General features: G+C 35.1%; 3 protein-coding genes and 2 pseudogenes across 4 annotated transcripts; 4 read left to right on the forward strand and 1 right to left on the reverse strand.

Moving 5' to 3' along the window:
- Positions 1–20867: 20867 nt before the first annotated feature.
- LOC115955439 (F-box protein PP2-A13-like) lies at positions 20868–24877 on the forward strand. The gene is made up of 3 exons (XM_031073561.1): positions 20868–22001; positions 22093–22211; positions 24250–24877. The coding sequence occupies exons 1-3, from the start codon at positions 21690–21692 to the stop codon at positions 24653–24655; spliced, it is 837 nt and encodes a 278-aa protein (XP_030929421.1). The 5' UTR covers positions 20868–21689; the 3' UTR covers positions 24656–24877.
- Positions 24878–25989: 1112 nt separating this feature from the next.
- Positions 25990–29007, reverse strand: LOC115955438 (annotated as a pseudogene).
- Positions 29008–36270: 7263 nt separating this feature from the next.
- On the forward strand, positions 36271–44469 carry LOC115958382 (F-box protein At4g00755-like). Its single transcript, XM_031076797.1, has 6 exons — positions 36271–36403; positions 36740–36928; positions 39402–39818; positions 39915–40084; positions 42437–42555; positions 43928–44469. Exons 2-6 carry the CDS (start codon positions 36802–36804, stop codon positions 44286–44288), a joined length of 1194 nt encoding a protein of 397 aa, XP_030932657.1. The 5' UTR covers positions 36271–36403; positions 36740–36801; the 3' UTR covers positions 44289–44469.
- Positions 44470–48190: 3721 nt separating this feature from the next.
- On the forward strand, positions 48191–56093 carry LOC115958383 (F-box protein At4g00755-like). 2 transcript variants are annotated; one of them, XM_031076798.1, is made up of 6 exons: positions 48191–48302; positions 48637–48825; positions 49512–49931; positions 50028–50197; positions 51958–52076; positions 55139–56093. In XM_031076798.1, exons 2-6 carry the CDS (start codon positions 48699–48701, stop codon positions 55425–55427), a joined length of 1125 nt encoding a protein of 374 aa, XP_030932658.1. In that variant the 5' UTR covers positions 48191–48302; positions 48637–48698; the 3' UTR covers positions 55428–56093. The 2 variants fall into 2 exon arrangements, with proteins under 2 accessions (XP_030932658.1, XP_030932659.1); XM_031076799.1 differs by having other exon boundaries at positions 48223–48335.
- Positions 56094–63260: 7167 nt separating this feature from the next.
- LOC115955836 lies at positions 63261–69684 on the forward strand (annotated as a pseudogene).
- Positions 69685–72089: the final 2405 nt, after the last annotated feature.

Here is a 72089-nt window from a genome sequence, read left to right on the forward strand (position 1 = left end):
TCTAAGAAAATCTGTAAACGAGAAAATACCCGTTCCACTTCCCCATACCGTCAATAACCGTTGAATTTGAATGGTCTCGTAAAGGGAAATCATTAAAGGCGCGTTTTGGATAATCAAACGGCAGAAACGCATTATGAATGAATTCAGAGGAATGTCTCGTAGCCCGGAATGTTTCCTGGGCAGATGAAGAGACACCAACATTAATGAAGGACAGAGTTAAACAAGCCGTAATAAAGGCTTAGCATTACCAAAACTCTCTTCTCCAACCAAGAGGTCGGACAGCAGGATTTTGAGGGGCTATTGTGGGGCCCAATAATTTGTGGCCCTGGCCCATTTATTCATTGGGGCCCAAGGCCCGAGCCGAGGAAGGTTATAGCCCAGGCTCGGTAATACGAGTACAAAATAGTCTTGGGACACAGCCGAGGACGATTCAGTCCTCGGCATGTCCGAGGTCTCACCAAAAGGAAGGGCAAAAACGGTATAGGAGCAGCTTGGAAAAAATCTAAAAATATCTAGGTCAATAGAGAAGGATACGCTGGAAAGTGTAACGACCAGGGAAAGTTGCCCTTACTGCCATTCAATATTCTGCACCTGACAGAGCCATACTCTCCAGCTTTTACAACCACCCCCAACCACTCTGGATATGGGCTGATGGGACAAGTATCAATCTTAGAAAAGTCGATCCTACACGTGGACGAAGGATAAGGAACACATGCTAGTATAAAAGGAAAAGTAGGCAATCCAGAGAGGGGCTGGGAAAAATGGCCAAAAACCAGAGCCTCCCAGCCCGCCTCCAGGAGAAAGACTCCTAGGGCGAACACGATTTAATTATGTATGACCATCACGGAAAACCACCGTCTTATGACTGAGGCCTAGCCTTTCAAACCCATGCTCTACAAATGATATTGTTTGGGCCTTTTTACGTGCGAACCCAATACTGTTATGGGTCACTACAAATCGTGTCCTTACATTTAGTTATTTTATAGACAAAATAGAAATCACACTATATAAATGTGTGTTCACAAATTGAAAATTGCATGATATAGTGATTAATAGATAAGCATGTTTCATGCCTACTAAAAAAATGCATATATCCTTCAATTTTTTTTTTTTTTTTTTTACATTCTTGATTATGTTTTACTAATTTTTTTCCCCTTTTTGTTGGACATTGTTTCAATTGTTGCATGATATAGTATTTCAATTGTTTCTCACATAAAATAAATTGTTTCTCATATAAATCTTAGAAAAATTATATTAAAATTTCATTATACTATAACAAAATAAATATATTTATTCTATTACGCGCGCATGCACACACACACATATATATTACGTGTGACTGAAAGGAGTTAGGAAATTTAAAGAACTAAGATTTATTTTAGTGAATTCACAAATATTTAATTTTTATGGCTTTTGTATCAATTGTTGTCAATGCAACTAAACATGAATAAGAAAGTCATATTCTAAATTTATTATTATTATTCCAACTAAAAATTATCTTATATAGAGTTTATAAAAAAAAAAAAAAATCATATAAATTCATTTGATATAAATAATTAATGCACAACTATAGATAATTAATATAAGCATTTACTCTATTGGCTAATTTAAAGAACTAATACTTTGATATAAATGACCCATCACAACAAAATACCTGGGCATGTTGCTACCAAATTCTTCTATAATTTTTTTTTTTTTAAAGCTTCCCACCATGGTTAAGATATTGCATTTATTATTATTATTATTGTAAAAGCAACCCCCCAACAAACTACAAAATTAAGTCGTAAGAATTTTTTTTTTTTTTTTGGGTAGAACAAGATTTTTCTTTTTAGAAAAAACAATTATGTGGAGACTCATTATTATTATTATGATATTATTTGAATAATATTTATTTTACAATATTATTAAAGGCCAACAACTGGCTAGTCTGTATGAGTTTCTGGTGTGCTTGCAGAACTGTGGCCTGTGGGCTATCTGTGATTGAAAGAACACAGAGGAAAATTAAAGAAAACAGAGAGAGAGAGAGAATTTCTGGTATTGAATGAATACTGAGATTGATGAATGAAAGCTTGATTACAATTGAGTTTGTTATGTACAATATATATACCATCAAGAAAGCATAGAAAAATATCTAAGAAAATATCTCACAAACTGAGACTCACTCTAACAAAACAATAACTAACTCCCACACGTGCACACTTATAAACAATTAGCCAAGCCTGATTTACATAACATAAACGAGATGCGTTTTATTTACTCTTCTTAGACGACACTGGTTTTGGTGTTACTGTTGGAATTGTAGTTGCTTCATCTGTGTCATGAAGCTCTTCAATTTTACAGCTTGAGCTTTCATCCCCCCTCAAACAAAAGGGGAATTTCCACATGAGTTTGGATGTAAGCCAATGAAACCAAGGAGAAGGTAACCCCTTAATAAAAATGTCAGCAATTTGATCATGAGTAGAAATAAACTTCACTAAAAGATCACGCTTAAGAACACTTTCACGCACAAAATGGTAGTCAACCTCTATGTGCTTGGTCCGAGCATGAAACACAGGGTTTGAAGCAATAACCAAAGCACTAACATTATCACACCACAATAATGGAAGCTGAGGAAGAAAGACACCCAAATCTCGAAGAAGCATACAAATCCAACAAAGTTCAACAGCTGAAGAGGCCAATGCTCTATACTCAGCCTCAGTAGAAGATCTAGACACAGTAGCTTGTTTCTTGGCAGACCAAGTAATAGGACAATTCCTAAAGAATACAACAATCCCAATAATGGACTTACGATCAACAAGATCCCCTGCCCAATCTGCATCACTATAAGCAGATAAAGAGATAGGGCCAGGGGTAAAAGCAAGACCATAGTGTAAAGTCCCTTGAATGTATGTCAAAATACACTTAGCAGCTTAAAGATGGTTCTGAGTAGGAAAACTCATAAATTGGCAAGCCTGCTGGACTGCAAAAGACAAGTCAGGCCGTGTGAAAGTAAGATACTAAAGGGCACTAACAAGACTTCTGTATGGAGTAGGATCAGCAAGAAAGGAACTGTCATAAGGAAGAAGGTGCTGATTAGGGGAGCAAGGAGTCTTGCAAGGTTTGCAATCAATCATTGCAAACTTAGCCAACAAATCTGAGGCATACTTTGTCTAATGCACAAATAAACCATTGGATGTATGGTCAATCTGAAGGCCAAATAAGTAATGAAGAGGGCCTAGATCCTTGAGATCAAATTCAAAACCCAACTGATGAATGAGAGAAGCAGTAAAGGAAGAATCATTGCCAGTGAGAATGATATCATCAACATGCAATAAAAGGAAGACCAAATGACAACCATGCTTGTAAATGAAGAGACTACCATCAACACCTGAGGCAAAGAAACCAATGTGAAACAATTGAGAGGTAAACCTCTCAAACCAGGCCCTAGAGGCTTGCTTAAGACCATAGAGAGCCTTATGGAGGAGGTAGACATGCTTAGGAAATTTAGAGTCAACATGCCCTTGAGGTTGAGCCATATAAATTCCTCCTTTAAAAAATCATGTAGGAAAGCATTACTCACATCAAGCTGTCTGAGTTCCCAATGTTGATTCACAACCAAAGCCAAGAGCAACCTAACAGTGGCAGGCTTTAGAATAGGACTAAAAGTCTCCTCATAGTCCAACCCATACTATTGAAGATAGCCCCTAGCAACCAACCTAGCCTTGTATCTAGCAATGGACCCATCACTGTTCCTTTTCAATTTATACACCCATTTATAGGTAACAATATTCTTATTAGCTGGGCTAGGAACCAAAGACCAAGTCTTTTGTTGTTGAAGAGATTTAAATTTGGAATCCATGGCTGTAACCCACTGAGGATGTTTAGCAGCAATGGCAAAAGATGGTGGTTTTGTCACAGTGTAGTCATGAGTAACCTACAAAGCTTTAGGCTTATATATACCATGTTTTGATCTTGTAACCATAGAATGATTATTATGAGTGACAGGTAAAGAAGAAGCAAAAGGAAGGACTAGAGTTAAAGAAGGAGAAGCAAGTGGCGAGGAAGATGAATCAGGTAAAGAGGCAAGGATATCAAGTATAAGTGGTGGATCAGGTGGAGAGGGAACAACAGGTATAGGCAATGAAGAAGCTAGAGCATATGGTAATAGAGAAGTAGTGAGATCCAAAGGAATGGAAGAAGGAGAATCACAAGAAGAAGGAACATTAGTAGGATCAGAAATGGGAAAGGAGGAAGGAAACCAATGAGAAAAATCTGAAGTGAAAGGAATATGAGGATTAGTGCAAGCAGAATTATGAGTAAAAGGAAAAAGGGATTCATTGAACAAAACAAAACAAGCAATGTAAATTCTATTAGAAGAAGGATCATGATAGATATGACCCTTGGATAATGGAGGATATTCAAGAAAGATGCACTCTTTGGACTTGGGTTGAAGCTTATTTTTGTTATAAGGTGTCAAGTATGGATCACAAGCACAACCAAATGATTTAAGAGCATGAAGAGGAGGGTGTCTAGAATAAAGGGACTACCAAGGAGACTTGAAGTTCAAAAAAAGAAGAAGGCAACCTATTGATAAGATACACAGCAATGGAAAAAGCATAAGACCAGTAGTTATAGGGAAGATTGGATTTGTAGAGGAGAGAAAGGCCAGTTTCAACTATATGCCTATGTTTTCTCTCAAAAACACCATTTTGCTGTGGAGTATGGGGACATGAGGTCTGATGAAGAATGCCATTGGAAGAACAAAATGCTTGAAAAATAGTGTTAGTGTACTCAGTACCATTATCAGTCCTAAAGACCTTAATCTTGGTAGAGTATTGAGTTTCAACAAGAGCTTTAAAATGTTTAAACACAGAAAGAACTTCATGCTTATGTTTCAATAGAAATAACCATGTAAATCTTGTACAATCATCAACAAAAATCACATAGTAGTTGAAACCAAGAACATATGTGAGAAGGGCAAGACCCCAAACATCACTATGAACAATATCCAAGACAGAATTAGACACAATGGAAGTTTTATTCAAAGATAACTTGTGCATTTTAGCACTTATACAATATGTACAGGAAAAGCAAAGTTTTTCAATCTGAGACAAAGACACATTCTTTATTACATTTTGCAAGGTAGAATATAAAATTATAGAACTTGGATGTCCAAGTCTATGATGCCAAAGTAAGATCAGATCAGGTTTGATAGAAGCAAAGGTAAACACACTAGACTTAGAGTTGAAAGTAGCAAAAGATGAAAGTGTAGAAGCAGTTGGAATGGAATACACTCCACCCTTACTTAACCCTTTGTAGAGGATCCTCCCCAAAGGCAAATCCTAAATTGTGAACTTCTCAACATCAAAATAACAAAATGCATTATTTTGAAGACACAATTTATGAACAGACAAGAGATTGGATGCAAGATCAAGAACTCTAAGTATATTATTAAGCCTAAAATTATGAGTAGAAGTTTGAAGCTCACCATGACCCACATGAGTGACAGGAAGCTCTTGTCCATTGCCTACAATAACTGTCTCATTGCCCTGAACTGGTTGTTGATGCAGTGACAACTGAGATAGATTGGGAGTAACATGATCTGAGCATCCAGTATTAGTAAGTCAACCATTGCAAGACTGCACTTGTGAAAAGTTAGCTACCATTGAAGCTAACTTAGCAGGAGCATGTTTTCCCTGATTTGAGAAGTCCATCCTGTGATAGCAATCAACTGCTATATGACCATTTTTTCCACAAATTTGGCAAATTTGCCTATTGGATTGACCTTGTCCTCCTTGAGACTTAGATTGATTATATTGTGAACCTGAATAAGGATTGTAACCTGAATTGTCATATCCTCCAAAATTAGGATTATAACCTGAATTACCATATCCACTAGAATTGTGACCACCATTAGCATTATATCCATGACCTCCCCTTCCTCTCTAATTATTGTTTCTACCACCTCTTCCTCGTGAAAAACCCTGATTCTGAGGTTGAAAATTCATTGCCATGGCCACTAAATTAGGATCAACAACATTAGCTTTAGATCTCTTTTTAATGACTCTCTCTTCAGAATTGAGTAGAGTGTTTAGTTTTTCAACAGACAGAACATCACTACGAGTCCTGATTGCAGAATTGAAAGAATCATATTCAGATGGCAATCCATCAAGAGCCATATGAAGAAACTCTTCATCATCAAGAAACACTGAAACAGCAGCAAGCTTATCATGAGTCTGCTTGATCTTTTGAAAATAACTATCAATTGAATCAAAACCTTTCTTGATTGCATTCAATTCATTTCGAAGACTCATCACATGAGATCTTGAAATTGAAGCAAATCTCTTTTCTAATACTTTCCAAACTCCATTGGCAGATTTTTGCCCAACAGTGAGAGTAAGAATTAAAGAAGACAAAGTTGAATTAATAAAAGTAAACATAGCTTGCTCACAGTTTTTCGAGGAAATGAAACTAGAGTTAATCTCAGTAGTGAAATTACCAGAAGAATCTTTGAGATAACGATCTGGAGCTATAACAAAATCATCAATCACATCAATCATTGAGTAAGTTTCAAGAATTACCTCAATTTGATGCTTCCAAACAATGTAATTGCCATAATCAGGCTTGACAGACATCATCAAAGACATATTGGATAGCAAAAGCAGTGAGGTATTAGTAGGTAAAGCTGTATTAGCTATAGCAAGTATTGAATTTGAAGTAGAAGACGAAGTAGTTGCATTTGTGGAAGCCATTGTTTTGGATTCAAGCTTTGATACCATGAAAGAACACAGAGGAAAACCAGAGAAAATAGAGAGAGAGAGAGAGAGAGAGAGAGAGAGACAAAAATTCTGGTATTGAATGAAAGCTTGATTACAACTGAGTTTGTTATGTACAATATATATACTGTCAAGAAAGCATAGAGAAATATCTAAGAAAGTATCTCACAGACTGAGACTCACTCTAACAAAACAACAACTAACTCTTACACATGCACACGTATAAACACTAAGCCAAGTCTGATATACATAACATAAACGACATACGTTTTATTTACTCTTCTTAGATGACATTGGTTTTGGTGTTACTATTGGAATTGTAGTTGCTTCATCTGTGTCATGAAACTCTTCAATTTTACAGCTTGAGCTTTCAGTGATTGTGTAATATATCTACCATAGGAATTGGGCTCTAGTGCAGTTTTCTTGGATTCAAGTACACTCCATTTAGTTTTTAAATATCTCATTTCTAATACGATGGTCCTTCGTGTGTTTTTATTGTTTGGTTTCAAATTGTATAACAATTTTATCTAAAGATTAATAGTGTTGGTTCAACATGTAGATCAAGAAGATCATCGTGCAAAACTGAAAATTAATTATTCACAATGAAAAATCTTATTACATCCTTGTTAATTGCTATTGCACACTTTGTACCCACTTCATTTTGATATCATGTTTTTAAAACACAATTTTAGTCTATATAACAATATGTGTACAATGAATATGTAATAAAGAGTGTGTAACTATCATTACTCTTTCCATTACATGTGAAACCCTTTTGAAATCTTTGCACATATCAGCACAAGAAGTGTTTATTACACACTTAATTGTGAGTAAGTACACACAAGTGTGTCATAAGTTTGAATGATAGAATTACCTATAGGGAAATGGTAGTCAATATGCAAGACCACCCAGGACCATTCTATCTTTAGTAGTTGCACACAATACACATGACATGTGCAACATGCTAATTTCTTGATTTTTGTTTTTTCTTGTTAAAGTGATTCATTGAACTAATTTAAACAAGGGCGGTTTGTCAAGTGGTTTGTTTTTTCCTAAGTACGAACAAATTTTTGGATTAAATCTTACCAATGGAAGGCCAATTGAAAGAGTTCGCTTTATGTTTTTAAGTAAGAAAATGTTTATTACTACAAGTTTTGCTAAAAGACGCTTACAAACATCACAATGATTCCCCTCAAAAAAAAAAAAAAAAAAAAAAAAAAAAAAAAAATGATTATGATTTGTGTGTCACATTAGTAAAATAATAAATAAATTTATTTATTAATTACTTTTTTTTCTTATATTTAAAAATTGACATATCAACTGCAAGATAAATGTGATAAAATTTATGATATCCATAAGTAACATCACTAATTTAATATACTTTTCTCTTTTTCTTTTATTTTTTATATTGGTTACTGGTTAGGTGAATGATTGTGGAGGCTTGAAGGTATATTTTTTGAAGGGCTTCCTGCTAAATATCCATAAAAAGAGATTTTTAGATACTTTATCAAATTACAGGGTCTTGCTGGTAGTACCAAGAAAAACGTCAAATATATCCAACTAAGGACCCATAGTCATTGGACCAGAAAAGATTTTTTTTTTTTTTTGAGCACATTCTTGACCCAACAGATAGAACAACCAATTATTTATAAGCAACATGCAACGCATATTATATTATCATATACTCTCAAAGAGACAAAGATGATAAGTTGACAATAGTCATGGTCTCCAGTTGGGCGCTATTCGCAATGTCTGCAACTTCATTTATAGTACTTGGCAAAGAACAAGACAAGTAGCTCGCTTAATTTATAAAAAAATAAATAAAAATAAAATTAATTAATTAATTAATTAAATAAAATAAAAACTTGAAACCAAAATTAACTAACACTTATGTTGGAACCTCTTTTCTCAGCAGATTATACATTAAGGTTCGAAATCTAATACTCATAATCAACCACAGACAACCCACATGACTATACGTAATAAGGGCGTGAGCCTTGCCTAAATTAATATTTAATGTTCTAACTTATGGCCCAGTCTATGGACAATTTTATGGGTAGAAAATTTGGTGGTAATCTCCTTTAACTTTTCAAGAAAGTATCTTTCCCTTTGTAGTTAAAATCAAATGTAACCTTCACCTTAATAATTTCTCAACTAAGTAATAAAGCCAAGTTTTCCACAACCCTCTCCCCAACATAAAGAGTGCTTTGAACCCCTTCGAATTTACTATCAAAAGTCATGATTTGTCGAATGGACTAAAGACATCTCTATTTTGTAGAAACCAAATCGTACTTATTATAAAAGGGAAATTAAAGGGGACCAAAAAAGAAAGGCAAAACATAAATGACAATCAAAGAATACCTATCTATATTGCCTCATTCTCTCTAAAAAAAAAATCTATCTTGCCTCATTCACATTTTCCCCTTCTTATTCTCATTCACTTATATGAAAACATTCCATCAAGCATGCACCCATTAGATCTCACACTATCCATTCCAAACAAATTCTTCTTTTATTTTATCATATTATTATGTACAATATTTTACTTTCCCCGAGTTTCAACGAAAACTATTATGAACCAAGTTCATGGTCTGACTGATTCGGATGTTCTTCTACGACGTACTTCATCTTACCAAGTTGAATGAGGACTTGTGAGGCAAAGCATGCACACCCACTTATTGGTTTCACTATGTGGGCTTGTGAGGTGTGTTTAGGCTAAGATTGACTTCACTGACTCGAATGTGCTCTGCATATACTAGACTTTTATGACTTTTAAATTTTTTTTTTTTGTAAAGAGTTTCAACCTGGCATTATAACTTTAATTATTAATTGGCAAAAACTTGCTCAAGAGCCTATACACAGCAAAATGCCACGCTGAATGACTCATACGATTCTGCTAACTTCTTCATTATGTTTGCCAGTTGCCACTATTTAATGCCACCCACTACGACGAAATACCTAGGCATGTTGCTACCAAATTCTTCTTAAAAAAAAAAAGCTTCCCACCATTGTTGAGCTTTATATATATTGCTTTTTTATTGTAAAAGTAACCCCCAACAAACTATAAAATAAACCTCAAACATTATTATTTTCACTATCCTTTATATTATGAACATTATAAATCCTTACTTATTCTATAAGGGAAAAATATTTTTGAAATTATTCAAATATTTATTTATGTTATTTCATTGTTTAAGGGAAACATGGAAAATTATTAGATACCTTAGAATACTATAAATGCGTACTTTCTCTTCTCATATAAATGATGGGTCCCACCATGAATTTAATTAGTAGGACCTACCATTCATATGAGATGAAAGAATACGTATTTATGATACTCTGAGAGTACATAATAATTTCTCAAGAAACACAATGGTAAAGGGTGATCCATTGGCAAGAGTTATGGACTCAATTTGCCGAACAACTTCAAGTCCAACCACCGTCATGAGTGAAATACCCATATTCCTAGACCAAAATAGAGTAGTAGAATTGTCCCAGTTTCCCAAAATTTTCTGCCATCACTGGAGATGATTAAAATACAACTATGGAACATATTTCAAGGTTCACCGTTCACCTATATAGGTGCCGTTTGGATTCAGCGTTTTCCGCTGAATCCAAGCTGCGTTTTTCCTTTTTTTTTTTTTTTTTTTTCTTTTTTCCTCACTTCACGTTTTCCAGGGACAATAAGCACTGTAGCGCACTGTAGCAGGACTGTAGCAGTACTGTTTATCACTATTCACGCACTAAAAAATATTAAAAATAGGTCCCACGATACTATTCACACATTTAAAAATTATTTTGCTACAGTATTTTCAGTTTTCAGTTTTTAGTTTCAGCAACAATAAGTTCAATCCAAACAAACCCATAGTCGGGAGCTGTCAAATCACAATTTTGTAAGTTGAGAACGCTACCAAATTCTTTAATAGGACAAGCAATTGTGTGGCGTACAAATTCACCATCAAATTTGATCCATGCCTGGGCTGAAATGGAAAAAATTTTCTCACATAATTGATAAAGTGGCCTTTTGAGATAGTAAAATAGGATGGGATGGCAAAACCAGTTGAAGATGCTCTTACAGATTTGGAAATAGCACAATGGCAGACTTCGCTTGATTGGAAGAAAGAGTAGGGGTAGTCGCAAAATAGTGCTTATACTTTATGCCATGATAATTAAGGAATCTAGAATGAGATGTCTAATCACACTACTTGAAGCAGAAAATGTCAAATTAGCTCAAGATGGCTTAGATTTTGAATTAAGAAATAAATTCAAGGTAATGACTTTCTTATATTTGTATGAATTATCTGAAAAGGGTAACTAGATACGAGAACATCTTGAAAAGGAGGAATTCATCATTTGGAACCTTTTATCAAGACCCAAAAAGAAATTGACGATGTTGAGGGACATTAGTAAAAAGGAAATGTCCAAAAACACAAGAGCCTAATAAACCTACACCCCAACTTAGACATATTCTTTGATTTAAATATGGCTAATGAAATGTTTAAGTTGTTACTTGAACAAAAACAGATTAAATTGATAGGTAAACACAAGGTGCCATTGCAAGAAGAGTTTTGAGGAAAAAACTAGTATAATGGCATAATTCATTTGCACATTCAACCAAAAAATGCATACAATTTAGAAATATTATACAGGACAAAATTGAGAGAATGATAGTGAAGCCCCCTAGGAAAACGATGGAAGCATATGTGAACCCATTTCCTCAATAGTTAATATCGATGTCATATCATCATAAGTAAGTTTTGTCATTATTGCAGATACAAGCTTTAAAGATAAGGTAGAAGCCAGATGTTTAATATGCAAAAGAAGTCTGTTTTACAATTGGTTCAAGATAAGGAACACCTGTTTCTCAAGAAAGAAAAAGATAAGGAGCACCTTTTTTTTAATACCAAGATAAGGAACACCTTGAAATCAATAAGCAATTAAGTAGCCATTCAGAGTGTTTCATCGAGCGCATCTAGCAAGAGGACCTTTTTCCAGGGTGTTAGAAATTGGGCTGGTTTTGGTCCAACCCATAAACCATGGCCCATGGATCGTCCACATGGGTTATCTGATAAGGAAGTTTAAATTTGAACTTAACAGATATTGATATGAGTAGTGGGGTAATTTAAATTTAACAGATGAGATCTTTTAGGGATCACATATATCTTATAGTAAGTGAATCTCTACTAGTATTTAAAATACTCCTACATCAGTCAGATGACAGTGAACATACTTGTGAACATACGTATAGTTGAGTGCTCTCTAAAATAAGAGATCTCTTTGGGACACTATCTACTGTTCTCTAGAATTTGGAGCGTGGAAATTAGGAGAGACTCTAGTAGCCTCTCCTGCGACTTGGAGGTGTTCCACAAAGGAGATCGTGAGGAGTTCGTAAAGTAAGCAAAGAACAAGATCCGGCAATTTGGTGATCTATTCCACCAAAGGTATATGTCTATATGACCTCTAGTAAAGTTTATAATTGTTCAACACAGGATAAGAATGCCATTTTTCTAGAAATGGAGAGGATCTTGTTCCCTTTTCATGAAGGGTTCTTGCTGGGCTATCAGGAATGGTTAAAACACCAAAATTTGACATGATAATGCGCTTGCAAAAGATGCCATAAGAAGTCGCCTAGTGCGTCCATTGTTTCCCCCAAGAAGATGACCTTATTGTGAAAAACTTGTTAGGCCATGGATTGGTCGATTTGAGAGAAAATTATAAAGTACTCTAGAAGTACCACAAATGTGTACTCTCTCATTCTCTTATGAGATCTACCCAATGAGAGATTTTGGTACTATTAGCCTTCCCAAGAATCTAGCCGTAAAATCACTAAATCTCCTTACAAGTAAAAACCAGAAAAGCAAAGTAAAAAGTTAATCGTGCAGAATTCACCAATCCATAGTGCATGGCTCTTTGGGATCAGAAATTTTCCTCCACTAAGGTCTCACTTGATGTCAATCCGAAGTGCATGTCAATCAAAGAAGACGGCCTCTTCAAGTGCATGTTAATCGATCCTGTTTTAGATATTGGAACAATAGGTGAAGATAATGATCAAAATTCAAATGGGCCTTATCAAGATAACAAGCTACACCACAATGAGAGATAATAGGGATAGAAATTCAATTCAATTTAAATACTTGTACTTATCTGATTTACTCAAGTTATGTATATCTAGTGTACTATATATATATATTAACAATAGCAACAAAGAACATTTATTCGACCAAAAGCAATTTATTACTTTACTGTTTTATTTGAAACATGGGTCGTAATTAAGTCATAAGTCATAACCAATAAGGAAAAAGCCCCATGTGGCCATGTTCCTATGTATGTTAAATGCAATTGTTCATGTTTGACTTGAGGCATCATATTTGACCCTGAACATAATGTATCTTTTGATTCTTTTTCATATGATCTATTATTACGTGAGAGGCGGGAGAACAAAGTTATTCTAGAATTACTAAATAATAAGTCATTAATTTGGGAGTTATTGAGAGTTAGAGAATTGAGGATTCAATAATATTGTTTCAATTTGAGAAGTATAATAATGCATGCATATTTGAAACGTGATTGAGCATGACTAGAATAAACGTGATTGAATTCTAAATTGAACTAACCCAAACGAGTGAAGTAATCAGGCATAAAATAAAATTTGAATAAGAAATTAAAGTGTTGCAATTAAACTTGCTTACATTAATGAAACAAAACTGAAAACTCACTACAAGAGAAGCTTAAATTTCTGTGGAGTGACTTGTAAGTGATATTACAAAGGATAAACAAACAAAGTTTTGGTATTGACTATTGGATTGAATTTGAAATATGTTTCTCCTACACAAATTAAACTCAAAAAATTAATGAGTACAAGATTTGAGTATAGAAAATGAGTACAGAAAATGAAAATAGAAAATGAATACAATCTCAACACAAACCAAACAGGCCCTTAGATTCAAATTTTTATTTTTCTATTTTAATTATCAAAAAAAAAAAAAAATTGTATATGAATTGAAGGGTTAAGCTTGTATATGAACATACGTGCGTAGATTGATGTATTGAACACAAGCTCTGTCGTTCACGACTGAAACACCAGCTATCAAACATTAGAGACAGCTTTCGGTCGGTGAGGATGTGTTCGCAATGGTTATCTCCTTACGCAGGTGATCTGACTCAGCTCAAAAACGATTGACATTGACAAAAATTAGTTTATACTACTTATCATGTTTTTTGTGTTGGTCAACGAAAACTCTCATTAGCTCATATACACAAATGGAGATTAAATTACTTACGTCCAATTTAGCAAAAGAAACAACGTATCATTTTCCTAATGGGTTTATTAATTAATTGTAAAGTAATCCTGCCTTATTAATTTACGTCTTTTCAATCAACAAAAGTTGTGGCTCAGAGGAAAAATTAAAGTAAAGAAGATAACTTTTTTCGTTGTGAAGTTGAGAGGATAAAGCCTACATCCTTTTCACTTGAAACTTGAAAGGAAATTAAACGTTTTTTTTTTTTTTTCCCTTGATGTGAAAGGTGGAACGTTAAAGGGAACAAGGTGGACTCTTTCACTGTTATTACTTATTAAGGAAATAAAATATAACATAAATGATAACTTTGGTAACCTTTAAAATTTGGATAAGATCTTGAATATGGTTTATTTTCAGTATTTTTTTATTTGAAATTTTTTTTATTTTAATAAAAAATTGTCACATCACCTATTATCTAAATAAAAAATGGAGATTAAAACCCACTACTATTTGTCATTATATATTTAAAATAAAAGAAGATCTTCAGTTAAAAATGTACTGAAAATAGACCAAACCCTAAGATCTGAATAATTAAATAGTATGAACAGAGATGTTAGTTAGAAAACTAAAGATTTGTTTTGAAAAATGAGAAATGAGGAGAGGTTATACAGTGCAACATCAATGTAAATAGGGCCAACTGGTCAACCCATTTTATGGGTAATGGTTAATGCCTAATGGTGAATTCCTTCTTGTTATTTTGTGTTAGGAAAATCATACCCTAAGAAGCTTAAAACAAATGTAGGCTCACGTATTTGAAGAACAATATACTAATCATGAATTAATCTAGGATTTAACTTAGGGTTCTCTAGTATATTGATAAAAAAAAATCCTACATGCCACAATAGTTTTACCATGTTAAATAGATGTCTGGCCTATCATTAGTATCATGTCCGGGACACAAGATCCTGCTATGTTAGTGTAAGGACTCAATTTGTAACGACCCCAAGATGGTATTGGGTTCGTACGTTAAAGGCCCAAACAATATAATTTGTAGAGCGTGGGTGTTCAAGAACTAGATTAACTTTTTAAAGTAAAATGATTCAACATCACGTTTATGGTGAATTAGAACCGATATAACAATTTGTTTTACTTTGAAAATGGTATAGTTCTTTGGTTTCTCAGCTTTTTTTCTCCTGAGTGCTCTTTTTGTCTTTCTTTTTGTTCTGGTTTCCTTCTGCATGCTTTTCTTTCATGTTATATACTGCCCTCCTCATACCATCTTCACCACACACGTGTAGGTTGAGTTCAAGGGATCTCTTTCTGTCCCATCTAACACCTTCTGGAACCCCCTACTAGCAGCTGTAAGGCTGTTTCATCACTGTTCAGGCATCACCTCCACATTAATGCGGCCAGAGAGTTGGTTGGGAGGCAATTAATGCGGAGGCAGCTGTTGTTATAAATATTTGTTTGCCTTCTCTTTCTTACCCCTGGGTCCCTTACTCCACCCTTAGTGGTGACGTAGCTCCGAAATACATTTGTAACCAGATGGCGTTCTGATCGTCCTCAGACTCATACTGCCGAGAAGGATTTTGTCCTTGGACGAATACTGAACTCACCCTTCGTGATATTCACTCTTCCTTTCGTTTAGTTACCCCAACAACCTGATATAGGCCTCCTCGAATGGATTTGCGTCCTCGGATGGGCCACAGGCCCAATTAGCTTGACTTTAATAATTTCAGTGACTATCCGGCCCCCACAGTTAGCTAGACAACATAGGTGTCATATCAGTTGCCTTGTCAATCTCATGTAACATGTCGCATGTGTTCTTAGCAACGCTAGTCTCACACACAAAAAAGGGGCTTACTTTATCTTGGATATAAGACAATACATAATTAAGTAATTAAAGTTGCAATTTTTCTATTAAAAAAAAAAAAAAAGAAGTAAAGTTGCAATCTAATTTCTAATTTTATATCTTGTCGTTAAGAGAAAGATAGATATTGTTTGGTGTATGGCTTTGTAGGAGATTAGATGACTAATGTTAACAATCTATCACTTAGAACATTAGTTTACAAAAATTAAAGTCTTAGACTATTAAGTTAGATTAATTATCATTGATTATCTAACACATTTGTAATATATTTTTTTGAAACAATTTAAGGTTTCAGTTAAGTTAAGTTTCTATTAGTCTTGTATTTTAGAGGCCTTGTTAAAAATGATAAAGGAAAATGTTAAAACCACTACAAAATGTTTACAATATGATGTGACAATGACTCTTGTAAGAACTAGAGCTGAGTCCCTAGCCCCAAAGATGGATGGACTTAAGCCCAAAAAACCCAAAATAATGAATTTGTAGAGAGTAGGTTGGAAAGCTAGGCTAAAATGAGCTGGATAACAAATAAAGTGGGCTTAAATGATAAAAACAGGAAGATATATTGATTTAAAGTAAAGAAAACCATCCTCAGCACAATCCGAGGAGATCAGTTCTTATATATTTCTCACAAGTTTGATTACAGATTTGATTTCTGATTGCTCCAATGTTTCTCTCTTGATTTCCCGATCCACCCTCCATGGAGGGTCTCTTACATTATATAATTCTCTTTGAACGATCTTGGCCCCATAATTGTTGATCATCTAAGCCACTACTTGAGTGTTTACCCTATCGGATACCCTCTTAGGCCCTCTGTGAGTTGGGGTAGCCAAGGCAGCATTGTTCAAGGGTCTTTTCCACATTAATGCAACCAAAAAGTTAGTTGCAGAGCATTTAATGCAGTGGCAGCAGCCTTTCCTTAGATATTTCTTAGCTTCCATCCTTCCTGTACGTTCATAATGCATGTTCTTATTAGTGAAATTTCCTGAAAGGTCACTTTGAACGATAGGATAAGCATTTGGTATGTGCTTCGTTTATCCAAGGAGATACTCTCCCTCGGACCACCTCCCCCAACCTTTCCATTTGTAACATACTCATGGGACTCTAAACTTGACACTCTCACTACTGTTTATTCACCCTCGGACCAACCAACGTCCTCGACCAAGGCCCAAGGCCCAACATATAATTTTGGGCCCTTATCCCTACAACTCTAATTGATGAACTTCAACAACCTAATTAATGAATGTTCAAATTATTTTTTATAATTAGTGACATTTTAGTTTTTAAGCTTATAGTAAAATTTATAATATCTTTAACACCACTCTTTAAAAAAAAAGTACATAACAATTTTTTTTTAAATGTATTATTATAAAATTTTGGGACTTTTACAACAAGGGACGAGACCTTTTTTTGCCAAGGGTAAAAACATTTTGTAGTGAGAGCCTTAGGCTTAGGCCTTGGGTTAGACTTATTTGTTTTCACAATTATCCCATGTAACAAATAGTAATATTGACTACTTTATCGCTTTACATGGACTCATTATTTATAAATTGTGGCACATCATATTGTTGCACAAAAGAATGTAGTTGTAGATTTGAAAATGTATGGAACCGGGGCAGATCACACTGAGATAACAAAGGACAAAAAATGTTGTGTCTCCAACCATTTTGACTATCTCAATTTTGGGAGGAAACTGTTAGTCCTTTTTATCAAGGACGACATGACCTTGAAACTAACGACCACATGGTACAGTAAACTGGGCTGCTGCTTCAAGACAAGTGGCTTTTGTTGGGGTTTTTTCTACAAGTTTTTATGGAGAGGAACAATGAGCATGCCTACTTCTAGGTGACATAAATTTTCTTCTTCTCCTCCTCCACCCATAACCAAGCAATACATTTTTCTTTTTCTGAATAACCAATACAATCACTCAATGAATGCAATTATAAATGTCAAAAGCGAATCTTAAACCCCCTATATAAATAAAAAAAAAAAAAAGGGAAATCTTAAACAAGTAATCTATTAGAGCATTTCTAGTAGTTTCTCCAAATTTTTGTACTGTTTGGAGAATAAACAGTGACATTTAACTTTTACATACCCACTTTTTCAAATACACTTCCAACAGATTCCCTATTTCATTCTCTATCTAATTTAAATATTATTTCTTCATTAATTGTTTATTCTTTTTTTAATCATCATTTATTCTTTTTTTAACAACTATATTTTTCAATAAAAAGTGTTATATTCACAACATTTTTCACAATACTTTCACAAGAATCATATCAAAATCTTATGTGGAAAGTTATTACTAGTTCTGATTTGAACCCACAACTGAAATTATATTTTTACTCACCAATATTAACTAATAACAATTTACTACTTAAAATTTATTGTGAAAATATTGTAAAAATATTATAATAGCTAAATTGTATTTTTCCTTTGTTTCTTTCAACCAGCCATACATTTCCTTTTTTTTCTATTTCTTTTTCTTTTCTCTTGATTTTCCTCCACCACACACGTATACCCTTATCTCCACCCTCTCCTTTTTTTTTCTCTACTTTCCTATTTCCACTTCATTCCAGAACATCCCTTCCTCTTTCTTTCTCCAGCTCTCTTTCTCTACTTTTTTTTTCTTTTTCTACTTGATTCCAAACGGAGAAAGAGAAAGAACAGATGGGTTAGATGGCTCCGCTCTCTGTGCCGCTGCGCCTTCCGCTCCACCGCTGCCGCTCATCTTCCTCCCAACGCAGCCCAGATGGTAGATAGCTTGTGTCTTTTTTTCTTTTTCTTTTTCTTTTTTTCATATTTGCTTGTTCTAATTCAATTTTATTTTAAGAATTGGATTTTTTTTTTTTTGTGTTTGGATTATGTGAGAAACGGAGAGAATGAGAGAAAAAAAAAATCCGGAAGAGAGAGAAAGAATTGATATAATAGTAGCTGGATAATTTTTTAAGCAGAAAAATTGGTTTGGAGTTGTTACAGTGTTCTCTAAATTAAGAGAATTACTGTAGCAACTTCAAAAATAAATTTGGAGAATTTGGACGTTTGGAGAATCGACTGGAGCATGAATAGTAGACTTTGGTGCTCCAAAAATAGCTATACAAAGACTGTTGGAGATGCTCTTATCTATGCATATTTCGTGGTAGGTGATTCTAACAGAAAACACTTTAAAAGAACAAACTTTAGGTTATTAACAATAAAAGTTGAAACTCTCTCTTTAAAAAAAAAAAAAAAACAATAAAAGTTGATTCCTTTGGAAAACTGATTTAATAATTATTTAACATGCATTGACAATTTCAAAGGAAGACCACAGTTGGTTGACAATCAATTGTTTAGTTTGTTTAAAATTAAATTAAATCCTCAAATGATTAAACATATTAGATATAGATCAAATTCAAGATTGGTGGGTGAATTTACTAAGTACTATTAAACTCAATAAACTAAGCATAATCTATGTTTAGTTGTTTACTAATACTTATCCACAATCACAAGACTGCATTAATACCTTATCAAAAACAGACTGCATTAATTAGAGCATCCATAGCAGTGGAGCTAAAAATTTAGCTTTTTAGCTCCACCAAAAGTTACTTTATCTATTTTACCTATAGACATGCTACAGCAGTGGATCTATTTTAGCTTTCAATACAATAAAATAATATAAACATCATAATAAAATAATATATCCTCTACACTAAAATAATATATCTTTTACAATAAAATAATATAAAATAATATATCTGCAACCAAAAAAAATCACAGCACCGCCACAACCCCCTATACCATCAGCCCACCACCATCACCGGCCACAACCACCACGGCAACCACAACATAACATAGAAAAAAAAAAAAAAAAAAAAAAAAACCACAACCACAGTGGCTGGGGACGGCACCTATACCATCAGCCCACCACCATCACCGGCCACAACCACCACGGCAACCACAACATAACATAGAAAAAAAAAAAACAAAAAAAAAAACCACAAACCACAGCGGCTGGGACGGCACCTATACCATCAGCCCACACCATCACCGGCCACAACCACCCACGGCAACCACAACACAACATAGAAAAAAAAAAAAAAAAAAAAAACAAAACCACAACCACAGCGGCTGGGACGGCGTGGGGTGAGGCGATTGGCGGCTGGGACGGTGTGGGGTGAGGCGATCGGCGGCTGGGACTGCGTGAGCTGAGGCGATCGGCGGCTGGGACGGCGTGGGCTGAGGCGATCGGCGGCTGGGACGGCGTGGGCTGAGGCGGCGGTAAACTAAGAGATGAGAGCTTGAGAGAGCTTGAAATAAACTTTGAGATAAAGTGAGAGATGAAAGATGAGAGCCTTGGAAGCTTGAGTGACTCAGAGAGGAGTGACTGAGAGAGAATACGGTGAGATAAAAGGAAAGAAAAAAAATAAGCAAAGTAATATTATTTTAATCTGAGGTGAATAAACAATTTTTTTTTTTTAGATGTGTGCTACAGTACACATCTATCTTTAGATGTGCACTGTAGCAGTTCAGCTAAAATATATACATATGCCTCCACTGCTGCCTGGCTCTTTTTGGTATAATGGTGGAGCTAAAATAGCATTATAGCTATTTAGCTCCACTGCTACAAATGCTCTTATGAGTCCCCAGAATAAAAAGGCAAAAGCAAAGCAACCAATTAAAAAAAAAAAAAAAAACGCTATATCCACAATATTTTTACAATAAATTCTAGTTGTTAGATTGTTTTAGGTTTTAAATTTAAATCCGTCACTGAAATTACTTTCTCATCCACTAGTAATTACAAGTAATAACTTATTATATAAAATTTGTTATGAAAATGTTATAAACATAATATTTTTTTTAATTTAAAAAAAAGTCACTCCTTAACTGTGTCAAAGAGGATCCGTTTGATAGAAAAATTTGGATAATATTGTTTGTAATTTTTTTAAATATGTATTGATGGAAAAGTATGAAAATGTATATAATATTGTTTAAAAACTAGAAATATATTGTTTAGTTAGTCAAATAGAAACTGAACACGTATCCGAAAGTCACTCCACACAAGCTCCATCCGTTAGTTCTATCCACTTGGTCGTTGATAGTACCTACGTAGCGTAAATAACCTCACTACCACCGCCAGATTTTGGCGCGTATATGCCACTCTCGTTCAGAACCTCAAAACATATATCGTTCTCGTTCCCCCGCTTCCAATGTTGTAGACTTTGTAGTAATAGTCTGATATATGGATGAGAAGATTAAATAGTAAACTTCATGATACCTACGCAAAACCAGGGATGATGAAACTCAGTAAAACCTCTCTCTTTCGATGTACAACTTGCTTGTCTTGTCGGCTGAGTATCGTATCCTGTCCGTACGCGTCAGCCTAGTTGGTGTACTCTCTACTTTCTAGTAATCACACCCAACCAATCCGCCGTTTGTTTCCCACCACAGATTCAGATATTTCAATATCTCTGTCTGAATAAATACTCAAAAGGTTATAAGCTTTCTGGAGTTCCGATGGTTTTTTTGTTATTCAATATCTATTGGTGCTAAATTGTTGGGTTTACAAGTTTCTCTCTGAAGATCCGACCAAGACAGCAGTCCTCATCCAAAATATCTTTTTAAAATCAAATTTTTCCAGCTTCGGGGCTTCAAATCCCATGAATTTGAATTTCATTTCTGAGTTTGATACTACATTTCTCTCCCTCAGTCTTTCCCAGAAAATTTACAAATTCAGGTTCAAATTCAAGCTGTAAGCCGAATTCAAGTTCTGGGTTTTGGGTCTCTCTCTTTCTATAACTATAAAGGATTCAGCTTTAGGATTTTAAATTCACGGGGTTTGGTGGGGTTGAGATGGGTGCTAATATGTCTGCTGGCGTGTCGGACACGGATCCACCATTGCAGCCCAGGTTGGGGGATATACCGGAGAGCTGTATAGCATCGGTTTTGATGTACTTGGACCCACCTGAGATTTGCGAATTGGCCCGGTTGAATCGGGCTTTTCGAGGAGCTTCTGAGGCGGATTTTATATGGGAATTGAAATTGCCGACGAATTATAGGTATATTATGGAGAAAGTGTTTGATGAGGAAACCATGCTCAAATTGAGGAAGAAGGATGTCTATGCCAGGCTTTGCAGGCCTATATCCTTTGATAATGGCACAAAGGTATACCTCTTTATCTCTGTTTCTATGTGTTTAGGCTTCTTTTTTTTTCATTTTATTGATCTGTTGTGTTGGGAATTTTTGTTTGTTGTAGGAAATTTGGCTGCACAAAAGTACGGGTGGCGTTTGTTTGGCGATTTCGTCAAAGGCTCTGAGGATAACCGGAATAGATGACCGGAGATACTGGAATCGCATTTCGACACAGGAATCTAGGTGAGCTAAGTTGATTATGTCAAATATCAATTGGATGATTTTGGAATCTGTCAGTGTATTTGATTCGATCCTAAATTTACAACTAGCAAAGTTTGTTTGACTAAGAGTAGTATGGTATGATTTGTGGCTTAAATTTGAAGTTATGTCCTGCTTGAGAAGTTGAGATGTTCTGACTTATGACTTGTCAAAAATAGCCTTGGATCCAGAGAGTAAAAATTCTTTGAAGCGATGCAGGATCTGGAGAAATGATTCGAAGTGTTGGCAAATTGTTTCTCTTTTAGTCACCGTCCTTTGTAACTTAAAAAGGTTGGTCTTAATCAAAGTGGAATTGGAGGTGCATGTGTTTTTTAAAAAGGTTGATCTTAATTAAAGCGGAATTGGAGGTGCTTGTGTTTTTCCTCACCTTCCTTTACGATATATGATAATATTTTGGTTGGAAATGAAGCATTCAAGCTAAAAGAGGTAACAATAGTTCTCTTGGAGACAAAGAAATTAAAGAAACCAACGAATAACTTTGAAGTTGGGCCATTAATGATGAACTCAAACTCAAGTTGTGTTAATTTTGACAGGGGAGAAGTCAAGATCAAATTCTAGACCGAGCAAGGATATATGATTTGGAGTACAATTAGTCTTATGGGTTGGGATATTTACAATATCAACGTAGGTAGTTGAGAGCTGATCTGGAAATGTTTAAGAAAAGTCATGATTGTTAGAAGTTTGTGCTTGCAACACTTGTTACAGTAGATAATGAGGAGGAGGAGGATGTTTTGATTGCTACCAAAGGTATGGATTTGGTTAAAATTTCATGGGTTTTAGGTTCTGTCTACGTAAACAATGGTTTGACAAATACAAGGCCTGCGATAAAGATTTTGTTATGTTGGCTTTGTGGAATGCAAAGTTGTGGAGATAAGTATACTGAAAATCAGGATGTTTGATGGGTTTGTAAAAACTTTTTGATAATGTGAGATATGTAGCAGAACTTGGAAGGAATTTGATTTCTTTATATCGGTTGGATTCTTTGAATTATGATTATTTTGCAAAAAGTGGAGTTATAATTTAGTAAAGTTGCTTTGGAGGTAATGAAGGAAGAGAAGCTTATTAAGATTTTTTACAATCTAGTTAAAGGTGGAACAAAAACCTAGGACTAGTGTTTGGTTAAATCTCCACAAAGGGAAGGAAAGATGGTGATTGATGGAAAATAGTGAGGTTTGTTAAGAATTAATTGATATAATTGATAACTCAAGTTCGATTAAGAAGTTCAAGTGCTGCTTGAACGGAATTGATTGTATCACTTGTTGAGGACGTGGTGGGGTACCCCTACCACAAAGGGCTGCCAAAGGGTACCCAAAGTGTACCAATGAAGACTTCTCCTCATGGGTTGGAGGTAGAGATTTCTTGAGTCCCACCAATGATTTGGTACATTTAGAGATTTCTTGCTGGATTTGAAGTCTCATATTCATAAAAATAAAAATTAAGGTGATGCAATGTTTTCTATGTAGGGTGGTAATTTCACATTAGTAAGAAGAGATTTAAGGAGGTTTAATATATGGGTGATAGAATAGCTCATGTGTTTTGTGTTGGAGTTGAAAGACAACTTTTTGTCTAATTTGTTAGTGTGAGAGTACCATTGAGTGTATTGAGGTCTTGGGTTTGAGAGTGTTAAAGGTTGTCAGTTTTTTTGCTGAGAATTTGTAATCCTTACCATTGGTAATGGATTTGTTGCGGACAGCCATTTTGGCCGAATCACATTAAGCTTCTGGTGGTTGCTATTTTATTGTCTTGCGTGTTTTCTACAACAGTATTAGACTACATTCTAATTTTCATTTATTTAATACAGGATAGGAGAGAGTATATGCAAGTGATCAGTCTAACAAGAGATGGTTGGTTTGGGCAAACACCTAGCAAAAAAGTTACATTGCAAAAATTTCTATCGGCCAACTTTTCCCTTTTTTTTTTTTGTTGTGTTGTTTAAATTTTCTGATCAGCGCTCTTGTTTCCTTTTGAGAGCTTGAGAAGATGTATGTTTTCTTGCATATAGGTTCCAGAGAGTTGCTTATCTTCAACAGATCTGGTGGTTACAAGTAGATGGAGAATTTGAGTTCCAGTTTCCACCAGGGACATACAGTTTGTTTTTCAGACTTCAGCTTGGTAGGTCTTCCAAGAGACTGGGTCGTCGGTTTTGCAATCATGAGCACGTTCATGGCTGGGACATAAAACCTGTGAAGTTCGAGCTAACAACTTCTGATGGTCAGCATGCTGTATCACAGTGCTATTTGGACAATCCGGGGAATTGGGTCCAATACCATGCAGGAGACTTTGTTGTCAAGAGCACCAATGCATTGGTGAACATCAAATTTTCATTGACTCAGATCGACTGCACTCACACCAAAGGTGGTCTCTGTGTAGACTCTGTGTTTATACTCCCCACCAGTGTAGGAAAATAGGCTAGATTGCTTTTGTAAGCAGGAAAAGCTGTAAAATTATAGTGTGCTGCCCAATAGATGCTTGGCTGCCCCAAAAGGAAGAACATTCAAATTATTGTGGTTTTTAGGGGCTCACAATGTTCTTTCCATGTATGATAGTGTATATTTGCTGCTTGCCATGGTTGAATTTTTAGGTTGTTTGCTGTTGATTTTGACTAATATAATAAAATGCTTGATTTATTTTGTCTTAGCATTTGTTGATAGTGCTTAATGTGTGTAATAGATTATTAATTTCCCTTTTGTTTTTTGTTCCCTGGTCTCCCTTGAACAGAAACAATTACTTTTGTTGTGCTTGAGCTGCCTTTGGTACCCTGACCAACTTTTCCTTCTTTAGGTGCATTCTCTAATGCAGAATGAAGCCGTTTAGGCTTGAGTTGAGCTGCCTTTGGCACCGTGAGTATTAATGACAATTCTGAATGACATTGTTTAAGGCTTTAAGCATTGTACCTACTAGTAATTTTGGTGTCCGACTTGCAGGATGAGCCTAGAATTTTCTTTTATTGGTTGGTAGAAGGGGAAATTTCATCCTGCTTAGATGTGCTGTTGCATCATTGAGAGCCTAGTAACTTTGGTCTTTGTGGTGTTTCTTTTGTTTCCAAAAAATGTAGGGTATGTTATCCTTATCTATCAGTGATTGCAGCATCCTTCTTCTCTTTAATTTGTTTCTTGATTGCAAATCTATAATCTATATCCCTATCAGCTTGTTGTGTTGACAGCACTTTCTGGTTGTTTTCATTTCTGGTCCCTGTCCTAGAGTCACTGTCCATCCCCCAACATTAAAATAAATAAATAAATAAATAAACAAACGCTTTAGATAAGGATGTTTTTAGGTTAGGTCAAGCAGAATTTGGACTCTGCTCTCACATGAAGTAGCTTAATAGTACTGGCTTGTGCCCTGCATTAGCTGCTCTTGGGCTTAGGTTTTTGTTTGGCATAGGTCAATGAGTTGCCCAATGTTTTTTGAGTAAAACCAACAGAAATTTTAATTGATAGAACAATAGCATTGTGTACATCCAGGGCAATACATAATCCCCCCATTTGTTTTTTTGAGAAGAACATCCAATGCCCAATTTAATTATGTGTTTTATGGTTTTTTTTCATGTTTAGCCAAGCCTTATTCTGGTTAAACTCACCCTTAACTATGAAAATTGAATGACATGTGATGCCCTCATGCACAAGCCACAAAATCCATGAATTAGGATGCACATCCTCACAATGTCATTCAAATGAAGGATCCTCTTCACTTTAAGTAAAATGGAAGGAGTCCATTTCATGGTTATATATAGAGAGATGTATTTAGTATCACATTATTAAAAAATTTAAAATAAAATACTCACTAGTAGACACCCAGTGAAATAGAGGCACCTAAAGGTAGAAAGTTAACAAGGATTATAATGAGATAAGAGAATAGAAGCATTCTTGCTAGTTTTTGATTGAACCAATAATTAAATTTTAAAAAAAGTTTCAAAAAACAGAAAAAACCAAGAAGAGTCTTCAATCTACAACCCCCCATGCTTTAGCACCTTAATGCTGTTCTGTAGCGACATGAGCCCCCAATTCCTTCTCATTAGCTGCTACCTCTTCCTTAAACCTCTTGTATATGTCCCCCCAATAGAAGTCACGATTTCTCATAACCAAACAAACAAAACAAGAGCTCCAAAAAAGTTTGTACCTGCCAATATTACAAAAGATAGCCTGTAACATTCCTTGCCCATACAGGTCAGTTCTTTCACCATTGATCTAGTCATCCCCTTAAGCGCAAGTTGCTTCAATGCCTCTTTATCGTAAAGCTTTCCAACAACTTGTACATTAAATACATAAGATCCAAGAGGGCTCGCAAGTTGGCCACAATTGAAGAGAGTGGAGTAATATTTCAATCCAAAAAGCTCGGATATAATGGTGAAAAGTAGAGTCAATTGGGCTCCATATGAGAAACCAATAATCAAAGAAGCAATATAGACACAACTCGGTATTGGAAAGGCAATGAGGAGGTCTCCAACCCCAGATAACACAAGGGTCATTATAAGAGGGCGTGGTACTTTCCACCTTAGAAGTATGATTTCAGATAACAAAGGTACTAGTAGTGTGTTGTGGATAGCCTAAGGACTCACCAATTTGTCCTAGATTGTCCACAGCAGTTAAGCTACAACCTAGTCCACAAAATGTAGCCACAAAAATAATCAACATGTCCAAGCTTAATAAAGCTTGCAATATGCTGTAATCCTCACCTCTGGTTGGTTTTTTGCAGATCTTTCCACAACATGAAATATCCTGACTAGTCTAATTTTCTGAACTTTGCGAGTGTAATATAGTAGCTGGTTTTGACTCTGGCAATGGTGGTCCATCCACAGTTATCCTATTAGGTGCATCAACCGGTTTTCTCTTTTGCCTCCAAGTAGCTAGTTCTTCTCTTATTGCAATAACCAGGGGAAGAAAAATCAAAACACAAACAGCAACACAGCTTCCCACGTAGCCATAGTGAGAGAAAGTGACTTGCTTTTGAGCAATGGTTAACCCCATGAGACAAAGCTATGGCAATTGATATATAGAGGTACTCATAGAAAACCTTCAGCTCATTTGGGTGGGAAGAGACTTTCATTGTTCTGATGGTATACACAAAAACCATAGAAATTAAAGCCGGAAGCCATCCAATAAGAAGAATCAAAGATTTTGAATCATCCCCATAGATGGCCAAATAAAGTTGTGTAAATAATGCTCTACTAAGGCCTACATAACCCTTCATGAGTCCAAGCATGATTCCTCGGCTTACAGGGAAGTTCTTCACACATGTCACAAGTGCCCCAGTATTTACAAAATTTTGTGAATTTGCACCAACACATATGTAGAGACACATTTGCCAAACCTTGGGCTTGGGGACAGGGGCGGAGCCAAGGGGGGGCGAGGGGGGGCAACTGCCCCCCCTGACCTTCCTCCCAAACCCCTTTAGTATATGATTTCTGAATTACTTTGCCCCCCCACACCAAGAATTTCTGGACAAATTTCAAAGACAACCAATTAACATCAAATTCTAACCCATAATTTCAGTTAACTATGCAAATGATACAAATTTGATAGTTTGATGCTGAAATTAATTCCCCCCCCCCCTCCCCTTATAAAGAGAAGAGTATACAATATGTTATATATTTTAAAACGAAAACAAAGAGCTGCTCTTTCAAGACCCTTGTAGAATTAGAATCGGCTACCACAGTGTTCTGATACAGAGAGCTGCTTAATATGCTTCTTTCAAATACCTGAAGTTCAAGTAATTGAGATTTTACATTCTATTGATCTAATATCATGTATGTTTGTGAGAGATAGTGCCTTATGAGGTGGCTTGTTATTCTCTGGCAGCACATGCAAGAACTTGCTTTGCTGTCATGAGATGTGCTACACACTTGTACCTTTATCAACAATACTAAATATCATACTAGAGAAAAAAGATACAAAGAGATAATATTAAATTGGACACATTGACACTTACTAATTTTTTTTAATGGGATATACACAGCACTCAATCTTTTACACCTTGTTTCAAATTCTATGTTTTGGTAACGAACTTTGAGGCTTTTTAGCAATGAAGTGTTAGAAATTAATTAAAAAATTGAATGTGAGATCAATAGATAAACGATTGTGCTTCTGAAGTTCCCTATAATTTTGCCCCCCCTGAATTGAAATCCTGGCTCCGCCACTGCTTGGGGATCTTTCCGCATACGGCAAGCCAAATGAGAAAATACCCGGCAAAGTTCATGGTCGAGCCAATTAATAACACAAACCATGCTGGGGTTACCTCAGCAAGAAGGCCAGATAGGACCCCAACATTGGCTCCGAGGTCCTTGCATGTGCTTAGGAGATTAAGCGTGGATTGATCATAGCCAAGGGTGGCTTTGATGTCTACGGAGTAGACACCAAAAAGATAAGTGGCACCTGCGCGAGTCATGATCAAGAATGATGCGAACATCATGAACCATTGGCCTCGGAGCGCTTGTATTACAAAGCGACCACAGCTGGTGCCTGTAGTGTGAGTATCCATGGTTGTGTGTGTAAAATCTCTCTACCACTTCTCTAGTGTAGTGCAATTATGGAGAAAGACTACAAGTTTTTTACTTATAAAATGGTTGAGATGAAGATAAAATTTGTTGAAAATCCTTGCCTAATGTTATGTGGATGCTAGATAACATTTTTCATTTGGAGATAAAGAGTTTAATTTGGATACGCATATCTAGTATCTCTGCTTAATTTTTGGATGAGGAATAAGCATTGTAGGGGGCTATTGCATGTCTGAAACAGCAAGATTTGCATGAAAATTTTGCCTGACGTGCTCTTGTTATTCGAGTAGGTGTTTGATGTGAATTGCAGGCTTGTAGCCCTGTTTCACTGAGGGCATATAAGTTGTGAATAAGGAGATGGGTATGCCCATCCAGTTACATTTTATGATGATACACTTGTAACACTACACTCGCAATGAATGATGTTCCACCATTATACTAAAAAATAAAAAACAAAGAAAAAGAAGCAAAAAGGAAGATGGAAATTCGAATCCTGAATATCCTCAGTAAAAATATCTAATTTACCTAAAGGTTTATTAGTGTCATTATTGATCATTGGGCCATGAATTCATAATGAACTAAGAAAAGATCATACTAGTCTATACTCTATTATCTAAATTTAATGGATCTTCTATTGTAAATCAAGAGAGACCTAAGTTAATTAAGGACTAAAATACTTTTAAAGTTTGAGATTGTAGTAATTTTTACCCTTTACATTTTAAAATTTTCATTTTAACTTTTAATTTTTGATTTGATTTTATATTAGCCCCGTCCATTTTCATTAGTAATATAACCATCCATAATATATTATGATATGCTAAATTGGGAATGTTGTGAATTTTTGGTGTCCATAACATTACTTGACATGGAAGCCTGTGTGGATTTCATGAATTGGCTTGACTTGGACATGTCAGTGAAGGACCCATCTGATCTTGCCCGTGTTAGTTCTATGTCACGGTCTTGTACTCCGGCCCAATAAGAAGAAGACAGGTCATTAAAAATGCGATGACATAAGTTTATTGCCATGTCACCCCACCACAGCCTACTACTCTAACGTCCCTTTAACCCCGTCAGTTCTGACTTTTGAGATCAGAACTCAAAATTTTCCTTTTTGAGAGAAGTTCAAATTTCAGATGTGAATGGACGGGCGGGAACTGAAATTTTCGCACCTGAAACCTTTCCAAACTTTGTTTTATGAAGTAATCACAATAGACAATATCAAAGATTCAAAATGTCTTCCATGGGTCGTGGGTCATTTTCCCCCACGCCAAAGAAATTGTTTTCCTGCCGAATTTGGGTCATCGTCTCCATTCTCCAACTTCCCACTCGGCAGCAATGGAGACTTCAGCACTGCCCCGCTCATTACCGCAAGCCTCCTCCATGTTTCCTCCCCCTGCAATCCCTCGCCTCCGCATCATAGATAGACAAATGCTTTGATGAGAAATCCAATTATCCAAACGTTTTAGATTTGAGAGGTATGTTGTTCCTCCAACAAGGATGATATTGCTTGCTCCAAGATTCAAGCAATGAATGGGTGAGTGCACTTTCCCTTTCTGTTGGTCAGATGAAATTCCCAGGTTTTCTTCTCCCATAAAATTTTCTACTATAGGTGATCTAGATTTTTTTTTTTTTTTTAATTTTTAATTTTGGTATTTGCTTTTCTTTGATTTCCTTTGATACTCATGTTGATCTCTTTGATGATTATGGTTAGTATTTGATGGCATGATGTGTCGTGAATTTTTTTGTACTGGCTATTTTGGAATTCATGGCCAATTGATTTTACAATTCTGGTTCATTCTGTACTCCAATTGTTTGATAAAATTCCCCAACGTAAAGACAGTGTCGTTTTTAAAGAATTTTGGTATAGACCTTTCATGAAACTTGCTTATTACCATGAGAAAAGCTTAATTTAATCATCAAGACTCATTCTTGGACGCATTGTTGATAGTTCTTAGACATTTTGGAGTTCACTTGTGTAAAGTTGTGATTTACAACTATGTTTTACGTTAGCTTTATTCCATGACAAAAAGTGTTGTATTTGCTTTAATTTTGTTCCTTGTATTTTGTAGGATTTTATTATATTAAGTTTAGTATTAAGTTGGTGAAGAATCGAGCATGTATTAGATGAACAAGTGGATTTTGAGAGTGTCTCGCAAGAAGACTACCCACAAAAGAGCCATGTGAGAAGCACATGTTGGAAACTGAAGGGTCATGCCAGGCTGTCAGTTTCACGAGTATCTCTCAAAAATGGCCAACCTGTGAGATACCTGCGAAACTCTCTGCCTGGAAGATTTTTTTAAGTGTGATTTTCTTACCCTTCACTCATACTATATATACTCTCATTATCCACAAAAGTATAAGAAGTTATTCAGAGAGAAAAGCTTTAGATAGATTTTCTACAACACAACACACCCATCTTTTAGAGAGAGAGCTACTCATCCTTAGTGAGAAATCCTTGTAGCCTCTTCTCTTTCCCTCTCCCATTGTCATATCTTGAGAGGAGATTTGTACCCAAACACAACCCACACATTTTTAGAGTGTAGAAAGTGTTTTGAAGCTTGGGAAGTTTTGGGGATTTGCCAAAAGAAGCCGGTGAGGCTTGGCGGATGCAATTGAGCGTATTGCGAGATCCAGAAAGCTAGAGAAAACATAACTTCAAGAAGTTCGTTGGTAGCAGGAGCTTGGAGGACTCAAGTACATCAGGTAAACTAGGTTTGGAGGGCCTTTTGTTATTCGTGCACTTAACTTTTTTCACTAATGGATCGATTTCGACTTGGAGGGTCGCGAAGAGATTTTTCACCGAGTTCTTTAGTTTCCTTTTCGATAACACATCTCAGTGTTATCTTATGTTTGCATCTTTCTTCTCTACTCTTAAACTTTACTTTATATCATTGATAATAGATAAATATGACTTAGGGTAGTGTTATCGGTTGTTTGCGCTCATTTACTCTTTTTCCGCACTTAATTTAAATTAAAGTAAAAATAATTTAGCCAAAATTTTAATTTGGGGGTCTAAACAAGCTCTTGTGTTTTCACACAAATTCGAGCTTTCAACTTGTGATGTTTATTAATAACTATAAATTTCAATTATGCTATTTTGTATTAATTGTGTGATATATATATTCATACATTATTTAGTATTGATATTCTGTCATCGTGCAAAAGAAGTTTAGACTTTAGAGAAGCAAAATAGCAGAGGTGGAGAGAAAGGTCTCAAAACTACAAAAATCCAAAAGGAAATTTCAATGGATAGCTGAAAAATATGTCTGATGATGCTTTGGCCAAAATAGGCAAATATTCCATTCACACAAAAAAATCAAGCAAAATGCCCCATGTCTGAAACTAATTAGGAAAATTCCCTTGTTTAGAAAATCAAGTTTCACTCAATTTTTGGAAATCACGTTGGACTTAGGAAATGATTGTCCAACAGTTTGCTAAAGAAAATCGAGTTTAAAATTTCTCAATTTTTAGAAAATCGACTTTCATTTATTATGATGATTTCTATTCTTTCTTTGTGAATCATTGTTGTAGCTTGGAGCCCTATTGTGAAAGACTTTATTTGTACTAATTTTATATGCTTACATTCCTTTGTAATCATTTTGACTTGGAGCCCATTGAAAGTTATGTACTAATTTTATATGCTTACATTCCAAAGAAAAGCTTTAATGATCTTGTAATGTATAGGTTTTTTGAACTAAAAGAAAAATGCCCTATCTTAATTTAGTTTCTTTGAATTTGAAAGCATTTAAGGTGTGTTTGGATACTGTTTATTTGTTGAAAACTGAAAATTTATTGCTGAAAATACTGTAGCAAAATAAATTTTAAAAGTGTAAATAGTGCCGTGAGACCCAAAAATGCATTGGTATGCGCGTTTTTGCCGTGGGACCCAGCCAAAAACGAAAACACCAGAAACGCACCACTCACCGCTATCCAAACTCACGCTTAGTGGAAATGCATATTAACACTCGATGTGAAATGGTTTAATTTTAGTATGATAACCTTCAAATACATTTAGAAGATTTGTTGAATTCAGTGATTTTTTTCTTTTCAATAATGGTATATAAAGCTTTTTTTTTTAATAATGGTATAAAAAGCAAAGGTGAGAATTGCATTGTAGCAATGAAGCTTAAAATTAACCTACCTCAACTTTTTATTATGGTTAATGGTCTTGTTTCATAGTCATGAACAAGGGAATTACTATGTAATTTAAATTGACAACCACATCTAATGAATTCAATAATAGTGGGCAATAAAAACACAAATTCACATTACATATGTATTTTGAAATTACAAGAATTCAAATCTCATTGTTAAAAAACAATGTTACAAACTAATTATCAACAAATTACAATGACAAAAAATAAAATAACTGGACATATAATAATCTTAATAACTTAATTTGGTAACTCTTCCTAAAAACTAGGAATTTATTGGTTGAACTCTTATATTAATCCAACACCTCCCTTGGATAAAGGAACCACTCCAACAATAACTTTTTATGCTAATCCACGTTGCTAGTCATCTACATCTTTTGCTGCAAGTGCCATCCACAAAATTGATGTTATTTATCCTCATCATCATTCGTAGGAGAAATTATAGAGTCTTCTGGTGAATCACGTCACTTGTCCACTATTCCACTAAAAAACTTTCACTTGTTTAAAATTACTGAGTCAATAATTAATTTCTATCTAAAAAAATTTTCTAACTAACAATTTTAAACAAGTAGAAGTTTTTTAGTGGAATGGTAGACCACATCACTTGTCCATCATATGGATTTTATAATTTCTCCATTCTTAGCTAGAATGGAGTACCCCTGTTGCCGCATACAACCACTTGTTTGAATCATAAATCATAATAGAAGCCAACCACTTAGCGCACATAATTGGTCAGGTATGAATCATCCATAGAGTGCTATCAAAATCTCAAAACAAAGATAAGCTGCACTTTACAAAATTATATAACCAAGGAGGCCTTATGACATCAAATGGGTTGCAATAGCGATTATTAAAAAAAAAAAGGGAGGGGGGGGGTTGCAATAGTATTAGAGAGTATAGACTAGTCTCTAGGAAGATTGATAGCATAAAATACAATCCAAACAGAAATGACAAAAATAAAAGTGAAAAATAATGTTTAATTGACATAATATAGAATAATAAATTCCATCAACTTATTTCAGCATCACATTAACATGAATACAAAAGCCACAAGAAGTTTAGATTAAATTACAACTTGTATGCCTACCTGTAGCTTTGTCGGATCTGCATTTTCCAGCTCGTGATTCTTCTTCGTCGGATATGCGTTCTCCAAAGAGGTTTTCGGATCTGGTACTTCTTCTCCCCTTGTTCTGCTTCATCTTCCCCTTCATTTCTGGTTCTTCATCTTCATCGTCATCTTCGCTGCTCTGCTTCTCTAGACTCCATGTGGTAAAAACATATCCATGTCAGCAATTAGAACTCGAGTCTTTAAGGCTCGATTTTTCCATCGAACTCGAGCCTCATAGGCTCAAGATGTTATTCTCCTCATTTCTTTTCAATTCTTGCTAACTAACTATATAGTGTGGCAAACTCATGCTATTCTGCAAATTACCTCAAAATAAAATAAGGATTCCTGAAATTTGTTTTTGATTAAGACCATCCTAACATGACAACTCCTTTTGATATTTTACGTGTGTGAAATATCAACTTGCTAATTCCAGTAACAATCTCACAAGTACATAAATGCTTTAAATAAAAAAAATAATAAAAATAATAAAAATAATAAAAAAGCTACTAAAGCAATAATAGCTTCACTGAAAACCAGCAAATACTTCACTAGTTCACTCAAAGAAACAAAAAATTTTACAATCCAACCAATGTATGTGATGCAGCGTAGGCGTGTACAAGAACACTAGGCTAATAGGCAAAGTAATAGAGAAAACCTCTCTAGCAAACTTTTATTCAAAACACACATAACATCAATCAACCTCTCTATAAAGAGTATTTATAGGAATAGAATTTCTCCTACTCCTTTTAGGAAAAGAAATAATAAACATATTTCTATTTGAGAAAGGAAAAGCAATTTAACTAGGAAAAGAAAAAAAAATTAAAATCCTAATTTAACTAGGAAAAAAGAAAACAACATAAAATATTAAAATATTTTATTCTTCCTTAACCAATCTGCATCAGTACGTGTTTATTGGTCTGTCTCAAAAAGTTGGACAAGGTCTGTACGACAAGGTTGCAGGTAATGAGATCTATCTAAATTGTAGTATCAAAACAAAACGGTAACCACAAGACCCAATAAGGAAAAAATTTGCAAATCAAAATCACATTGCAACCTAAACCCCAAACAGTATATTCAAACACAAAAATATGCAATTCAAATCATTAATAATGATTTTCTTGTAATGTATATATGATATTTCTACAAATTAAAAAAAAAAAAATTGCACTCACCAATGGGGCCTGTAGCTATGGATTAGATGAGGGAAAAACGCATAGAGAAAGAGTATGGAGAGGTCTCGAGTTGGACCACAAAGCAAGATGTTGTTGTTGAGACTCAAGACTCGGAAAAGAAGTCGGACCACATGGCCTGGGCTAGTTCAGTTTTCGTTTTAAATAACAACCAAAATGGCATCAGAGGACAAGCTAAACCAAAGGTGGCAATAGCAAGGTGGCCGCATAGTGATCAGCCACAATGTTAATGGAGATGAGAGAGGGAGAGAGGAACAGAGTGCTTGAGCCACCGTTCATGAGAGAGGGATAAACTATAGAGGAACCTCGTGGGTTAGGAGATGGAGCTTCTTTTCTTTGTGGACGTTTGAACTTGTGGGTGAAGTGAAGAGGTGAAGGAACAAACCTCAAAATTTTGTTTAAATAAATTAAATTTCAAATTTCAAATGTGCACAGACCTTACGACGTTAGCAAACGTAAGGAGAGCAACAATTATTATGCTGAGCTGGTAGACAAGATGATGTAAGCCACTTTAGATTTGGTGGCATGCTCTTATTGGCTGGGACTACACAATAATTTTCCCTTATGGTGGGTCTATATACGAGTTGAAATGCTAATTTAGGAAGAGAAAGTCTAGAAATAAAAAATAAAAATAAAAAAATAAAATTGACAACTTTGAATATGAAAAATTGTTAATATTAAATTAAAAAATGATGTCAGTAATGAATTCAGATAAAAATAAGTATAAATTTTTTTTGGGGTTGAAAAGAAGTATAATTTTGTCAAATTCAACTTGAGTGAAAAATATTTTATTTTTATTTTTACTACTCGTTTAGGAATGTTGTTGTCTCCTACCATTGCTCTTTTACAAAATTAATGGATTTTGAGTAGAATTATGATGTGTCTTTATGTTAGAACCCATTTCTCTCTCTATTGTATGTGTGTTTGTTTCTCCACACCAAAAAAAAAATAGGACTGTAATTTATTTATTGATGGAAAGATTCTATTATTTTTTTATTATTTTTTGAGAAACGATGGAAAGATTCTAATTTATTTAATAAATAGAAGTGGAAAATAGTTCGATTAGTACTTTGGTCGTTTGGTTGTCCACCTTCCGTTTTATACGCGCTCTCTCTCTCTCTCTCTCGCATCACATCAGAGATAGAGAAAGAGATGTACGCTTTTGTTCGTCTCCGAAAATAAAGAAACTCCAACTTCTCCTTGGTGTCTCTGTAAATCCTCACTCTCTCTCCCTGCGCCCTCTGTGCCTTTGCAATTTTTATAACATTTTTTTTTTCTCACAAAAGAAAAAGTTATTAAATTTGTGAAAAAGGCGATAATTTGCTTAAATCTGTTTTTTTTTTTTTTTGTTCAATTTTTTTTCCTCATAGGTTTTGTGATTCATTTACATTGATAAAGTTTCTCTCATGCCGCTTCCTTCTTTATTTTTTTCCCCTGAGTTGAAATAATTGTATTATTTTTTGCAGAATTAACCTATATTTACTATTAAATTGTACTAATGTAATTGTGGTGTGGCTAAAATTTTGTGTTTTACGATGTGAATTCAGGTTTTGAAATCTGAACAGACAACTGGGTTTTGCTCGGAATTTGGTTTAGTTAATTACTTGACATGGAAGCCTGTATGGATTTCATGAATTGGCTTGACCTGGACATGTCAGTGAAACTTCTGATGCATTTGAAGGACCCATCTGATCTTGCCCGTGTTAGTTCTGTGTCACGGTCTTTGCAAGATTTCGGTAAGCTAAAACATGTTACATGTGTACATTTGTGTTTTCTCAAGTGTTATAGTTCATAGACTCATAGATTTCTAAAGCAACAAATGAAAGAGAATGAATTGAAAGTGCCAATGAGCTCTAGCTCAACTGCCGCCTCCTCCCTTTGCTAATGCTAGGTCGTGGGTTCAAGACCAATTAAAAAAATAATTGAAATTTCAGTTTGTTAACCCTGTTCATGTAGCTGTAGTGTCTAATTATATGTTATTATACTTATGATTTGATCCATTGGTTGATATGCCATACTTGTTGCAGTACTTGTGCGATGCAGGATAGAAGATTGAAGGGGCTCTTATACCAATTTTGATGTAGGATCTTTAAGAACTCTGCACTAAATTGAATTCTTGATGTAATCTTGAAGGGTTCATGGATAGGGTTTGATGTTTAAGGGCTTAGGTGAATAAAAGACTGGATCTTGAATATGTTTGATGGCTGTTTGGTGTTAAACAGTGAATAGAATGAGAACAAAGAAAGATAAACACTAGGCAATATTACCTAGGTTTTCCTAAGGAGAAAGTCTAGGGACACAACAAAATGTCACAACAACCAAGCAATCACATTTAGGTAGGAGAAGGCAATCACACCCTCAAAGTTTAAAACAAGCTGCTGGAATTATTAAAATCAATTTCACTCTCTCTCCTTTATTGAAAATATAAATACTCTTTTATAGGTTATTGTCAATACTACTCCTAAAAGGACAAGGACTCCTAAATTACCTTTTCCTAGAAAGACTAGGACTTCTCAATAATAAATACAAAGTACTTAAGAACTTTTAAACCAAATTGACCAGAAACTTCCTTTCTCTTCTTCCTATTCCAGTAAAGATGGCTAATCGTATGGAGAAAATACAGAGAGACTTTCTTTGGAGTGGTATTGATGCTCCTAAGGTTCCTCTGGTGGAATGGACTAAGGTTTGTATGCAGGTGTAGAATGGTGGTTTTGGAGATTCGACGGCTGAGAAGATTTAATTTTGCTCTATTAGGCAAATGGTTGTGGAGATATGGAACGGAGAGAGATGTCCTTTGGAGGAAGGTCATTGAGGCTAAATATGAGAATGAAGGGGGTGGTTGGTGTACCAAACCGGTGTTAGGGACCTATGGTGTTAGTGTGTGGAAATCCATTAGAAGTGGCTGGACTTTTCTAAATTTCTTCAGTTTGATGTGGGTGATGGTACTAGGATAAAGTTTTGGGAGGATGTATGGTGTAGGGATTGTTCTCTTAAGGAAGCATTTCCAGAATTGTATATTATCAGTCGAGCAAGGGAGTTTTTTGTGTTAGAGGTGATGCGTTTCATTGGGACATTCAGTTCCGTCGTCCACCACAAGATTGGGAGTCAAAATCGTTTGATCTTTTTTGGGTTGTGCTTTATTCCACAAATGTGCGGGGTGTTGGTGATGACAAACTTTGCTAAAAGCCAGCAATGAGGAGAGGTTTTGAGGTTTGAGGCTTCTATCACTCTTTATCTCCTTCTTCTATCATTGATTTTCCTTGGAAAATGGTGTGGCGATCAAAGGTTCCTCCTATAGTAGCGTTCTTTTCTTGGACTGCTGCCTTAGGTAAGATCTTAACTATGGATAATCTTTGGAAGAGGCATATTGCAGTGCTAGAGTGGTGCTTTATGTGTAAAAGGTGTGGGGAATCAGTGGATCATCTTCTTCTTCATTGTCCTATAGCATATGAGTTGTGGTCTATGATTTTTTGTTTGTTTAGTATACATTGGGTTATGCCGTATTAAGTTAGTGAGGTGTTAGCTTCTTGGCAGGGGAAGTTTGGTAGACATCAAAATATAGGTTTATGGAGGTTTGTGACGCATTGTTTGTTTTGGTGCTTATGGCGGGGGCGGGAGCGGAATGCTAGATGCTTTGAGAATTGTGAACAGTCTATTCTTGACATTAAGTTTTTCTTTTTCCATACTCTCCTTGAGTGGAGATTAGTTTTGCCTTCCTATTTTTGTTTTTTCTCTTCCTGATCTTATAGATCGTTGTAATTTGGGTTTTTGATTTGTGCCATTGTAGTACACTTGCAGTGTACTTGGTTGGTTATTTTAATAAAATTTCTTACATTACTTATCAAAAAAAAAAAAAAAAAATTGACCAGAAACTTCCTAACCTAAAAACCCTAACACTAAGACTCAATAATAATTAATAACTTACCTATGAATGGTGTCAAGAAAGCCCCACATCAATACTAGTCCACAAATCTTGAATCTTTTGGTATTTAATCTTGTTTTTCCTTGAACTCTTTATTGTCCACATCATTGTGGTTCTATCAATTTGTTAGTTTGAGAACTCTGAAACTACTGTCTTTAATTACTGGTTCAGAGCTTATGTGATTGAAATTTTGAGGGAAAGATAATTATATAAAACTATTTTTCAAGGGGTTTCTGTACCTGCAAGAGCTAAATATACTGATATTTTGAACTTTTTATATACTGCAGTAATTGCAAATGGCCTTTTTAAGCAGTTGTGCTTGAGAATGTTTCCTCAGTTATCTAAAGTTGCTCATGTTATGGAATTGAACAACTGTGGAGTGAAAGAGCCTGTAGAAGTTGGCTCCAGCCATTCAATGGAATGGGAATCTTCGGCAAGGGATCATAGGGTCTATGCTACTTTAGCTCGAGTTTGTACATCATTTCCTCTTCGGGATTGCATTTCAGAGGCAATTAGTGCTTCTAGCACTGATAATTATCCAGCTGAAACTATTGATAATACTCTGCTACCAGCAGGTATTGTTTCACGGAGAGCATACTGGTCGAGTAAAGGGAAAAGTAATCCTGCGGTGCCTGAGACACTAACATACAAGCTAGTGTCTGAGTTTTGTGTTATTACTGAAATACATATACGCCCATTCAAAGGTATATATCAAAATTTCTGCAAATTATGTTCCCTTCCAGTTTGTCGTGACCTTTTAAACATCTTTTAATGATGATGTGATATGTCTATTTGTCCAGCTTACTTTCAGCGTGGTTCACCTATATATTCTGCCAAATCTGTGAGATTTCGAATGGGTCATCCAAAAAGCCCTAATGATTTAGGGAGTCATCTTCTGTGTGACTCATTGCCTTCTGCTGATGACACTTTCACATGGACCTACACTTCACCAGAATTTCCAATGGCTCAGGTGTGTTCTAGTAATACTTCCTGTATTTCTTGTTTTTCCTTTCTTTTTTTTTTGGGTGTGTGTGGGGTTTCGGGGGGGAAGGGGTGTTCTGGGTTGAGAGAATTGTTAGGGATATGGGGTGTCTATTTAATTACAACCGTTAAGATGCTGAAGTGCAATCTTTTGCAGGCCGTTGCTATGTTAACACCTAGCAAAATTGGCTTGTTGTTTGATTTTAGCATAAAATATTTTTTTTATTCTTTTGGTCTGCCTTCCATGCTGCCATAATAGGTTTTCAGCACCCTCCCCCCCCCCCCCCCCCCCCCTTCCCCCCTCAAAAAAAAAAAAAAAAAAAAAAAAAAAACTGAAGAACAGAGGAACCAAGGATTGGAGGAGGTGGAATATGAAAGATATTTTAACCCAATTGGGCAGCCCATTCCTGATCAATTTACCTGTTAAAGTTATTGGGTTTATGTTGGTTGAATGGCCCAAGAGGCCCAGTTATCTTGTAAGCCCATGTAGGGCTAACCCTATCTTCTAATTTCTGTATATACCCTGTCAAGGGTTCACTGTAATAGTCGATTTGATTATGTAATAAAGATTTAGCTGCTAGGGCATTATCCTGTGGATGTAGGATGTTAGGTTGAACCATGTAATTCCTTGTGTTCTTCTCTCTCTCTTACTTCTGCTTCTCTATATTATTTCATTCTCATCTTTAACATTACCTATACCTGAAAAAAGCAGCCTATCTAGTTGTCTGTGAAACTCTATTCATTCTTATATATGATGTGCAAATAAATTGAAAAGTTGAAAGTGGGTATGATTTATCTATTATAAGTGCAACTATAGATTCTAGGTCACTTGTCCTCACCCCCTTCATTTCATGAAGAGCCTAAAGTGAATTTTAGAAGCTGGATTTGGCAACAGCTTGAGAACTAGCCATCAAATTGCCTGCCCTCTCAGCAAAAGCTTGGGTAATTAAAATAGTTATAGTTAATTTGATTGTTGCATATATGTGACGTATTCCCCTCTGCAAAAGCTTTAGCAATGAAAAGGATTCAAAGTCACCCTGATTTTTGCGCATATGTGGAAGAACCCTAGCTAGTGAATTAATATGTAGATTAACTAATATATATATATATATATATATATATATCAAAACACAGATAATGGATTTTATGCACATTTTATGGTAAAGAAAGGTTGATCTTACTATTTGATCAAAAAATAACATTTTTCTCCGGCCATAACCACATTATGATACATTCCATGGTATTTGCCCCCTTATATGAGAAGTGCCCTCCCATTCTTATCCAGAAATTTTTTATTAAAAAAAAAAAAAAAAAAAAAAATCGAAAAATAACATTGTTCCCAAGCCATAATCACATTATGGATCCTTTCATGGTAAGTGCCTTCTTTTATGAGAAGTGCTCTCCCATTCTTATCCAGAGATTTTTGCCTTTTAATCAAAAGAAAGGTAGCTTTTTTATTAACACAAAAGTGCTTGACCTGATTTGAGCTTCCTACAATCAATCACTAGCTATGAACAGACATAATACATGCCATCCCTTACAGTCACAGAAATGGGGCTGGAGACAGCAATTTCTCGAAAGCTTAGGCATAGTTTCTTTAAAGCTTTTTTTTTTTTTTTTTTTTTTTTTTTTAAATTCTGTTTTTGGTTGTGCCATGGAAGAACTCTAGCTGGTGAACTAATATGTAGATTAACTGATATATATATATATATATATATATATAGCATAATACAGATAATGGATTTTATGCACACCTTTTTTTAAAGAAATGTTGATCTTACTATTTGATCAAAAAATAACATTTTTCTCCAGCCATAACCACATTATGAATCATTTCCTGGTAATTGCCTCCCTGTATGAGAAGTGCCATCCCATTCTTATCCCCACACACACACACACACACACACACACACATATATAGACACACTCAAAAGGCAGATTTTGTATTTTGTATTTTTATTTTATGAAAGATCTTGTATTAATTCAGAAGAGCTTGTACATCTGAAATAAGTTATTTGTCCAAAAATACTGGATTTTCCTCTAGCCACGCATCCGTACTTATCGAAATTTTCAGTTCTACAAAAGAGGACTTGTCTAATATATAAGATAAAAGCAAACTTCTTAAGATTTGTGAGATTACACTCTTTTCTTTTTCTGTTTTTGTGTGGCAGTTTTAATGATAACTTCAGAGAATACGAAATCATTCATTCATTTTTCTTGTGATTCATTGTCTTCTGTCTTCTATTAGTTTTTGGCTGAGCTCTATCTGAATGCTATTTTCTCTCTCTTTATCTTATTGTTTGGAAATAGCTGACTTCTTTAATGACTTTCTCATGAACAGGAAAGTTGCTTGCAGAAGTTTAGGCTTCCAGAACCTGTTCTTTGCATTGGTGGAATTTTGCAGATTGAACTGCTGGGCAGGGTTCAGACACAAGAAATGGATGGCTTATTCTATATATGGTTTGTGCTATACACTCCTTTTCATAGTCTTCTTGCATACTCATCTATAGTTATGCTATGGAGGCCTTATTAAGCCCATGAAATGCTAATTTCCTTGATCAACTGGATTAGTATTTCAAGGCCCATAAATTTTTTTTTCCTAGATGCTACATATAAATTATAATCTATACCATGTACCACTATATATAGGCTTTCAGGATGATCCACCAATGTAAGCTATTTTCTTACTTAGACATCTAATGGAAAAATACAGAGAGGCTTGTAAAGACCTTCATATGGTTTTAATTGATCTAGGGAAAGTAAATGACAAGGTCCCTAGAGAAACTATGTGGTGGGTTTTGGGAAAAAAAAAAAGGAGTTCCTCTTAAGTACATTAAGCTGATTAAGGATATGTATGATGGAGCTTTGTAATTTGAGAGGCTGATGCTGTTGTTTTCTTTGTATAGCCACAGTATACTTGGAAGATTTTTTAAAATAAAGATTCATTACTTATCCAAAAAAAAGAGGAAATGTACGATGGAGCTGTAACTAGAATGAGCACGCGTAGAGGAATCACAAGATTAAATACCAAAAGATTAACTTTCCCACAAATACCAACTCCCCTCTACAAATTGGTCAACAAGAGGTAAAAGGTTACCCCTGGAAAGGGACGGATAAGAGCAAATCTTATCTTACTGAAGCAGAAGAGGTAAAGGATAGACAATGAGATTAGTATTTTTTTTCTGTCACCAATTTGCTTCTTGGTTCACCTCCTCCACTTTGACTTATATTAGGAAATTTTCTAAATCTATTTTCTTCTGCATGAAGGGATTATCATAGTAATAGTTCGTGCTCTTGGAAATTTGATTTGATTTTTTAAATTTATTTTTATTTTTTACTTTCCTTTTTACACTTTCTTCTTAATAATAGCCTAAAGGTTAGAATTACTAGGGACTAGCTTTTTTGACAAGTAAATCTATTGAAAAAGGCATATAAAGGGAACATTAGTCCATGGGATGTGTTTGGGTATACATCAATGACCAGGGACTGGCTTAACTGGCACATGTCTAGGTTCTGTTAGTTTCTGTGGAATATTAGGTTCTGTTAGTTTTCGTGGAATATTAAATTGTGGAAACCTGGAAGGAAGTGTACCAATGAAATTTGATGCAAGGTTATTCAAATTATTGCCGTATTGTTATGCTATTATATACACAGTACACTGTTTGCATGGTACAACATAATCAATGCATGTAAATCTAGCCTCTCTCGCCCCTCACAGAAGCTTCCTACAAAAGAATGGCCTGTAGGGGATTTTTTTTTCCCCCAAATTAATGCTCTCCTCTCCTTGTGCTGCAAGTAAGACTAATGACAGAAAGTTGTTGGCAAATTTCAGCATTTCTCATGTTCATGTTGAGGGGCGTTGCTTATCTCCAGCATTTGTTGTAGAAAATATTCAGCCATCCGGGACGTTTGTCTTGAAGAAAGACATGCGGTACAAGTTTCATACACAACAAAGTTCACCTGATAACGAGGCCCAAGAAATCTCTGATGATCAATTGCAAAGACGTTTCAGATATTTGCGAAACTATTTGCGAAACCTAAATGTAATAGAAATTGAAGAATATGAAGGCGAAGAGGAAGATGTAGTAGAAATTGAAGAATATGAATCAGGTGAAGAAGAATATGAATCAGGTGAAGAGGAAGATGTAGAAATTGAAGAATACGAATCGGGTGAAGAGGAAGATGAAGCATAGGAAGAATATCTTCTCTGAATGTGTTATATCTTATATTGGTTATATCCAATCTGTCCCTCCCAACATCTCCCCCTACCCAAAAAAAAAATGTTTTGGAATTAATGTTCTGTTTGTTCTGAAGTAAAATGTTTTCATTGTGTAATTGAAAATGTTGTAGAAATCATTTTACAGTGTTTGTTTCCCGGTAAAATTTTTTAAAAAAAATATCCTAGTTCTCAAAATCCACCAAATGTAAGCACAACTGTACAAATAAACCACCACCAACCACCAATGACCAAAAAAAACTTAGGTGCTTCAGAAGCAATGCTCTCTCCTCTCACATGAGAGGTGGGCTCCACATGTGGGTCCCATCATAGAGCCCACCTCTCATGTGAGAAGTGGAAGCATTGCTCTTGAAACATGTAAGAATCACTCCTAGGGATGGCAATTTTGCCCTTTCTCGCTTCACCCCACGCAGGTTTTCCTCACCCCGCAAAAGATGGTTGGGTAAGGATGGGGCAAGATTTTAGCCCCGCACCACAGGACGGGGCGCGGATGGGTCGCCTTGCCCCTCTCTATCCTCACCCTGCGTTGCTAAGAGTTATAATTATAAATTTTTCATACCATAAAATCCTACTATTTAAACAAGCATATCAATATTAGCTTATTTTATTCTGCCTAATGTGGTTCTCTACTTTTTTTTTTTTTGTTATGTGTTATACTATGAGTTTTTTTTTTTTTGGTGATTATCTTGTTAATTGCTTAGATATATTATTCAATTTTTTTTTTTTTCTAAAAATTGATTTGATTTTATGGGATAAATTTAATTTTAATTTCAAGTATATTTTTATTAATGAAATAGGTTTCATTAAAAAAATTGTATTAGTTGCAGGGCAAATTAACAAAAAGTAGAGTTTTACAGGATGGGGCGGGCCTTCACAGGGCCCCAAAGGACGGGAATGGGGTTAAAAAGTTTTCTTCGTCATGTGGGATGGGACAGAGATGAGGCAAGACAAAACCATGCGAAGCGGAACTGAAGGATGAGACGAATGCCCCATCCTTCAACCCCACCTCACCCCATTGGCATCCCTAATCACCCCCAATGACCACTCAAAATTTTAGATCCAGAAGAAAAATGCCGAAAACCTAGATTCAAAAATCTGACCAAATCTACTCCAATCACCATAAACACCAACCTCATTCCAACCACCATCAACAGATATCCATTATAGCTGCAACCCAAAAATGAAGAAGAAAACTTAATCCACACCAAAGCAAACGCACACAACCACCATAACACAACCCAACCTTTGACCCATACCCTCAAACCCCAAAGAAAACCCACATCTCTGTGTCTCAAACTTACCCATAGCAAGCCTCCATCATTGCGGACTTAAGCAGCGATAGCCACCTACACATCAATTTCGCTTTAGGGGTTGTGCCCGACAGTGTGGGTTTCAAGTGAAGGGACGAGAGGGAGGTTTGGTAGAAGTTGGGTCTTTGTGTTTGATTTGGATTTGTAATGGTTGGTTGGGTGTTTGATGGATTTTGGAGCTTTTGGACTAGTAGCATCAAGCAAGAGAGAGCTAAGCTTTATGTAAAATGTTTTACTGAATTTAAGTGTAAAACATTTTACATTTGGTAGGTTTAAAGTTTTAAAATTGATCGAAAATATTTTATAGTTGACCAACCATTTTATAACAAAACAAATACTATAAAATGGAAAAACATTTTATAAAAAATATTTTATTTCAAAACAAACGGAATGTAAGTAGCTGCAAATGTTGAGGCAATTTCTCATCTCAAAGGCCTTTTTAAGTACGACGGACTATGTCAAAAAAATCTACTTCCATTATAGTCTTTCTATTTAGTGTTGTATTGCCTTGAATATTGTTTTTCCCTGTTGTAGAGATATTACACTATTACTATTATCAGTATTTTAAGTGTCTATTTTCCAATTAGACTATAGTTAGAATTTTAGGTCACTGTTTGATGTTACATATATCATATATGTGACTACTGAGTGCTGATATATGCTTGATATTTTTTTTTTTTTTTTTGATACCAAAGAAGGGAGATAAGCATACAAAATACTTTATTGATATTAGAAAGATAGTATGGAAAATCTCAAGAGATTGCTTTCATAATTATAGTACTTCAATGAGGCTACTTGCTTCATCATGAAGCATTTGATTTGAGTCCAAATTTTTGACTACTACTTCAGTTGTTATTTTCAAAAGGATTAGTTGTTATTGAAGCAATTTCTCATCTCAAAGGCCTTTCTATGTACGACGGACTATGTCAAAAAAATCTACTTCCATAGTAGTCTTTCTATTTAGTGTTGTATTGCCTTGAATATTGTTTTTCCTTGTTGTAGAGATATTACACTATTACTATTATCAGTATTTTAAGTGTATTTTCCAATTAGACTATAGTTGGAATTTCAGGTCACTGTTCGATGTTACATATATCATATATGTGACTGCTAAGTGCTGATATATGCTTAAATATATATATATATATATATTTTTTTTTTGATACCAAAGAAGGGAGATAAGCATACAAAATACTTGATTGATATTAGAAAGATAGTATGGAAAATCTCAAGAGATTGCTTTCATAATCATAGTACTTCAATGAGGTTACTTTCTTCATCATGAAGCATTTGATTTGAGTCCAAATTTTTGACTACTACTTCAGTTGTTATTTTCAAAAGGATTAGTCAGAAAGAGTTCCAGACACATTATGAAAATTTCAGCAGTGAATTACTCAATTGAACTTGATTTTTATTTTTTAACTTTTAGAAACAAATTCACTTACATTTCTTAAACTTTATTCTTAACATAAAAATACTCAAAACAGCTTATTAAAAAAAATGTCGAACCTTAATACCAAACAGCTAACTCAATCCGGTGTACTACATGCCTTCTAACTCATTTTCCAGTGTTGTTTTGCCAAAGTAATTAGAGAAACAACTTAATCGTATTCCACTTATAATTTTACTGGCTTTTTTGCATGCTTAATTTTTTTTATTTAAACTATAATTAATTCTCATACTTTTATACATACAAAATTCAAGGGCAAGAAAATTAGCTTCTCTTGATGCCAAAAAAAGGAAAAGGAGCTAAAGAATGAATTTTGCACAGATTGTATCATTGTATGTACTTTGCTGCGAAATCAAAGTATGCAAAACCTCCATATTGATGAAGAAGGTCAGCAATTGCATGCGAATCCGAACAAATATATAATTTGTAAGTTTGTCTAAAAAATTGATATCTGACCCTTCAAAGTTGAAAGTTGGCGCAAGAAACATAAAAAAATAAAATGACCATCAGGCCCATATCAGTAATATAAATGTTGTAAGAGAAATGTTTTATAAAACAGTCTCATAGGATACTTTTTTCTAAGAAAAAAAAAACCATTTGCTAACAAAACAAAAATATGAAACCTTTACTTTAAAAAAAAAAAATTAGGAAAAAAAATCTTTAACATGCTAATTACTTTCCAATCAATAATATCAATAAATCATCCACACTGATGACTCAACATTATCCCCCAACTTGTTCACAACACTTGTAACACCTCGCCAATTCTTGACTCTTGTTACCCATCCAAGAATAATGTTAGAGGCACTTAATTATACACCCAAATCTATAACATACGTCATCTTATACAAGACAAAATAATAATCACAAATTGAAATTTTGCAGTATTTTTTTATTGGGTAGATTCTAATTTACAAAACGAGTAAATTCTTCTTGCCTCAGCAACCAAGATTTATTTTTTTAAAAGAAGTAAAGAAAGAAAACCTTTTTTATTTAAAAATTAGTAAAAGAAAGAAAACATTAAATAAATAACAAAACAAAGTAACTTATGTTAAAAAAAACTTATTTAAAAAATATAAAATTGAAAAATAGTTCGATTGGTACGTTGGTTTTATCCAGCACCTTTCATTTATTTCTCTCTCTACATTATGCAGTTTTATCAGAGATAGAGATAGAGATAGAGATTTTACTCTCTTGTTCATCTCCAAAGGTAAAAGAATCCCAACTTCTCCTTCTTGTCTCTGTAAATCCTCTCACTCTCTCGCAAGTTCTGTGCCTCTGTATTTTTTTTTTTTTTTTTTTTTTTTTTTTTGCACCAAGAAAAAGTATCTTTAATTTGTGAAATTGGCGATAATTTGTTCTGATTTGTTAATTTTTTTTTTTTTTTTGGTTTTGTGATTCGTTTACATGTGTAAAATTTCTCTCTTTCTCCTTTGTGGATGCAATCTCTCATGCCACTTCCTTTATTGCAGACATTTACTATTTAATTGTACTAATGTAATTGTGGTGAGGCTCAAATTTTGTGTTTTACAATGTGAATTCAGGTTTTGAAATCTGAACAGACAACTGGGTTTTGCTCAGAATTTGGTGTAGTTAATTACTTGACATGGAAGGGGGTATGGATTTCTTGAATTGCCTTGACCTGGACATGTCGGTGCAAATTCTGATGTATTTGAAGGACCCATCTGATCTTGCCCGTGTTAGTTCTGTGTCACGGTCTTGGCGAGATTTCGGTGAGCTAAAACATGTTACATGTGTACATTTGTGTTTTCTCAAGTATTATAGTTCATAGACACATAGATTTTCTAATGCTCAATAATCCATTTCATTTTGAGTATCAGAGTTTGTAAGTAATTAAAATAGGTCTCTTGTTGAGTTGTTTGTAGTAGTATTAGAAACTTTAAGTAATTGGAAGTACATGGAGAAAAATGGTTGGTATTAATACATGCAAGTAGTAGTGATTATATGCATTAATTTTTAATGATTCTTTACTATAATATGATACAGATTTTTCACATAATTATAAAATAGAAAACATTGGGTAGTTTTTGCAGAGAAGTAGGTAATGAACTAGATTAGGGAAAGAGACTTATGAAGTAAGAAGACATTGTCATTTGGTAGAAATTTATGTTTTCCTAAAGCAAAAACGAATGAGAATGAATTGAAAGATTTAAACTCAAGAATGGACCGTTTGCATCTCTCAAATCTTATTTTTCCTCGAACTCTTTATAGTCCGCATCATTGTGTTTCTGTCAATTTGTTAGTTTGAGAACTCTGAAACTACAGTGTTTGATTACTGGTTCAGAGCTTATGTGATTGAAATTTTGAGGGAAAATAATAATAGAAACCTCTTTTTCAAGGGATTCAGTACCTGCAGGAAGTAAAGACACTGATAGTTTGAACTTTTTATGTACTGCAGTAATTGCAAATGGCCTTTTTAAGCAGTTGTGCTTGAGAATGTTTCCTCAGTTATCTAGAGTTGCTCGTGTTATGGAATTGAACAAATGTGGAGCAAAAGAGCCTGTAGAAGTTGGCTCTAGCTATTCAACGGAATGGGAATCTTTGGCAAGGGATCATAGGGTCTATGCTACTCTAGCTCGAGTTTGTACATCATTTCTTCCTGAGGATTGCATTTCAAAAGCAATTAGTGCTTCTAGCACTGATAATTATCCAGATGAAAGTATTGAAAATACTCTGCAACCAGCAGATATTGTTCCACATAGACCTTTGTACTGGTCAAGTAAAGGGCAAAAGAATCCTGCGGTGCCTGAGACACTAATATACAAGCTGAAGTCTGAGTTTTGTGTTATTACTGAAATAAAGATACGCCCTTTCGAAGGTATGCGTCAACATTTCTGCAAACTATATGCCCTTCCAGTTTGTCTTGACCTTTTAAACATCTTTTAATGATGATGTGATCTGTCTATTTGTCCAGCTTACTTTCAGCCTGGTTCACCTATATATTCCGCCAAATCTGTGCGGTTTCAAATGGGTCATCCAAAAAGCCCTAATGATTTAGGGAGTCATCTTCCGGGTGACCCATTGCCTTCTGCTGATGACACTTTCATATGGACCTACACTTCACCAGAATATCCAATGGCTCAGGTGTGTTCTAGTGCTACCTTCTACATTTCCTGTTGTTTTTCCTTTTACTTTTTTATTTTTTGTTTTTTAAGTGTGTGTTGGGGGTGTTCTGGGTTGAGAGAATTGTTAGGGATATGGGGTGTCTATTTGATTACAACCATTAAGGAGCTGAAGTGCACAGGTGTTGTTATGCTAACACCTAGCTAAAATGAAACTTTTTTTGCCAACAAAATTGGCTTATTGTTTGATTATAGCATAAAATTAAAAATTAAAAAGAAGCTTTGTTCTTCTGGTCTGCCTTCCACACCAGAACGGAGGGGCCAAGGATTGGAGGAGGTGGAATATGAAAGATATTTTAACTCAATTGGGCAGCCCATTCCTGATTAACTTACCTATACCTGAAAACATCAGCCCATTTAGCCACATGTGAAACTCTATTCATGCTTATATATGATGTGCAACTAAATTGAAAAGTTGAAAGTGGGTATGCTTTATCAATTATAAGTGTAACTATAGATTCTAGGTCACTTGTCCTCACCCCCCTCATCTCATGAAGAGCCTGAAGTGAATTGAAGAAGCTGGATTTGGCAACAACCTGAGAAGGAGCCATCAAATTGCCTGCCCTCTCTGCAAATACTTGGGTAATGTAAATAGTTACAGTCAATTTGATTTTTGCGCATATGTTACGTTAGACTGTGCGCAGGTCAGATTGTGCGGGTTGAGGGAAAAAAATTTAACCAATTTTCCATTAGTGGGTTTGAAAAATTCTAAACCACTGCCGACGCACCAACATACAAAAATGGTGGGTCAGTTGAAAATTTGGGTGGTTTCAACTCAATGGATTGCGCAGGTTAGTTTTAGTTATGTGTTATATACTAAACTTCAAAATTTATTTTGCAATTTACGAATAAAATTTAAAAAGTATTTCCTCTAAAACCCATAAAATATTGAAGGATTTACAACAAAAATATAAACCATTAAAGGAAATAATAGGAAGTGACCACTTCTCATAAATCAAAGTACACGCGTCTTAAGTTATGAGTACTTTCTACTTTTTCCTATATAAAAAAAGGCTTACCATATCCATGTCAATATTTATGCTTACAAATATGTTGGTGAAGTATGTCATTTTCTATATTAACATGTGTAAATCATGGGTTTAATATTTTTTTAAAAATCTTACATATTATATGAGATATAGATTAAAAAAGACATGAAATTATGTGTGTGTGTGTGTGTGTGTGTGTGTGTAGGCTGGTTGGGCAGGTCAGGCGGTTAGGGTGGATTGAGCTGGTTGGTGCACAAGCCTAATGTGATGAATTCCCCTCTGCAAAAGCTTCAGCAATGAAAGGGATTCAGATTCACCCTGATTTTTGTGCATATATGGAAGAACCCTAGCTAGTGAACTAATATATATATATATCACAACACAGATAATGGATTTTATGCACACCTTTCTATGGTAAGAAAGGTTGCTCTTACTATTTGATCGAAAAATACATTGCTCCCCAGCCATAACCACATTAGGAATCCTTCCATGGTAATTGCATCCTTGTATGAGAAGTGCCCTACCATTCTTATTGAAATTTTCAGTTCTACAAAATTAGACTCATCTAATATAAGATAAAAGCAAAGTACTTAAGATTTGTGAGATTACAATCTTTTCCTTTTCTGTTTTTGCGTGGCAGTTTTAATGAAAACTTTGGATGATATGAAATCATTCATTCATTTTTCTTGCAATTTATAATAGCTGACTTCTTTAATGACTTTCTCTTGAACAGGAAAGTTGCTTGCAGAAGTTTACGCTTCCAGAACCTGTTCTTTGCATTGGTGGAATTTTGCAGATTGAGCTGCTGGGTAGGGTTCAGACACAAGAAGTGGATGGCTTATTCTATATTTGGTTTGTTCTATACACTCCTTTTCATAGTCTTGTTGCATACTCATCAATGGTTATGCTATGGAGGCCTTATTAAGCCTATGAAACGCTGATGTCCTTGATAGTATTTTACAGCCCATAAAAAATTATTTTTGTTTTCTTACATGCTACATATAATAAATATAATCTATACCATGTACCACTACTTTTAGGCTTCAACAAATTTATGAATTTCATTTCGTTCTGGCTGGAATGGCCAGAAAATTTCATGCCAGTACCTCGGGATGAATTCTGGACCATTCTGGTCTGTTTCAGCCATTCCGGCCTATTTCATGCTGGATTTTTTTTTTTTTTATCCCTCATTTCACTCTAAAATCTAATTCCAAAGAAATCAAAGAAAAAGAAAAAGATGAGAAGTGGAGAGATTCAAAAGAGGTTCACCTTGATGAACGTGAGTGGTGCTTCGCCATGAGAGAATACCTATGGTAGGGATGAGTGAAGAAGATACTGATGTTTGCTGGGCTCTAGTTCTCACCATTTGTAAAGACATGCTTTTTGCAGTCCTTTTTTTGAGATTGCTGGGCTCTAGTTCACCATTTGCAAAGTCATGCTTTTTGCAGTCCTTTTTTTTTGGGCGAAAATGGCCAACTGGCCTTAAAATTGTAACTATCTAGTTAATAGGCGCTGTTTAGAAACATATTTTGTTTATAGCATCTCGAGTCTCAAAGACTCGATTTTGGGCTTCAAAATCGAGTCTTTGAGGCTCGATTTGTATGCTTACACCACTTCTGATATGGCACTTTGTCCACATGGGTGTCCACCTGGAAATCGAGTCTCTAAGACTCGATTTCAAACCCAAAATTTAAAAAAAAAACACTAAGTCGCTACGCAGATCAGAAACCCAAAATTTAAAAAAAAAAACACCAAGTCTCTATGCAGATCAGATCAGAGCAGAGGGAGAGAAAGAGAAACACACATCTACTCAGATCAGATCAGAGGGAGAGAAACAGAGAACCTCACCGCTAAACCTCACCAGCGCGGCCAGGGGCTCGCGCCGGCCAGCGTCGCGCGCGGCCTGGGTCGCGCGCGGCCAGGGGCTCGTGCGCGAGCCTGGGTCGCGCGCGGCCAGGGGCTCGTGCGCGAGCCTGGGTCGCGCGCGGCCAGGGGCTCGTGCGCAAGCCTGGGTCGCGCGCGGCCTGACCCAGGCTCGCGCGCGAGCCCCTGGCCGCCTGGGTCGCCGATCTCGATCTTCTCTCCCTCTCTGTTTCTGGTTTTCTTTTCTTTTTTCTTTTTTTTTTTTCTCTGGGTTTTTCCTCTGATGCCCTGGTGTTTGGTTTGGTCTGAGCGAGACATATAGGGCTTAGAAATCGAGTCTTAGAGACTCGATTTCTATGTAAATGCCATCTGGCAGTTCTGCCACATCAGAGTTGATCCAAGCTACAAATCGAGCCTCAAAGACTCGATTTTGAAGACCAAAATCGAGTCTTTAAGACTCGAGATGCTATAAATAAAATATGTTTCTAAACGGCGCTTATTAACTAGATAGTTACAATTTTAAGGCCAGTTGGCCATTTTGGCCTTTTTTTTGAGAAGATCTGTGGCGATGGCCTTCAGTAAATTGCATCCGAATGAACCTACCTTTTTGAGTTTTTCTTTGTTTATCAGACTATCTGCTTCCAGTTTGTTTACCACACCATTCCAAGCAACAGCTTGTAAGATGAAATGATGTAATAAAAGTAGGACATTGAAAAGTCTTCATGAAAGAAAGATTTTAAAAATCTAGCCAGTTGGGGTAGGAAAATTCTTGGAAGCTTCCTCTTTTACAAATGCCCCAACATCTATATTTATTTACAAAAGAACCAAATTGTCTTAGTTTTCTAAATTACTCATCTGATTAGTTTATTAGGAATTTTCTTTAATGTCTATATTAAAATCATTGATTTATATTATTATTTAACTAAATAATAATAATAATAAGTAATAAATTATTATATATATATATACACACACATAAAATTATATATTAGTGGTAACTCAAAACGGTACACCAAAATAGATCGGTATTGAAATACTTTGTTCCAATGGATGAACCAAAACGGGTGCTAAAACAGTATTCAAAACATTAGGCTTAAATAATTTTCAAAAAGTGATGTGCATTGATTTATTGCTTTCGGTTCATACACATTGTTTTTACAAATTGGGCAATGTGAGGTAAAAGGTTACCCCTGGAGAGGGAAGGATAAGAGTAAATCCAGATAGGATTTACTGAAGCAGAAGGGGAAAAGGATAGACAATGAGATTAGTATTTCTGTGTCACCAATTTGCTACTATGTTCACCTCCTCTGCTTTGACTTATATTAGGAAATTTTCTAAAATCCATTTTCTTCTGCATGTAGGGATTATCATAGTATGTTATATCCCAAAGCCACATGGAAGAAAATTATGCAGCAGCTGATGAAGTTTGAATTTGATTGAATTAAACTTCATCAGCTGCTGCATAATTATCTTCCCTGCGACCTTGGGACATAACATAGTAAATAGTTTGTGCTCTTGGAAATTTGATTTTTTTTGAAAAAAAAAAAAAAACTTTCCTTATAACACTTTCATCTTAATAATAGCCTAAGCTTTGTCAAAATGACTAGGGACTGACTTTTTTGACAAGTAAATCCGTTGAAAAAAGCATAACTAGAAAACACTAGTCCACAGGATGTATTTAGGTATACACCAATTACCAGGGACTGGCTTAAATTAACAGGCACATGCCTAAAACTAGGGTCTGTTAGTTTCTGTGGAATATTAGGTTCAGTTAGTTTTTGTGGAATATTAAATTGTGAAAGGCTGGAAGGAAGTGTACCAATGAAATTTGATGCAAGGTTATCAAAATTATTGCTGTATTGGTATGCTATTATATTCACTGTATGCATGGTTCAACATTATCAATGCATGTAAATCTGGCCTCTCTCTCCCCCCACAGAAGCCTCCTACAAAAGAATGGCATGTAGGGCATATTTGTTTCCTTCCAAACTAATGATCTCCTCTTCTTGTGCTGCAAGTAAGATTAATGACAGAAAGTTTGCAATTTTCAGCATGTCTTATGTTCAAGTTATGGGGTGTTCCTTATCTCCAGCACTTCGTGTAGAAATTCTTGAGCCATCTGGGACATTTGTCTTGAAGAAGGACATGCAAGGCAAGTTTCATACCCAACCAGGTTTACCTGAGAATGAGGCCCGTGAAATCCCTAATGATCGATGGCAAAGACGTATCAGATATTTGCAACATTTTGTGGACATATTGCAGGGAAATGCAAACGTAGTAATTGAAGAATATGAATCAGGTGAAGAGGAAGATGAAGCAGAGGAAGAATATCCTGTCTGAATTTGTCATATGTTAACTTATATCCAATCCCTCTAAACACCCCCCCACCCCAACAAAAAAAAAAAAAAAAGGAAAAAAATAAAATTAAATGTGTTTTTGAACTGAGTAGCTGCAAATGTTGCAGTAATTTATCATCTCAAGGCCTTTCTGTACGAAGGACTACGTTAAAAAAAAAAAAAAAAAAAAAAAAAACCACTTCCTATACGGTCTTTCTATCTAGAGTTGTATAGCCTTGACTTCTTCTTTTTTCCCTGTTTTAGTGGTATTGCACTATTACTATTATCAGTATGAGCATCAATAATTATGTTCTTTCACTGTTGGTGAGTTTACTTACCAAGTTAAATCTTTTGATGTAGAGATGAAATTAGTTGGTTTGAAAGTAACTGATAGAAATTATTTGCTAATGGTGGAAATACTGAAATTAATTTGAAAGAAGGCCAGGTTGGGTTCCCATTTAAAACAATTGCTGTTGGAGGCAAATTTGCTTATGATGTCAGGGATCTTCTTAAACTATATTCAGTACCGAAAGTCAGGGGATGGCTATTGTTTTTAGTTTCCTACTTTCTATTTTGTGTGTAATATTTTTTCTTTCTTTTAAGTAGCTCTAGGACTTTGCAATTGTTACTATGACTGAAGTTTTGTGATTTTATTTAAGTTGTATTTTTATTTGCAAGTGTAGAGAGATGAATGTAGAAAGGTTCCCAAAGTAGCTTTGTAATATATGCCCATCCAACTTATTATAATAAATAAATAAATAAATAAAAAAGAAAAAAGAAAGAAAGAAAGTAATATATAACCATACAAACATTTTGTTTATGATTATTTAGTGTCTTAGCGAACAACATTTTCTTTCAACTATTCTTTTATTTTGTGTACGTTTGTTTTTTCTTTTTTAATAATTCTTTTTATTTTTAGGGCATTGTAATATATAATTGCAGTTTTTGTGAGAAGTCTTTCATAATGTTATTTTCATTTAACATCTTAACAGAGGAAATTTTGGTACAAGTTCTTTTTTTTTTAATCCAAAATGTTAAAATGCCAAAATATGAGCAAACCTTTTTTTTTTTAAACAAAATTTCAGGAGGAGCTTTTTAACTATGATCCAAATGATTTAAAGACCGAATTTGTGACCGCCAAATTCTAGTTACAAGTCCCACCCATAAATTTAGAATTTCCTTATTTTACAATACCAGACACAACGACTGATAAAACCCCTCTCAGATTTTGGCTTCTTGTAGAATTTCAAATTCAAATCTTACCCAAACAAACCGTTATAAATTTATAGGTGCAATTTATATTGTTATGAAATTTACAATTTTATGTTTTAAAAGTATTTATCTGTGATTTGGAAGTTATCACTTTATGCCCTTTGAGGTGGCCTCTATTAGTCCTCTATAACCCACCTCATCCTTTCAACAAATAATAATTAACTTAATGAATGAAGTTGTAAAAATGAGGGTTTTATAAAAGTCAATAACACATACACATCTCTTTCAACAACCATAGCATATATTCAGATTCTTAGGCACAGAGCAACACTTTGCTTGGCATAAAAATCCTAGCAAGCAATAGGATTTGGAAGTAGAATGGTTGGTTATCTTGCAATAAGATTTGGAGGGGGATTTATTTCAAGTGGTTAAAGTAACAACTAACAACTTCCAAATCAAAGATAAACATTTTTAAAGCGAGTTTAATTATAGGTGGGTAAATTATAATTAACCCTTTATATAATCATAAATTGCTATTTATGTTGTTTGTAAATATTACTTAGAATAAAAAATCAATTGAATTAATCAAAATTTTACCAATAATAATAAATAAATAAATAAAACAAAAAGGTGTATATATGGATTTAGGCTAGTGTATAATAAAATTTAGTGAAAAGTTAACAAATGTCCTAAGAATATTGGTTTAAGAACTATTTTTAGAAACTTGTTATGGAAAAAGAAAAAAGGTAACTAACTTTTTTGATAATTTTTTATATTTTTCATGAAATTAGTATTAAAACTTTTTAAAGATAATCCATTAATTATTGTCTTAAGAACACTCATTAACAAGACCTAATTGCTACGAGTTGTAAACTTGTAATGTTAAAAAAATTATCTCTCTCTCTCCCCCCCCCCACCCCCCCGACCGCTAGAGCAGAAAAATTACTTGGTACTTGGTAGTTGACACTTGTCAATAGCTAAATCCTAACAACTTAATCCTTGGATTTTGCCTAAAATTCATGATGCCCCTTCCCATATAACTTTTTTAAGATATAAATGTAAATACATCCTTTTCCTTTACACTCATGCCATTTAATTCTTCAAATGTTGTTTTGTCATATAAGACAAAACCAAGACTTCTATAAAATTATAAAATTAAAAAAAAAACACACACACACACAACACACACTTGGCTCGATGGTCACTCTATAAGTATAAGTGTTTGTGGAGTATGGGGGTAAATGCCGGGTTTAAGTTTCCAAGAGGGGGAGATATGACATGCATCAGATGCATGTTTCCTCCCTCTCACATGGAGGTAGATCCCACACGAACATGTATTCGATGCATGATGTATTTTTTAGACTAGGGAGCAAACATGGGGTATTTTCTAGGAAACATGCATCCTACAGGGAGTTTCACACATATACACTTAGATTTAAACTAGAATATAATTTCTATCTTGTATAAAATTTTCTTTTTAAAAAAGACTCAACTCAATTATTGGGCACATACTAGTCGGTTCAACTTGTTAAGTTTGGAGTTAAAATATCGAATAAGTACACTAAAAATTAATTGATGTCTTGTTAGTAAATACTTGGTGCGATGGTCAAGTATAAGTTCTTGTGGGGTGTGGGGGTAAAAGCCAGGTTCAAGTTTCCAAGAAGAGGAGGTATGTCATACATCAGATGCATGTTTTTTCCCTCTCACATGAAGGTAAACTCCACACGAACATGCATTCGATGCATGATATATTTTCTAGACTAGGGAGGAAACATGGGGTATTTTCAAGGAAACATGCATCCTAGGGAGTTTCACACATATACATTTAGATTTAAACTAGAATATAATTTTTATCTTGTATAAAAAAATTTTTTTTAAAAAATGCAAAACTAACCCTCTAACTTTCAGTCTTTTTCATTTCAGTCGTCTAACTTTTAATTTTGTTATTTCAGTCATCTAACTTTCAATTGTTGTCAATTTGGTACTCCGTTAAACTTCAGTTATGTCCTGCCATTAATTGAGACAAAATGACATCATTTTGGCTTTTTATTTTATTTTATTTTTATTAATAAATTTCAGAATTTAAAGAAAATTAAAATAAATAAATAAATAAATAAAAAACCGAGGACACCCAAATCACTCACTGAAATTTACATCTCACAACCTTACCTTCCCAAACACCAAAATCCCCTCCCACCCTTATCTCCACCATTCCTTTCTCGGCTTTCCAACTCTGCCCTCTGCTTTTGCCACCACTCCTCCTCCTCCTCTTCCTCCGATAACTGGCGGTGGGACTCGCTCCTTAAGAGCACAATCAAGACCTTCGATTCTTTCTTCAATCCTCGCCCGAACGATCTTCGTAGAGACGCCGGAATTGCCGCCGACAACGACGAAGAGAAACGACGCGAAGAAGAAGACTGGAATTGGGAAAGAATTTCGATGAAATCGACTCCCAAGAGCGACTCGTCTCTATCTTGAAGGTATAGAGGTTTTTCATTTTTGGGTTCTTTACGTTTTCTAATTTTTTATTTTAGTTCCGTTTTTGGACAAAATGGATAATTAGCCATAATTTCCCAACCATTTAGTTAGTAGTTCTAGTTACTAAACTATATTATTTACTAGCATCTCGAGTCTTTTAGACTCGATTTTGGCCTATAAATCGAGCATCAAAACCTCGATTTCTATGCTCTAATTACTTCCGATGTGGCATATTTTTCCACGTGGCGACTACATGGAAATCGAGTCTCTAAGACTCGATTTCTAATCCTTATGAGTAAAAAAAAATCAGAGAGGAACACCAGAACATCAGAGAAGAAAGCAAAGAAAAAAAAAAACCAGAAACAGAAAGAGAGATCAAGATCGGAGTGGGTGGCTTCAGATCGGCTTCAGACCACCGTGCTCGACCCAGGCCGCGCGAGCTAGCTCTTTCTCTCCCTCTGATCTGAGTCTTTCTCTACCTCTGAGCTCTTTATCTCCCTCTAATCTGAGTCTTTGGGTTTGGGATTGGGATTGGGATTGATGTGTTTGAGATTTCTTAAATTTGTTTTTGGGCATTTCGGCTTGTCCATGAGACTTAAAATTTTTTTAAATTTTTTTGGGTTAGAAATCGAGTCTTAGAGACTCGATTTCTAGGTACGTGCCACGTGGAAAAAAACCGCATCGGACGTGATCAATCCATAAAAATCGAGTCCCAAAAACTCGATTTATTGGCTCTAAATCAATTCTTTTGGACTCGAGATGCTAGTAAAAAATATAGTTTTGAAACCTTAACTACTAACTAGATAGTTGGGAAAATTAAATTAGTTACCTAGATTCCCCTTTGTTTTTCCATATTTGGTTCCATTTCTTGTTAGTAATTTGACCATTAATAAGTGCACGTTATGTTAATATCAGTGAGTGATTTGGGTGTGGAATGATTCCTCGGTTTTTTTTTTTTTTTCCTTTAAATTTCGAAATTTATTTTTTTTTTAAAAAGAAGCTAAAACGACTTAATTTTGGCTCAATTAACGGCAGGACATAATTGGAGTTTAAAGGATGACCAAATTGACAACAATTGTTAGTGTATAGCTTAGACTAGTTTAGCCCATTGGGCTTAGCCCGGTATACTGTACTTGTAGTTTACTCGTTTTACTTGTACTGCACACATATCTAGCCTATATAAGGTTCTCTATTGTACATTATTAACCAAACATTTCATAAAATGATTGAAACACAGTTCAATCGCACCGTTAAAGTCTTTCGATCAGATAATGCTCAAGAATATAATGATAAGTCTTTCCTATCCTTTTTAGACAGACATAGTACTCTTCCTCAACGGTCTTGTCCTTACACCTCTCAACAAAATGGTCGTGCAGAACGAAAACATCGTCACATTCTTGATGTTGTCCGCACCCTTCTCATTTCTGCCTCTCTTTCTGAGCGCTTTTGGGATGAGGTCACACTCATTGCTGTGCACACCATTAATCGTATTCCTTCACCAACTACACACAACAAATCACCATTTGAGCTTCTCTATGGTCAAACTCCTGACTACTCCTCTCTTCGGGTTTTTGGTTGTGCTTGCTTTGTCTCTCTTCCTCCTCATGAACGAACAAAGCTCCAACCTCGTACTTGTCTCTGTTGTTTCCTTGGTTATGGTGTGTCTCAAAAAGGTTTTCGCTGCTATGATCCCATTTCTCATCGCCTTCGTGTCCCCCGTCATGTTGAGTTTTGGGAACATCGTCCTTTCACGAGTCTTCAGTAGTTTCCTACGTCTTCTTCCTCAGAGTCTCCCATTTTTACTGATCTTTTCCTCCCTCTCTATCCTGAACTTGTGGAGGATTCTTCAGCATCGACTGTCTCTCCAGACGACTCATCTCCGGTTCTGTCTCCGGCGTATGACCCGCCTGTCTTGGATCCTGTGGCACCACCCTCTCCTGAGTCTCCTATTGGTCCTGAACTTCGTCGTTCCACTTGGGTAAGCATTCCTCCCCCTTATCTCATTGATTATCATTGCTCTTTTGCTCTTGCTACTCTCTATGAACCTCACACCTATCGTGAGGCTCATACTGACCCTTTTTGGCAGCAAGCTATGAATGAAGAACTAGATGCCCTTCATAAGAATCACACTTAGGATATGGTTGATTTGCCTCCTGGTCAGTCTGTAGTAGGTTGTAGGTGGGTTTACAAGATCAAGACTAAGGCTGATGGATCTGTTGAACGATACAAGGCTCGCCTAGTTGCCAAGGGCTTTACTCAGGAGTATGGTATTGATTATGAGGAAACATTTGCTCCTGTTGCTCGTCTTACATCTGTTAGATGTCTCATTGCTGTGGCTGCTGTTCGCCGTTGGCCTCTTTATCAAATGGATGTGAAGAATGCTTTCCTTAATGGAGACCTCCATGAAGAAGTGTACATGCAACCACCCCCTGGCTATCCACACTCAGGCAATCAAGTTTGCCGCCTCCGTCGTGCTCTTTATAGCCTCAAGCAGGCTCCTCAAGCTTGGTTTGAAAAGTTTAGCTCAGTTGTTGCTCAGCAGGGTTTCACTTCGAGTCCTCATGACACTGCTCTCTTTGTTCGAAGATCCTCTGCTGGTATCACTCTTATTCTTCTTTATGTTGATGATATGATTATTACTGGAGATGATTCTGCAAGTATCCGCTTTCTTCAGAACTTCCTTAGTCAACATTTTGAGATGAAAGATCTGGGCACTCTCAGCTATTTTCTTGGGCTTGAGGTTACCTTATCCTCTGATGGATACTATCTTTCCTAGGCTAAATATGCTTCTGATCTTCTCTCAAAAGCCGGTGTCACTAATAACAAGACTGTTTCCACTCCTTGGAATACAATGCAAAGCTCACACCCTTGGATGGTGAACCTATATCCGATATTACTCGCTATCGTCAGTTGGTTGGCAGTTTGATCTATCTCACTGTTGCTCGTCCGGATATTTCACATGCCGTGGGTATGGTTAGTAAGTTTATGGATGCACCTTGTTCTGTCCACTATGCTGTTGTTCTTCGGATTCTTCGTTATGTCAAAGGCACACTTTATCATGGTTTGCATTACTCCTCTCGATCTTCTCTCGAGCTTCATGCTTATTCAGATGCTGACTGGGCAGGTGATCCAACTGATCGATGCTCTATCACAGGTTTCTGTTTCCTATTAGGTACTTTTCTGGTCTCGTGGCGCAGCAAAAAGCAAGATGTGGTTTCCCGTTCCAGTACTGAGGCTGAGTATCGTGCCCTTGTCGACACCACTTGTGAGCTGGTTTCGCTGGCTCTTGGTTGACATGGATGCTCCACAGCCCACTGCCACTCCTCTTTATTGTGACAATCGTAGTGCTATCTACATTGCTCATAGTGATGTCTTCCATGAACGCACTAAGTATATTGAGATCGACTACCACATCACTTGCCAGCATCTTAAAAAAGGAAATCTCAAGTTATTCTCCATCTCCTCTGCTGACCAGCCTACTGATATCTTTACCAAGACTCACCCACCTGGTCGTTTTCGAGATCTTATATCCAAACTCCAGTTGGCTTCCTCCTTGCCACCTCGAGTTTGAGGGGGGATGTTAGTGTATAGCTTAGACTAGTTTAGCCCATTGGACTTAGCCCAGTATACTGTACTTGTAGTTTACTCCTTTTACACACATCAATATACAGACTATTCAGTCTTTCTCACACTTTATATTTTTAACAACAATTAAAAGTTAAAGGACTAAAATGTTTGCATTTTTGCCAAAAAAAAATTTAAAAAGACTCAACTCAATTATTAGGTACATACTAGTCGGTTCAAGCTCATATCTTGACTAGGCAAGCCAAAATTTTGAATGTGTGTAATATTTGGGTAGAGGATACTCCACCCAATATAGCAGATCAAGTTCAAATAGATGTAGTCCAATGTAACCTTATTTCTAGTTAATGAAAGTATTTGAAAGGGCTGATTATCAAAAAAAAAAAAAAAAAAGACTTGTTAAGTTTGGAGTTAAAATATGGAATAAGTATAGTAAAAATTAATTGATATCTTATTAGTAAATACAAGGGTTGAAATCGTATAAAATTTATTTTAAAAAAATTCTCTTGCATATATATTAAGACATCTTTTTCTTTTTAACACCCCCCCCCCCCCCCCCAAAAAAAAAAAAAGACATCTTTTTCTTGTAGATAAGACAGATAAGATAAAAAAAATTACGACTTGTCCATTTTATGATTGTTCTTTAGTAACAGTTAAGCTAAGTGAAACCAATAAGACTGTCATGGGTTGGTGGGAGATTTATCTTTGGTCAAAACTTTGTTTCTCTACAATTTGCAGTTTTATCGTATGAGTTCTGAGATCCCTTGTTTCTCTGTAAATCCTCTCTTTCTGTCTTGCTCTGTGCCTTTTCAATTTATGATTTGTGAAACTGGTGATAATTTGTTTCAATTGTTAAACTTCTTTTTAATTTATTTATTTTTTAATCTAGTAAGTTTCTGTGCTTCATTTTCATGAAGAAAATTTATCTCTTCCCCTCTGTTTATGCAACTTCTCATGCCTCTTCCTTAAAAAAAAATTAAAATAAAAAGTTTTACTTTTTCTTTTCCTGAACTAGTGAAAATTTGAAGTAATTGTATTTTTTTTGCATAATTTACGTAATTTTATTATTTAATTGTATTAATGTAATTGTGATGAGGCTAAAGATTTGTGTTTTACAATGTCAATTCAGGCTCTGAAATCTAAACAGACAACTAGGTTTTGCTCAGAATTTGTAGTAGTTGATTACTTGACATGGAAGTATGCATAGATTTCTTGAATTGGCTCGACCCAGACATATCAGTGCAAATTCTGATGTATTTGGAGGACCCATCTGATCTTGTCCATGTTAGTTCCGTGTCACGGTCTTGGCGAGATTTCGGTGAGCTAAAACAGTTTTAAAAGTGTACATTTCTGCTTTCTTCAGTATCATAGTTCATTGACTCATAGATTTTTCTAATGCTACATATCCCCCAATTCATTTTGAGTATCATAGTTTATAAGTAAATAAAAATAGCTCTCTAGTTGAATTGTTAGTAGTAGTATAAGCAAATTTAGTAAATGGAAGTTTATGGAGAAAAATGTTTGGTATTTGTACATGCAAGTAGCAGTGATTTTTTTTTTTTTTAATGATTCATTACTATTATAGGATATAGATTTTGCACATAATTATAAAATAGAAAACTTGGTCATATGGGTAATCTTTGCAAAAGAAGGTAATGGACTAGATTAGGGAAAGAGACTATTTAAGTAAAGAGATATTGTCATTTGGTAGAACTTTATGTTTTAATTAAGGCGAAAATGAAAGAGAATGAATTGAAAGTGCCAATGAGCTCTAGCTCAACTAGCACCTCCTCCCCTTGCCAATGCTAGGTGGAGGGTGAGGTTGTAGACTCAAGACCCAGCATGTGTGTAACTTGCCAATCAAAAAAAAAGAAAAAAAGATTAACCTCTGTTCATATAGTTGTAGTGTCTGATTACACCTTTAATGCTGTAGGTAGCACCTTACATGTTATTATACTTTATGATTTGATCCGTTGGTTGATATGCTATACTTGTTTCAGTACTTGTGTGACACAGGACAGGGATGGGCTCTCATACCAATTTTGATGTAGGATCTTTACAAATTTAACACTAAATTGAATTCTTGATGAGACTCATGGGCCTTTGGTACAGCCAAGGACAGCCCATTCCAGAAAATCTGAAATTTACCAAATTGCTCTTATTCTAATAAAATTTAATTAAAACTGAACCAGCAACTTCCTAACCTAAAAACCCTAATACTAAGACTCAATAATAACTAAAGTAACCCATGAAAGGTGTCAAGAAAGCCCCACATCAATACTAGACCACAAATCTTGAATCTTTTGGTATTTAATCTTGTTTTTCCTTGAACTCTTTATTGTCCGCATCATTGTGTTTCTGTCAAGTTGATAGTTTGAGAACTCTGAAACTAGAGTGTTTAATTACTAGTTCAGAGCTTAGGTGATTGAAATTTTTAGGAAAAAAAAAAAAATAGAAAACTCTTTTTTAAGGGGTTTCAGTGCCTGCAGGAACTAAAGATACTGATTACTGATAGTTTGAACTTTTTATGTACTGCAGTAATTGCAAATGGCCTTTTTAAGCACTTGTGCTTGAGAATGTTTCCTCAGTTATCTAGAGTTGCTCGTGTTATGGAATTGGACAAATGTAGAGCAAAGAAACCTGTAGAAGTTGGCTCTAGCTATTCAATGGAATGGGAATCTTTGGCAAGGGATCATAGGGTCTATGCTACTTTAGCTCAAGTTTGTACATCATCTATTGTTGGGGATTGCATTTCTGAAGCAATTAGTGCTTCTAGCACTGATCATTATCCAGATGAAAGTATTCATAATACTCTCCTACCACTGCTACCAGCATATGCATGGAGAGTTTCATACTGGTCAAGTAAAGGGCAAACTAATCCTGCGGTGCCTGAGACATTAATATATAAGCTGAAGTCTGAGTTTTGTGTTATTACTGAAATAAATATATGCCCTTTCCAAGGTATGTGTCAAAACTTCTGCAAACTATGTGAGCTTCCTTTCTTTCTTGACCTTTGAAATGTCTTTAAATGATGATGTGATATGTCTATTTGTTTAGAACTTTTATCGAGTTGGCATATATATTCTTCCAATTCTGTTCGATTTCGAATGGGTCATCCCAAAGGCCCTAATGATTTAGGGAGTCGTCATCTGGGTGACTCATTGCCTTGTAATGCTGATGACACTTTCATTTGGACTTATACTTCACCAGAATTCCCAATGGCTCAGGTGTGTTCTAGTACTACTTTCTGTATTTTTTTTTTTTGGGTGTGTGTTGGGGTGGGTTCTAGATTGAGAGAACTGTTAGGGATTTGGCATGTCTATTGCTGAAGTGCTTTTTTGCAGGCATTGCTCTGTTAACACCCATCTAAAATGAAATTTTCTTTGCCAACAACATCTACTTATTGTTTGATTATGGGCTATGGCATACAATATCCTTTTTATTCTTCTGGTCTGCCTTCCATGCTGCCATAATAGGTTTTCAGCATCGCTTCCTCCGCACACACCCCCAACCTCCCCCCCCCACCCCCCAAAAAAAAAAAAAAAAAATCAATAGGAGCCAGGATTGGAGGAGGTGGAACATGAAAGATATTTTAACCCATTTGGGATGCCCATTCCTGATCATCTTTCCTCTACCTGAACACAGCAGCCCATCTAGCCTCCATATGTAGAACTCTATTCATGCTTATATATGATGTAATACTATTTTGATAAGTTGGAAAAGTGGGTATGACTTATCAATTATAAGTGCAACTATAGATAAAGGTCACTTGTCCTCACCCCCTCATTTCACGTTGAACCTGAAGTGAATTTAAGGAGCTGGATTTGGCAACTGCCTGAGAATGAGCCATCAATTTGCCTGCCTTCTTGGCAAAAGCTTCAGTAATTCAAAGATTTGCAATTAAGTAATAACCAAATTTTTGCATGTGATGTATTCCCCTCTACAAAAGCTTCAGCAATGAAAGGGATTCAGAGTCACACTGATTTTTGCTCATATGTGGCATATTCCCTTCACTGAATAGCAATGTTATCATAGCTGCTTGGATATTCCATTCAATATAGCGGTTCCATTAGTATTCCTTCTCTGGGAGACCTGATTTGAGCCTCCTACAATCAATCACAAGCTATGCATTAGACATTAATACAAGCATCCAATTCTGAAATGGGGTTGGAGACAGAAATTCCCTAAGCATAGTTTCTGTGAAGCTTTTATTTTGAAGACTGTTTTTGTTTGTGTTCAGTATGTATGCATGGAAGAACCCTATATAGCAAACTAATATGTAGATTAACTGATATATCACAAAACAGATAATGGATTTTATTTACACCTTTTTGTGGTAAAGAAAGGTGGATCAAAAATAATATTATTCTCCAGCCATAACCACATTATGGATCCTTCGATGGTAAGTGCCTCCTCCTTTTATAAGAAGTGCCCTCCCATTCTAATCTAGAGTTTTTTTTTTTTTTTTTAATCAAAGGAAAGGCAGATTCTTTCTGTCAATAAAAAAGTGCTTGACCTGATTGGAGCTTCCTACAATCAATCACAGGCTATGAAACAGAAATTTATATAAGCCATCCTATTCTGAAATAAGGTTGAAGCCATCCTATTTTGAATACTGTTTTTGGTTGTGCACACGGAAGAAAATTAGCTAGTGAACTAATATGTAGATTAACTGATATATATAGCACAATACAGATAACGGATTTTATGCACACCTTTTTATAGTAAAGAAAGGCTGATGATCTTACCATTTGATCAAAAAATAATATTGTTCTCCAGCCATAACCAAGTTATGAATCCTTCTGCGGTAATTATCTCCTTTTATGAGAAGTGTTCTCCCATTCTTAACCAGAGATTTAATTTATTTTTTTATTTTAAATCAAAAGAAAGGAAAATTTTGCATTAATTTAAAAGAGCTTGTACATCAGAAATAATATATTTGTCCAAAAACACTGGATTGTCCCCCAAACCGCACTTCCGTACTTATTGAAATTTTCAGTTCTACAAAAGTGGACTTGTCTAATATAAGATAGAAGCAAACTACTTAAGATTTGTGAGATTACACTAGTTTTTTATGGTAGTTTTAACAGTAACTTAGAATGATGGTGAAATCATTCATTCACTTTATCTTGCAATTTATTGTCTTCTGCCTTCAATTAGTTTTTGGCTGAGGTCTATCTGAATGCTATTTTCTCTCTCTTCATCTTATTGTTTGGAAATAGCTGACTTCTTTAATGACTTTCTCATGAGCAGGAAGGTCGCTTGCAGAATTTTAGGCTTCCAGAACCTGTTCTTTGCATTGGTGGAATTTTGCAGATTGAGCTGCTGGGTAGGGTCCAGAGACATGAAATGGATGGCTTATTCTATATATGGTTTGTGCTATACACTCCTTTTCAGATTCTTGTTTCATACTCATTTATGATTATGCTATGGAGGACTTATTAAGCCCTTGAACACCAATTTCCTTGATCAACAGGATCCGTATTTAAAGGGCCATAGTTTTTTTTCCCTGCACATGCTACATTTAAATTATAATCCATACTATGCATCACTATTTATAGTCTTAAATAATTTTTTAAAAGTGATGTCCATTGCTCTATTGCTTTCGGTTCATATGCATCATTTTTACATACTAGTCAAGAAGAGTTAAAAGTTTATCCCTGGAGAGGGAAGGATAAGACATTTCCATATAGAATTTACTGAACCAGAAGGAAAAAAGGATAAGACTACATTAGTATTTTTTCTGACACCAATTTGCTGCTTGGTTCGCTTCCGCCACTTGGACTTATATTAGGAAATTTTCGAAATCTATTTCCTTCTGTGAGAAGGGATTTTCATAGTAATAGTTCATGCTGTTGAAAATCTGATTTTTTTTTTATTATATTTTTATATATTTTACTTTACTTTCCTTTCCTTTAACACTTACATCTTAATAATAGCCTAAGCTTATTGTCAGAATGGCTAGGGACTGGCTTTTTTAACAAGTAAATTTATTGAAAAAAGTGTAGCATGGGAACACTAGTACACAGAATGTATTCGGGTGATTCACCAATGACCAGGGATGGGCTTAAATGGCACATCCAAAACTAGGTTCTATTAGCTTTTATGGAATATTAAATAGCGGAAGCCTTGAAGTGTACTAATGAAATTTGATGCAAGGTTATCAAACTTACTGCTTCATTGGTATGCTATTATATACACTGTATGTATGGCACAACATGATCAATTCATGTAAATTCAGCCTCTCCCCTCACAGAAGCATCCTACAAAAAATGGCTTGTAGGGGACAGTTTCTTCTTTTCAAATTAATGATTTCCTCTCCTTGTGCTGCAAATTTAACTAACTGCAGAAAGTTGTTTGTAAATTTCAGCATGTCTTATGTTCAAGTTGTGGGGCGTTCCTTATCTCCAACATTTTGTGTAGAAATTCTTCTGGGACATTTGTCCATCAGGGCAAGTTTTATACCCCACCAAGTTTACCCAAGAATGAGGCCCATGAAATCTCTGATGATCAATTGCAAAGAGGTTTCAGATATTGGCAACATTTTGTGAACAGATTGGAGGGAAACGAATATGCAGTAGAATTCATTGATGAATATGAATCTGGTGAAGAGGAAGATGAAGCAGAGGGAGAATATACTCTCTGAATTTGTTATATGTTATATCCAAAAAAAAAAGTTTACCCAAGAATGAGGCCCATGAAATCTCTGATGATCAATTGCAAAGAGGTTTCAGATATTGGCAACATTTTGTGAACAGATTGGAGGGAAACGAATATGCAGTAGAATTCATTGATGAATATGAATCTGGTGAAGAGGAAGATGAAGCAGAGGGAGAATATACTCTCTGAATTTGTTATATGTTATATCCAAAAAAAAAAAGAAAACAAAAGCAAAATCTACTTCCTATGCAGTCTTTCTATCTAGTGTTGTATAGCCTTGAATATTGTTTTTCACTGTTGTAGTGGTATTACTATTACTATTACCAGTATTTTCCAACGAGACTTAGAAATTTTCAGGTCAGTGAGCATGTTGTGACAAAACAGCAAATCACTGCTCGTTCTATATTGATGGCCTAATGGCCTAGTGGTGCAATGATGCTCGGCCTCAAACATAATGGTTCACTAATATGAGAGCATCTCCAATAGGCTCTCTAAAACCTTATTTGGAGCTCCAAAGCCTTTTTTTTCTATTAAAAAAAATACCGGTTGGATTAAGATATTATTTCTTTCTCTCTCTCTCTCTCTCTTTTTTTTTTTTGGTGTGTTTCGTCACTCTCTCGTACTTCTCAGCAGAGAACAAAGAAGCTCTGTTTCAGAGCCTTGAAAAATAGAAAAGCAAAAGGAAATTAATTTCCGCTTGATCCACTACCAAAGAAAAGCCAAAGGAATTTGAGATCAAAATAAAAAAAAAATCAAAGGATTTTTTATCCCAGGAAGAAATTTGAAGGCAAAGATCTCAACCTTGGAGAAGTTTTAGGAACAAAAACAGATAATTTATTCCTAGATCTACACAAATCATACCATAAAAGGGAGCTAATTTTTGCTTGATCTACTGCCGATCATCCGGTTAATTTCTGCTTGATCCATTACCGATGCTGTGTTTTTCTTTCCTGCATATGTGTTGCTGTCTCCTCTGGTGGTCTTTGTTGTTCCTTTCTTTGTTTGTGTGGTGAAGAATTTTTTTATTTTATTTTTTGGATCAGGTGTGGTGAATAAATGACTGTATTTCTTTGAGATCTTTTAATAAATGGGTTAATTAAAAAAAGATTAAAGAATGATTAAAGAAAGAATAAAAAAAGAATGAAGAAATAATATTTAAATAATATAGAGAAATGAATAAAGAGTCTGTTGGAAGATATATTTGAAAGTAACTGTTCACTCTTCAAACAGTATAAAAATTTAGAAGGACTATTGGAGATGTTCTGAGAATGGGATAGCCTAAAGTTGTGTTTATCTCACCAAAATATTATTTTCTTAGAGGCTTTCTTTTCAGAAATTATATATTTGTTATAAAACTTTGTAGTTTAATTGATTGACACATCTTAATGTTTTCAACAAAGACATCTAGTGTTCAAATCCTCATTCTTCCATTACAACTATTTAATTATATATATAAATATATAATAAAAATAAAAAAGAGAAAAACTTTGTTTCCAATTATTGATTAGTTTTACTTGAATATTCCTCTAATTTTAAATTCACATTTCTCATGGTTGAAGTATTTTTTCCAAGATTCTCATGTGTATTAGGCAAATGTAAACAAACTTTTGACATAAGGGTAAATCCCACAACCCACCCCTATGTGACTGGTTACATATGCTCAATACACAAGATACATTCTCTATTCTTTTTTGTCAATAATTTTAAAAGAGTGTTATCAAATAATAATAATAATAATAAAAATCATCATCATCATCATCATCATCTTAAAAGTGTTCATTTTGAAGGAATAAAATATTTCAAGATGAAGTTTGGGATAGTATTCCCTATATACAATACCCCAGCATTTAAGGATCATTTGGGAGAGAACGACAAAAGTTTCATTTGGGACAGAATAAATAAATATAAGGATGATAGAAAAGATAGTTTTCTGCCGTACGTTAGTAGAAAGAATAAATATAAGTTCTTTTGCTTGGTTGAAATGAAAAATGGAAGGAGAGAAAAGTACTGTGTAAAATTACCATCATGTTTGATTACATAAGAACTATTGTTTTTTAGTTGTATATGATAAGTATTTTCATTATTATATAAGAAAAAAAATAATGTTATCAAGTAAATTAGTAAAGATGACATCTTATATTCATAAAAAATAATTATCTTTTAAAGGTTAACACATCACACTTATTATATTATATTACTTTTATTTTCCATCAATTCTATAAATAAGGGAGAAAAAATAGTTTGATTAGTTAAATTGACACACCATAAAAATAACATATCACAATTATAATATAATTTTAACTCTTTCGGTATTCATTCAATTGACATCATCAAAAAGAAATAATGTGGCATAAAAAGTTCTACATTTATGTCTTTTTATTAGATAGTGAAGAGAAGAAGATAATTGTCAAAAAAAAAAATGGAGAAAATAGAAAGAAAAAAAAAAAAGAGTTGCGTGGCTGTAAATATTGTTGGCAAAGGAGTAGAAATTTCATTTTTTGTCCATTCACCAATTTTTCTCTCTTTATCCCCATTTTCGGGGGACAATATCTTTTGTGCCAGGCTTACTGACTTGTGGGTCCCACAAACATAAGACCCAAATGTCAATGAGAGAGATGCATGTAGAATTTACATGTCAATGAGAGAAATGTTGTATAAGATTGGTGCATATGAAAATTTCTCCTTGATCAATTTTTGTGGTCTTGGTTGGAAACACTCAAGGACCCACTTTTCT

Source organism: Quercus lobata, chromosome 8, assembly GCF_001633185.2.
Source record: "Quercus lobata isolate SW786 chromosome 8, ValleyOak3.0 Primary Assembly, whole genome shotgun sequence".
Classification (NCBI taxonomy): domain Eukaryota; kingdom Viridiplantae; phylum Streptophyta; class Magnoliopsida; order Fagales; family Fagaceae; genus Quercus; species Quercus lobata.

What these genes read in the sequence shown, in the direction of transcription:
- LOC115955439 (XM_031073561.1), top strand. Translation starts at nt 21,690, where the DNA reads ATGGGTGCTAATATGTCTGCTGGCGTGTCGGACACGGATCCACCATTG. An exon ending in CCTTTGATAATGGCACAAAG is followed by an intron (nt 22,002 to 22,092) that starts GTATACCTCTTT and finishes TGTTTGTTGTAG; the next exon opens with GAAATTTGGCTGCACAAAAG. An exon ending in ATTTCGACACAGGAATCTAG is followed by an intron (nt 22,212 to 24,249) that starts GTGAGCTAAGTT and finishes TCTTGCATATAG; the next exon opens with GTTCCAGAGAGTTGCTTATC.
- LOC115958382 (XM_031076797.1), top strand. Translation starts at nt 36,802, where the DNA reads ATGGAAGCCTGTATGGATTTCATGAATTGGCTTGACCTGGACATGTCA. An exon ending in ACATATACGCCCATTCAAAG is followed by an intron (nt 39,819 to 39,914) that starts GTATATATCAAA and finishes CTATTTGTCCAG; the next exon opens with CTTACTTTCAGCGTGGTTCA. An exon ending in GATGGCTTATTCTATATATG is followed by an intron (nt 42,556 to 43,927) that starts GTTTGTGCTATA and finishes GGCAAATTTCAG; the next exon opens with CATTTCTCATGTTCATGTTG.
- LOC115958383 (XM_031076798.1), top strand. Translation starts at nt 48,699, where the DNA reads ATGGAAGGGGGTATGGATTTCTTGAATTGCCTTGACCTGGACATGTCG. An exon ending in AAAGATACGCCCTTTCGAAG is followed by an intron (nt 49,932 to 50,027) that starts GTATGCGTCAAC and finishes CTATTTGTCCAG; the next exon opens with CTTACTTTCAGCCTGGTTCA. An exon ending in GATGGCTTATTCTATATTTG is followed by an intron (nt 52,077 to 55,138) that starts GTTTGTTCTATA and finishes TGCAATTTTCAG; the next exon opens with CATGTCTTATGTTCAAGTTA.